General features: G+C 47.8%; 3 protein-coding genes across 5 annotated transcripts; 1 reads left to right on the forward strand and 2 right to left on the reverse strand.

Annotated features, from left to right (window-relative positions):
* Positions 1-4944: 4944 nt before the first annotated feature.
* On the reverse strand, positions 4945-7954 carry C8G (complement C8 gamma chain). The gene is made up of 7 exons (XM_069986082.1): positions 7641-7954; positions 7166-7317; positions 6969-7042; positions 6001-6108; positions 5619-5720; positions 5421-5459; positions 4945-5171 (listed from the first exon to the last, which is right to left on the reverse strand). Exons 1-7 carry the CDS (start codon positions 7776-7778, stop codon positions 5158-5160), a joined length of 627 nt encoding a protein of 208 aa, XP_069842183.1. The 5' UTR covers positions 7779-7954; the 3' UTR covers positions 4945-5157.
* Positions 7955-11300: 3346 nt separating this feature from the next.
* FBXW5 (F-box and WD repeat domain containing 5) lies at positions 11301-24060 on the forward strand. Of its 3 annotated transcripts, none has more exons than XM_069942791.1 (9): positions 11301-11383; positions 13072-13292; positions 13459-13616; positions 13691-13865; positions 14241-14389; positions 18032-18491; positions 18613-18760; positions 19020-19232; positions 20683-24060. In XM_069942791.1, exons 2-9 carry the CDS (start codon positions 13100-13102, stop codon positions 20912-20914), a joined length of 1728 nt encoding a protein of 575 aa, XP_069798892.1. In that variant the 5' UTR covers positions 11301-11383; positions 13072-13099; the 3' UTR covers positions 20915-24060. The 3 variants fall into 3 exon arrangements, with proteins under 3 accessions (XP_069798892.1, XP_069798893.1, XP_069798894.1); XM_069942792.1 differs by lacking the exon at positions 11301-11383 and adding an exon at positions 11385-11471; XM_069942793.1 differs by lacking the exon at positions 11301-11383 and adding an exon at positions 11411-11476.
* A 1508-nt stretch (positions 24061-25568) lies between these two features.
* TRAF2 (TNF receptor associated factor 2) lies at positions 25569-50349 on the reverse strand. Its single transcript, XM_069943084.1, has 11 exons — positions 50266-50349; positions 44273-44481; positions 43914-43992; positions 41671-41769; positions 36297-36458; positions 36139-36213; positions 35775-35849; positions 34556-34921; positions 34047-34224; positions 33304-33452; positions 25569-33036 (listed from the first exon to the last, which is right to left on the reverse strand). The coding sequence occupies exons 2-11, from the start codon at positions 44467-44469 to the stop codon at positions 32818-32820; spliced, it is 1599 nt and encodes a 532-aa protein (XP_069799185.1). The 5' UTR covers positions 44470-44481; positions 50266-50349; the 3' UTR covers positions 25569-32817.
* Between the last annotated feature and the right edge of the window lie 12310 nt (positions 50350-62659).

The raw sequence follows: 62659 nt of genomic DNA on the forward strand, positions 1-62659 counted from the left end.
TCGATGCCGTTGTGGTGCAGTTTGGCACGGTAAGACCATTAGGAGCACTGGAGCTACTCTCTGTGTATTATCAGTGTGAGATCAGTGGCCCAAACTCATTTAACCCTTTGAAAACACCTGTTACTTATTGAAATCATGAAAAATGCCGTCTGCCCACTTTGATGCCAGTTTTTATACCCAGAACCCCTTTGGGCCAGGCTGGACTCTCTCTTTTGTGTTTGTACTTTGTTGCCCATTTTTATGCCAACTGTGGGCTCCTTTTGGCCATTTTTATCACCAATCCCCTCAGGGCTCCTCATTTACGGTAGATTATGAATATTATAAATTTTCTGTAAGAATGTGGACCCTCAGTATATCACCAGTATAATACAGTGAGGTCTGACTGGTATATAATTCCCCTCATGTGGGCCCCTCGGTATACACCAGTATAATACAGTGAGGTCTGACTGGTATATAATCCCCTCATGTGGGCCCCTCAGTATACACCAGTATAATACAGTCTGCTGTGACTGGTATATACTGGTATATAATCCCCCTCATGTGGGCCCCTCAGTATACCACCAGTATTATACAGTGTGGTGTGACTGGTATATACTGGTATATAATCCCCTCATGTGGGCCCCTCAGTATACACCAGTATAATACAGTCTGCTGTGACTGGTATATACTGGTATATAATCCCCCTCATGTGAGCCCCTCAGTATACCACCAGTATAATACAGTGTGGTGTGACTGGTATATAATCCCCTCATGTGGGCACCTCAGTATACCACTAGTGTAATACAGTGAGGTGTGACTGGTATATACTGGTATATAATCCCCCATGTGGCTCCTCAGTATACACCAGTATAATACAGTGTGGTGTGACTGGTATATACTGGTATATAATCCCCCTCATGTGGGCCCCTCAGTATACCACCAGTATAATACAGTGTGGTGTGACTGGTATATACTGGTATATAATCCCCTCATGTGGCCCCTCAGTATACCACCAGTATAATACAGTGAGGTGTGACTGGTATATAATCCCCCATGTGGCCCCTCAGTATACACCAGTATAATACAGTGAGGTGTGACTGGTATATACTGGTATATAATCCCCCATGTGGCTCCTCAGTATACACCAGTATAATACAGTGAGGTGTGACTGGTATATACTGGTATATAATCTCCCTTATGTGGCCCTCAGTATACACCAGTATAATACAGTGAGGTGTGAGGCTGCTGGTATACTGAGGAGCCCACATGAGGGGATGATGCTGCAGGAGGTATATAGCTATATACATTGGTGTGAGAGGTTGGTAATCAGAGCTGTGTATACAGTATATACCAGTCACAGCTCTGATTCTCCTGGCCTCTCACACCAATGTATATAGCTTTTCCCCTCATGTGGGCTCCTTTACTGTGCTTGCTTTACTTTACTTCTTACTTAGGCTGCATTCACACGTTCTGTGTTTCGCACAGAACACGGATGTGGAATGCCTGTAACGGACTCCCCCCGCCCGGGCACCATCTGTGATAAGATGCTGGGAGTGGGGGAACTGTACAGATATGCACCGCATAGTAATGACCGGCCATGTCTCTCCACAGAGATCTGGATCCATCTGACCGGCCATGTCTCACCACAGAGGTCTGGATCCATCTGACCAGCCATGTTTCTTGACAGAGATCTTGATCCATCTCACCAGCCATGTTTCTTCACAGAGATCTGGATCCATCTGACCAGCCATGTTTCTCCACTAGAGAAGAGTGCATGCTTGAGTCTGCTGGAGAAGTTGGATGCAACCCTAGGGAGTCCTGAAAAACATGGATACAACCACAGGCTTTATGCATGTTTTCCTGGCAGCCCTAGGGCGGCATCCAGTTTCTCTGGATGCCGGGAGTCTTTCTGAAGTTTACTGAACACTACTCAGGAACAGTAAGTTGCAGGTCGGACATGTTAGTCGGACACCAGTGTTGTATTTGACTGCAGTTTCCTCTGGATAATCAGAACGATTCCTGACATCTTCTCTGATCGCTTTCAGTTATGAGTTGTCTCTGTCTACAGGATCCCCCCTCACTGGATGTTTTTCCTTGATTGCTCTTCTACCCCGTATCCTCTCCACATCAAACTCTGTATAGTCTCCTTACCCTTCTCTGTATACTCTCCTCCCCATTCTCTGTATACTCTCCTCACCATTCTCTGTATACTCTCCTCACCATTCTCTGTATACTCTCCTCACCATTCTCTGTATCCTCTCCTCACCATTCTCTGTATACTCTCCTCACCATTCCCTGTATCCTCTCCTCACCATTATCTGTATACTCTCCTCACCATTCCCTGTATCCTCTCCTCACCATTCCCTGTATCCTCTCCTCACCATTCTCTGCATCCTCTCCTCACCATTCCCTGTATCCTCTCCTCACCATTCCCTGTATCCTCTCCTCACCATTCTCTGTATACTCTCCTCCCCATTCTCTGTATACTCTCCTCACCATTCCCTGTATCCTCTCCTCACCATTCTCTGTATACTCTCCTCACCATTCCCTGTATCCTCTCCTCACCATTCCCTGTATCCTCTCCTCACCATTCTCTGCATCCTCTCCTCACCATTCCCTGTATACTCTCCTCACCATTCTCTGTATACTCTCCTCACCATTCCCTGTATCCTCTCCTCACCATTCCCTGTATCCTCTCCTCACCATTGCCTGTATCCTCTCCTCACCATTCTCTGTATCCTCTCCTCACCATTCCCTGTATCCTCTCCTCACCATTGCCTGTATCCTCTCCTCACCATTCTCTGTATCCTCTCCTCACCATTGCCTGTATCCTCTCCTCACCATTCCCTGTATCCTCTCCTCACCATTCTCTGTATCCTCTCCTCACCATTCTCTGTATCCTCTCCTCACCATTCTCTATATACTCTCCTCACCATTCCCTGTATCCTCTCCTCACCATTCTCTGTATACTCTCCTCACCATTCTCTGTATACTCTCTCTGTTATCTTCGCTCAGACAGAGAAGAGAACCGTTGCCTACTAGTGTATTTAGACGTCACAGAGGGGGGTCCCTTGCTGCAGACCCCCTTTATCACACAGAACTGGGGGCCACTTTGTAGGAGTCCATTACATGGCAGGTGATGAGTGTTTTAATATCGTAGTCCGGGAAGGGACCTATAGATGAGGACATAGTTGGGGTTCCTGATGATTTTGCAGAGGAGTCAGGGGCTTATATAGCTAGGGCTATGGGGACTGCTGCTTGTCCTCCATTGAGGTCTTTGTACCGCCATGTAGTGCGCTGTCCCCCACCTGAACTCCTGGGACTCCATCTGCTCACGTACAGTTATAAAAGACGCCGGATCCTAAATTCCATCCCTGATTATGAAAGCTCGCTGCCTGCGGGGGGGATACAGGGGGCCGAGAGGGTTTAGGGCTCGATTTAAAGAGAGATTTGAGGACAGGGGTGCGGGCCTCTCCCCTCGCTGACCCTGAGTTCCTGAGAAACACATGCCGGTCTTGTTTTGCAGGGAAGGATCCAGGCTGCGGCGGGCAGGTGTCAGTGCCGGGGGCTGTGCGTGCTGTGGTCAGCGGGGGGACAGAGACTGGACGGGGCCCTTCCTGCTGGGTATAGTCCGGGCCCCATGTGCAATATCACAGAACACTCTGCAAGGCCCTTAAAGGGGGAAAAACACGGACACAGCAAATCTAGTCATACAAAGCACTGCAAGTGATAGATGTGATACAGGGGGATACATACTGACCAGCCGTAACAATAAAACCCCTCAGCAATATTGTGTCCTCTCCCTCATAGCCCTGTCATATGTCCCGTGAGGACTGGACCCCATAGCCCTGTGATGTGTCCCCCCTGACCCCATAGTCCTGTGACGTGTCCCCCCGGACCCCATAGCCCTGTGATGTGTCCCCCCTGACCCCATAGCCCTGTGATGTGTCCCCCCTGACCCCATAGCCCTGTGATGTGTCCCCCCTGACCCCATAGCCCTGTGATGTGTCCCCCCTGACCCCATAGCCCTGTGATGTGTCCCCCCTGAACCCCATAGCCCTGTGATGTGCCCCCCTGGACCCCATAGCCCTGTGATGTGTCCCCCCTGAACCCCATAGCCCTGTGATGTGTCCCCCCTGAACCCCATAGCACTGTGATGTGTCCCCCTGAACCCCATAGCCATGTGATGTGTCCCCCCTGAACCCTATAGCCCTGTGATGTGTTCTTCAAGGCCATCCATTATGGCAAATTTGTGAAAATGGGAAAACCCATAGATGGTATATATGTATAACACTGTTCATCCTGAGATTCCTGGTTCACGAACAGTATGCCGACACTATAAGGCGCTGTGATACATCTATAGGGCGCTGTAATACACGTATAAGGCGCTGTAATACACATATAGGGCGCTGTGATACATATAAACTGGGTTCACACTACGTATATTTCAGTCAGTATTGTCGTCCTCAGATTGCAACCAAAACCAGGAGTGGATTGAAAACACAGAAAGGATCTGTTTACACACTGTCGAAATTGAGTGGATGGCGCCATATAACAGTAAATAACGGCCATTATTTCAATATAACAGCCGTTGTTTTAAAATAACAGCAAATATTTGCCATTATATGGCGGCCATCCACTCAATTTCAACAGTGTGTAAACAGATCCTTTCTGTGTTTTCAATCCACTCCTGGTTTTGGCTGCAATATGAGGATCACAATACTGACTGAAATATACATAGTGTGAACCCAGCCTTAGGGTGCTGTGATACATCTATAGGGCACTGTGATACACGTATAAGGCGCTGTAATACATCTATAGCGGCTCTGATACTTCTATAGGGGTCTGTGATACATCTATAGGGGGCTGTTATACATCTATAGGGCACTGTGATACACGTATAGGGCGCTGTAATACGTCTATAGGGTACTGTAATACATATATAGCAGAAATAATGCAGGAAGATGGGTAAAAAACATTATTTATATTTGCAGGTAACATTGTGTTTATAGGAGGAACCCTGACCATTGCATTGTGTCCCCGGGATATGAGATGTCCTGTATCGGCACAGAAACATGGAGCTGTATGCAGACCTGTTCCTATTCCACAGGGCAGTGTATATACAGCGGGCTGGTGCGGGTATACGGACTGGCATCATGCAGCAGCGGTCCCTCCTCATCATCTCGGGACTTCTACAATAGAAAAGTAGAAGTGTTAAAGGAGAACTCCACCAATCCACAACCTTACAATCTGCATAGATCAAGAACAGGATGGGGGCGGGACTTATAAAAAAATTTCATAAAGGGTGTGTGTCTTACATGTGGGGGTGTTCTGAAGCAGAAGGATCTCTCCCCGCCCTGAACTGACTCATAACTGAACAATAGCACATGGAGAGGAGATTGGAGTTAGGTTCTCTGTCCCTTTAAGGAGTTTTCACTCACCATTGAGAATGTGGAACTGATCCGCCGAATCACAGAATCCTGCAAATGGAAGCACACAATGCAGTTTATTAGAAAAAAAATGGTGAAGACCCTTGGTACACTAAGCCCCACCCCATATTGTAGCCACACCCCCTTGTACACTAAACTTCATAAAGCTCCACCCAGGTGTCCAGTTATAAGCGTAACCCCGGAGCTCACCGTATGACGGGAAGGGGTATATATATTCCAGGTCTATTCCCTGCTTGCTGACAAGATCATCGAACTTGCGGTAAACGTCGTCGCTCACAGAGGTTTTACGTCCTGTAGATAAATAAATCCGCTAAAGAATAATCCACATAACATCAAACACTTTGCAGAATCCACATCCAAAGCTGAAGCAGTGCATTGTGGGAGCTCTGATGGGTGCACATACAGAGCAGATTAGGTCATATGACTGACAGAGGGGAGGAGCTAAACTGACAAAGGGGAGGAGCTAAATTCTGTTTTCAGGGAGAACTAGCCAATCTCTGCAGCCAGCCAGCTTTGGTTGTGAATGGAGCAGATGAAGACATCAGGTTGGATGGGTGATGCTCACACATACCGTAGAGTTTGAGGGTTATCTTGTTCCTCCTCTGGTAATACAATATGGCGTAATTCTGATAGTCCGTCTCCCCCACCACCATGTCCAGTGATCCGGCATATCCCTTAGCTAAACAGAAGGAAACATGTCCCAATCCGTCTCTGGTTACTTTTATAGTAACATATATATTTTCAGTTTTAATTTGTGTAGAAATATCAATCACTGTAAACCAACAACAAGCTGGAAACCAACAACAAGCTGGAAACCAACAACAAGCTGGAAACCAACAACAAGCTGGAAACCATCAACAAGCTGGAAACCATCAACAAGCTGGAAACCAACAACAAGCTGGAAACCATCAATAAGCTGGAAACCAACAACAAGCTGCTGTTTACTGATCCAATGTCATTCATTGGCTTCCTTTGGCCGACCACATTGACTTGACTCCAGGTAAAGTCATAGTAAAGGGGTTGTGCACTAAAAATCTTTTTTCTTCAAATCAACTTGTGCCAGACATTTGTAATTTATTTCTATTAAAAAATCTTCACTCTTTCAGTACTTATCAGCTGCTGTATGTCCTGTGGGAAGTGGTGTATTCTCTCCAGCTGACACAGTGCTCTCTGCTGCCACCTCTGTCCATGTCAGGAACTGTCCAGAGCAGGAGAGGTTTTGTATGGGGATTTGCTGCTGCTCTGGACAGTTCCTGGCATGGACAGAGGTGGCAGCAGAGAGCACTGTGTCAGCTGGAGAGAATACACCACTTCCTGCAGGACATACATCAGCTGATATATACTGGAAGAATGGTGATTTTTTTTTTTTTTTTATAGAAAAAAAATTACAAATCTCTGTCTGACACTTTCTGTGACCAGTTGATTTGAAAGAATTTTTTTTTTTTTGGTGAACAACCACTTTAAGCCCCATCAGCTAGCCTACTTGTTGATGGTTTCTCTATGTGGGGTGTTGTATTGGCTGATCACTCTATAACCCACCTCTCAGGATGAACCTGCCCTTGTCCACCCGGTCGGGCACATAGGCATGTTTTATCTCCCAACAGATTCCATCCCTGTAAGAGAAGATGACATGTTATGGCGCCATAGCAGCGGGATACTGCCACATCTGTATCCACCATTAGCTGTGTATATAGTATATGTATCTGGGCTTGTCTCCATGCTGATGGTTTCCTTACAGCTTCCGGAATGTGCTGGTCGCCATGGTCTCCTGTCTCCTGGCATTCGTAGATGGGGAGATCTGAATTTTCGTGGCCTCCACACGGTGGTTGTCTGTCTTCAGGTTGTCACACTCCGATGCGACTGACAGGAGGTACCACGTCCCTGAGAACTGAGAGTACAACCCCCATCAGAGCTGCAGATACCCCCATACAGGAAAACATACAGCCTATCCTCTGTGATTCTCTGCTAAGCTGGTGTATCTAAGCCTGTTGTGTGTGACATTCTGATGAGCTGGTGTATCTAAGCCTGTTGTGTGTGATATTCTGATGAGATGGTGTATCTAAGCCTGTTGTGTGTGATATTCTGATGAGCTGGTGTATCTAAGCCTGTTGTGTGGGATATTCTGCTGAGCTGGTGTATCTAAGCCTATCCTGTTTGACCGACCTCTCCAGCTCATCCGCACTCAGGACTACTCCCCCCATCCTCTCTTACCTGCCTGAGGTTGAAGTTGGCCACGCTCTGCACCTTATCGATCGGGTTCTCCGGTGGAGGCTTCTTCTTCTTTTGCCCCCAGGTGTAGTGGGGGGCGGTCAGGATCGCCATGATGAGGAGCACCCTGAGAGGCACCATGACTGCTATGTCTGCGGTGTAGTGAATGGCTCAGCCTGGGAGCTGTGTACACTGGGTTGGGTAATCCTTATCTGTTTGTGTGTCCCCAGGGGTCAGGGTCTCAGTCCCCCCGGGGCGGGCAGGAAGCAGAAGCAGGAGAGTATATGGGGCGCAGAGGAGGCCACTGCACTAAGGGGTTTGTTGCCTATGGGGGTCCCCGGCCACAGCAGTGTTATATATAGGTCACTGCATATTACAGTTCACTGTCTTTCATATACCAGCCCTGCCCCCTCCTGTTATCAGCCGCCCCTAGTATTTGTGTAGGGGGTGGACTGTGCACAGTGTCCTCTGTAAATAGGGGCCTGTCACTTTAATTGGACCCTGGGCACTCCGCAATACTCGTTTGTATGTAACGGTGTATGGTGTGTGCACTGTATGTGTTATGCCGTGTTGGTGCCGCCATGATGGATTGCTGTGGCTGGCAGAAGGGGTGATGGTCTTCTGGGCTGACGGCCATGGGGAAAGGCAGGTACTGGCAGGAATGAGTGCTGGGAAGATGACGGACATGGTGACACATGAACAGCACCACCACACTGTAGGAGGAGCCTTAGGAGGAGTTAAAGGGTTTGTCCAGGATTAGAAAACTTTCCATGAATTATGCCACACCTGTCCTCTGGTTGTGTGTGGTATTACAGCGTGTTAATGATGCAGAGCTGCAATGCCAGGTATCGTCTGTAGATAGGTGTGGCGCTATTTCTAAAGCAAAGCATCCATATGTTTGTCCTGGACAAATCTCTAAAGCTTAATGCCCTATTAGGGTGGGTTCACACTGAGGAATTCTCGCAGATAAATTGTGCAGAATTCGGTTGCCTGTACACGCGCGCGGCCGTGTGCCTTTCCGCCAGCTCCATAGACACCATTCTATGGGCCGGCTGATTCCGCTATCCGCCAATTCTTGAGGGAGAGTCTGCAGGAGAGGTGGGGGACTGAGGGAGAGTGTGCAGGAGAGGCAGGGGACTGGAGGGAGAGTCTGCAGGAGAGGCGGGGGACTGGAGGGAGAGTCTGCGGGGGACTGGAGGGAGAGTCTGCGGGAGAGGCAGGGGACTGGAGGAAGAGTCTGCGGGAGAGGCGGGGGACTGGAGACAGAGTCTGCAGCAGAGGCGGGGGACTGGAGGGAGAGTCTGCAGGAGAGGCGGGGGACTGGAGGGAGAGTCTGCGGGAGAGGCGGGGGACTGGAGGGAGAGTCTGCGGGAGAGGCGGGGGACTGGAGGGAGAGTCTGCGGGAGAGGCGGGGGACTGGAGGGAGAGTCTGCGGGAGAGGCGGGGGACTGGAGGGAGAGTCTGCGGGAGAGGCGGGGGACTGAGGGGAGAGTCTGCAGGGGACTGGAGGGAGAGTCTGCGGGAAAGGCGGGGGACTGAGGGGAGAGTCTGCAGGGGACTGGAGGGAGAGTCTGCAGGAGAGGCGGGGGACTGAGGGGAGAGTCTGCAGGGGACTGGAGGGAGAGTCTGCGGGAAAGGCGGGGGACTGAGGGGAGAGTCTGCGGGAGAGGCGGGGGACTGAGGGGAGAGTCTGCGGGAGAGGCGGGGGACTGGAGGGAGAGTCTGCGGGAGAGGCGGGGGACTGGAGGAAGAGTCTGCGGGAGAGGCGGGGGACTGGAGACAGAGTCTGCGGCAGAGGCGGGGGACTGGAGGGAGAGTCTGCAGGAGAGATGGGGGACTGGAGGGAGAGTCTGCGGGAGAGGCAGGGGACTGGAGGGAGAGTCTGCGGGAGAGGCAGGGGACTGGAGGGAGAGTCTGCGGGAGAGGCAGGGGACTGGAGGGAGAGTCTGCGGGAGAGGCAGGGGACTGGAGGGAGAGTCTGCGGCAGAGGCGGGGGACTGGAGGGAGAGTCTGCGGGAGAGGCAGGGGACTGGAGGGAGAGTCTGCGGGAGAGGCAGGGGACTGGAGGGAGAGTCTGCGGGAGAGGCGGGGGACTGGAGGGAGAGTCTGCAGGAGAGGCGGGGGACTGGAGGGAGAGTCTGCGGGAAAGGTGGGACTGGAGGGAGAGTCTGCGGGAGAGGCGGGGGACTGGAGGGAGAGTCTGCGGGAGAGGCAGGGGACTGGAGGGAGAGTCTGCGGGAGAGGCAGGGGACTGGAGGGAGAGTCTGCGGGAGAGGCAGGGGACTGGAGGGAGAGTCTGCGGGAGAGGTGGGACTGGACCCCGGCTGAATGGTGTAAGTACAGCAGGGTCCCTCCAATCGGTGGCTTTCCAGCTGTTGCAAAGCTACAACTCCCATCATGTCCTGTCAGCCTGCAGATATCAGTGCACGATGAGAGTTGTAGTTTTGTGAATGCTGGAGAGTCATAGATTGGGGAACATTGTAGTAAAGGTGATAGGGAGCACAGTGTGATTGACAGTGATAATGTTTTGCTCCTGTTGATCTTGTATAACTGAAATCTCCAAGAAATAGTAATGGCACCATCTTGTTTTAGCATCTGGGAACTGTAACCATCAGGACTGCAATGCCTCTGTATGTTAGGAGAAAAAATATGTGTGGAAACGCGTTGCCCAATAAATGAACTGTCTGGTGTAACAACATTGTGGTCCCCCATGGTGACTGTACCTTGGAACTCCACCACACCTGCGCTGATCCACTTGAGGGGCTTTACCTGGTGCAGTGACCTAGTGTCAGATCGCTGCTTACTCCCCATATCTGGTGGCGTTATCCCCTGGAACAGCTGCGGAGTCAGTATGTATATACCTGCGATAGAGTTGAGCCTATTCATTGCACAGCTCGCCCTATAATACCTTGACAGCATACACTCGCCCTCTCTTTTCTGTGAGGAGGGGAGAAGTCTTTTGATCAGTTGGGATCACTGTGATTGTATCCCGGACCGTGTTATTTCAGACACCTTCTCACCATGTGATCTGTGACATTGTAAATCACTTCATTTAGCAAAAATGACTCTTGGCCACTAGATGTCTCCTGTCCATTGTCCACTGCCTGTTGTCAGGGGAAATCTGTCTCTGGTAACAGACAGAGTGGAATACAACACAGGAAATAGGGGTGGGGCTTAGCATGTGCCATGTGCGGGAGGAGCCTGAGCTGTGCACTTTCAAGTTGAGCCAGTCTGCCCCCTGAAGGTGATCCACACTGTTCCTTAAATGTAATGAAAGGTCCCATCTCACCTGTGACCACTCATAAAGCCAAGGTCAGCTGTTATTGTATCTACTGCCCTATGTCTACAATGCTGCAGTGTACTCTCCCTCCCTTTAGCATCTCAGCAGCAGAAGCCAGGGGTAATGTCACACAGCCAGGCGGGATCATAAAAAATCATTTGAAATAAAACAAGCGCGGTTTAGTGGTGAAACCAGCAGGGTATGCGCCGCGTCATTCATGCGTTTGTAGCTGCAGGTGTAGGTCTCTGCATTACCGATCCTTCGCCGCTAGATGGCAGCACCAGTAGCTGTGGTAGGGCAGTAACCTGAGAACCGCTGGGTTACTGTACATACATGGAGCTGGAGCCTCGGCTATATCTGTCCCTGCTGGCTCCGCCCCCTATCATAGAGCAGCGAGGGGCGGGACAGAGCGGCGCCAATCATAGAGAGCTCAGGAGGAGAGAGAGTGGAAGATGCGGAAGTGCAGGTGAGAACCGGAGCCGGTGGGGCTGAGGGGAGAACAGGGGCTGGGACCGGAGGTGTCCTCCCAACGGGGGCTGCTGACCGTGTACACTGTGCGGTACCGCATATATACTGTATACACTGACCATACAATCCATATACACTGCTGTACACTATATATACTGTATACACTGACCCCCCCATATACACTGTGCTGTACACTATATACTGTATACACTGACCCCTCACCCCATATACACTGTGCTGTACACTATATATACTGTATACACTGACCCCTCACACCATATACACTGTGCTGTACACTATATATACTGTATACACTGACCCCCCCCATATACACTGTGCTGTACACTATATATACTGTATACACTGACCCCTCACACCATATACACTGTGCTGTACACTATATATACTGTATACACGACTGACCCCTCACCCCATATACACTGTGCTGTACACTATATATACTGTATACACTGACCCCTCACACCATATACACTGTGCTGTACACTATATACTGTATACACTGACCCCTCACACCATATACACTGTGCTGTACACTATATACTGTATACACTGACCCCTCACACCATATACACTGTGCTGTACACTATATATACTGTATACACTGACCCCTCACCCCATATACACTGTGCTGTACACTATATATGCTGTATACACTGACCCCCCCATATACACTGTGCTGTACACTATATATACTGTATACGCTGACCCCTCACCCCATATACACTGTGCTGTACACTATATATGCTGTATACACTGACCCCCCCATATACACCGTGCTGTACACTATATACTGTATACGCTGACACCCCCCATATACACTGTGCTGTACACTATATATGCTGTATACACTGACCCCCCCATATACACTGTGCTGTACACTATATACTGTATACGCTGACCCCTCACCCCATATACACTGTGCTGTACACTATATATACTGTATACACTGACCCCTCACCCCATATACACTGTGCTGTACACTATATACTGTATACACTGACCCCTCCCCCCATATACACTGTGCTGTACACTATATACTGTATACACTGACCCCTCCCCCCATATACACTGTGCCGTACACTATATATACTGTATACACTGACACCCCCCATATACACTGTGCTGTACACTATATATACTGTATACACTGACCCCTCCCCCCATATACACTGTGCCGTACACTATATACTGTATACACTGACACCCCCCATATACACTGGGCTGTACACTATATATACTGTATACACTGACCCCTCACACCATATACACTGTGCTGTACACTATATACTGTATACACTGACCCCTCCCCCCATATACACTGTGCTGTACACTATATATACTGTATACACTGACCCCTCACCCCATTTATACTGTGCTGTACACTATATATACTGTATACACTGACCCCTCCCCCCATATACACTGTGCTGTACACTATATACTGTATTCACCGACCCAATATACACTGTGCCGTACACTATATACTGTATACACTGACCCCTCACCCCATATACACTGTGCTGTACACTATATATACTGTATACACTGACCCCTCACACCATATACACTGTGCTGTACACTATATACTGTATACACTGACCCCCTCACACCATATACACTGTGCTGTACACCATATATACTGTATAAACTATACTCGTATTTCAGGGAAGGTTGAAGACGTAAGAATGACACAATGGACGACGCGGCGCCCTGCCTGCTCCCGGACAGCCTCCTCTACCAGATATTCCTGAACCTGGGCCCTGGTGACTTGCTGTCTGCGGGGCTGGTGTGCCGGCGCTGGTATCAGGTGTCCAGGGACGACTTCTTGTGGAAGGAGCTGTTCTACCGACATTACCAGGTGCAGCGCCAAATCCATCGCTACCCAGGTAGAGTGCACAGCGCCACCTTGTGCTCAGAGATTGATTCCAGTTAGTTATCATGTAGCAGGTGCCTTATACTCCATTCCCCTAGGGCGGCAGATACATGTGGGGTATATATGGTGGGTATTTCCCTCCCCCCTGTATAGTGTGACCGGTGCTGTTTGTGTGGCAGGTTCTGACTCGTGGTACGAGGAGTTCCAGCGTCTCTGTGATACCGTCCCCTGTGTGCAGGTGGAGCGGCTGCGGGAGCACACCGACCAGGTCCTGCACATCAGCTTCTCACACTCCGGAGAACTCTGCGCCTCCTGCTCCAAGGACTGCACGGTGAAGGTGAGGAGGAGCGCTCCGCGTACAGACCTCGCACCGCGGTACACTCTTACCTACATCTTATCATTCTCCTACAGGTATGGAACACCAGACACCCCATATCCCTCCTGCACAGCGCAAACATGAGGCCGCACCACTGGAACTACACCCAGTTCTCCCAGTTTAATTCTGATGACACGCTGCTGCTGGTGTCCGGGGTCTTTGTAGGACCCCACAACTCCTGTGCGGGAGAAATAGCCGTTTTCAGTCTCGGTAAATTTTATAGATTATATTGTAGATTTCAAATTCTGATGTGTGAAAGTATAATGTGTTTTTTATATTATCTTGGTGAAGCTGAGTGATAAGCAGTATGGCTGTCACAACAGAAAGAAAGAATACACCTTTTCCTGCAGGACTTACAGCAGCTGATAAGTACTAGAAGACTGAAGATTTTTTTAATAGAAGTAAATTACAAAACTCTGACACTTTCTGGCACCAATTGATGTGAAAGAGAAACATATTTGGTGAACAACCCCTTAAAGGTCACAATACCAGTGTCACGCTATGACCCTCAGACCCGGCACTTGATATAACACAATGTATCAAGTCTGTGTGGACTGTTCTTTTAAACTTACCCTTCACCCACAGATGGATTTAACCTTCTGTCCCGAGTGAGGAATAAACCCTACGATGTGTTTGGCTGTTGGCTCAATAACACGCACCTCATCTCCGGGAACCTGCACCGTATGGGCCGTGTCACCTCCTGCTCTGTGCTGTGGTTAAATAAGGCCTTTCAGGTAAGTACATGTAGTAACAGGGGGACATGGGCACAGCAGGCAGTGTATGTATGTGTAGTACTGGGAGGAGCGGGCAGTGTATGTATGTGTAGTACTGGGAGGAGCAGGCAGTGTATGTATGTGTAGTACTGGGAGGAGCGGGCAGTGTATGTATGTGTAGTACTGGGAGGAGCGGGCAGTGTATGTATGTGTAGTACTGGGAGGAGCGGACAGTATGTATGTGTAGTACTGGGAGGAGCGGGCACTGTATGTGTAGTACTGGGAGGAGCGGGCAGTGTATGTATGTGTAGTACTGGGAGGAGCGGACAGTATGTATGTGTAGTACTGGGAGGAGCAGACAGTGTATGTATGTGTAGTACTGGGAGGAGCGGACAGTATGTATGTGTAGTACTGGGAGGAGCGGGCAGTGTATGTGTAGTACTGGGAGGAGCGGGCAGTGTATGTATGTGTAGTACTGGGAGGAGCAGGCACTGTATGTATGTGTAGTACTGGGAGGAGCGGGCAGTGTATGTATGTGTAGTACTGGGAGGAGCGGACAGTATGTATGTGTAGTACTGGGAGGAGCGGGCAGTGTATGTATGTGTAGTACTGGGAGGAGCGGGCACTGTATGTGTAGTACTGGGAGGAGCGGGCAGTGTATGTATGTGTAGTACTGGGAGGAGCGGACAGTATGTATGTGTAGTACTGGGAGGAGCAGACAGTGTATGTATGTGTAGTACTGGGAGGAGCGGACAGTATGTATGTGTAGTACTGGGAGGAGCGGGCAGTGTATGTATGTGTAGTACTGGGAGGAGCGGGCAGTGTATGTATGTGTAGTACTGGGAGGAGCGGGCAGTGTATGTATGTGTAGTACTGGGAGGAGCGGACAGTATGTATGTGTAGTACTGGGAGGAGCGGGCACTGTATGTATGTGTAGTACTGGGAGGAGCGGGCAGTGTATGTATGTGTAGTACTGGGAGGAGCGGGCACTGTATGTATGTGTAGTACTGGGAGGAGCGGGCAGTGTATGTATGTGTAGTACTGGGAGGAGCGGGCAGTGTATGTATGTGTAGTACTGGGAGGAGCGGGCAGTGTATGTATGTGTAGTACTGGGAGGAGCGGGCAGTGTATGTATGTGTAGTACTGGGAGGAGCGGGCAGTGTATGTATGTGTAGTACTGGGAGGAGCGGGCAGTGTATGTATGTGTAGTACTGGGAGGAGCGGGCAGTGTATGTATGTGTAGTACTGGGAGGAGCGGGCAGTGTATGTATGTGTAGTACTGGGAGGAGCGGGCAGTGTATGTATGTGTAGTACTGGGAGGAGCGGGCAGTGTATGTATGTGTAGTACTGGGAGGAGCGGACAGTATGTATGTGTAGTACTGGGAGGAGCGGGCAGTGTATGTATGTGTAGTACTGGGAGGAGCGGGCACTGTATGTGTAGTACTGGGAGGAGCGGGCACTGTATGTATGTGTAGTACTGGGAGGAGCGGGCAGTGTATGTATGTGTAGTACTGGGAGGAGCGGGCAGTGTATGTATGTGTAGTACTGGGAGGAGCGGGCAGTGTATGTGTAGTACTGGGAGGAGCGGGCAGTGTATGTGTAGTACTGGGAGGAGCGGGCAGTGTATGTATGTGTAGTACTGGGAGGAGCGGACAGTATGTATGTGTAGTACTGGGAGGAGCAGACAGTGTATGTATGTGTAGTACTGGGAGGAGCGGGCAGTGTATGTGTAGTACTGGGAGGAGCGGGCAGTGTATGTGTAGTACTGGGAGGAGCGGGCAGTGTATGTATGTGTAGTACTGGGAGGAGCGGGCAGTGTATGTATGTGTAGTACTGGGAGGAGCGGACAGTATGTATGTGTAGTACTGGGAGGAGCGGACAGTATGTATGTGTAGTACTGGGAGGAGCGGGCAGTATGTATGTGTAGTACTGGGAGGAGCGGGCACTGTATGTGTAGTACTGGGAGAAGCGGGCAGTGTATGTATGTGTAGTACTGGGAGGAGCGGACAGTATGTATGTGTAGTACTGGGAGGAGCGGGCAGTGTATGTATGTGTAGTACTGGGAGGAGCGGGCAGTGTATGTATGTGTAGTACTGGGAGGAGCAGGCACTGTATGTATGTGTAGTACTGGGAGGAGCGGGCAGTGTATGTATGTGTAGTACTGGGAGGAGCGTGCAGTGTATGTATGTGTAGTACTGGGAGGAGCAGGCAGTGTATGTATGTGTAGTACTGGGAGGAGCGGGCAGTGTATGTATGTGTAGTACTGGGAGGAGCGGGCAGTGTATGTGTAGTACTGGGAGGAGCGGGCAGTGTATGTATGTGTAGTACTGGGAGGAGCGGGCAGTGTATGTATGTGTAGTACTGGGAGGAGCGGGCAGTGTATGTGTAGTACTGGGAGGAGCGGGCACTGTATGTATGTGTAGTACTGGGAGGAGCGGGCACTGTATGTGTAGTACTGGGAGGAGCGGGCACTGTATGTATGTGTAGTACTGGGAGGAGCGGGCACTGTATGTGTAGTACTGGGAGGAGCGGGCACTGTATGTGTAGTACTGGGAGGAGCGGGCAGTGTATGTATGTGTAGTACTGGGAGGAGCGGGCACTGTATGTATGTGTAGTACTGGGAGGAGCGGGCACTGTATGTATGTGTAGTACTGGGAGGAGCGGGCACTGTATGTATGTGTAGTACTGGGAGGAGCGGGCACTGTATGTATGTGTAGTACTGGGAGGAGCGGGCACTGTATGTATGTGTAGTACTGGGAGGAGCGGGCACTGTATGTGTAGTACTGGGAGGAGCGGGCAGTGTATGTGTAGTACTGGGAGGAGCGGGCAGTGTATGTATGTGTAGTACTGGGAGGAGCGGGCACTGTATGTGTAGTACTGGGAGGAGCGGGCAGTGTATGTATGTGTAGTACTGGGAGGAGCGGGCACTGTATGTGTAGTACTGGGAGGAGCGGGCAGTGTATGTATGTGTAGTACTGGGAGGAGCAGACAGTGTATGTATGTGTAGTACTGGGAGGAGCGGGCAGTGTATGTATGTGTAGTACTGGGAGGAGCGGGCAGTGTATGTATGTGTAGTACTGGGAGGAGCGGGCAGTATGTATGTGTAGTACTGGGAGGAGCGGGCAGTGTATGTATGTGTAGTACTGGGAGGAGCAGGCAGTGTATGTATGTGTAGTACTGGGAGGAGCGGGCAGTGTATGTATGTGTAGTACTGGGAGGAGCGGGCAGTATGTATGTGTAGTACTGGGAGGAGCGGGCACTGTATGTGTAGTACTGGGAGGAGCAGGCAGTGTATGTATGTGTAGTACTGGGAGGAGCGGGCAGTGTATGTATGTGTAGTACTGGGAGGAGCGGGCAGTGTATGTATGTGTAGTACTGGGAGGAGCGGGCAGTGTATGTATGTGTAGTACTGGGAGGAGCGTGCAGTGTATGTATGTGTAGTACTGGGAGGAGCGGGCAGTGTATGTATGTGTAGTACTGGGAGGAGCGGGCAGTGTATGTATGTGTAGTACTGGGAGGAGCGGGCAGTGTATGTATGTGTAGTACTGGGAGGAGCGGGCAGTGTATGTATGTGTAGTACTGGGAGGAGCGGGCAGTGTATGTGTAGTACTGGGAGGAGCGGGCAGTGTGAATTATGACTGATCACATGGCCTCTATTTCCAGGACGTGGAGTCAGAGAACCTCAATGTGGTGAAGCGACTCTTTAAAATTCAGAACCTGAACGCCAGCACTATCCGTATGGTGATGGTGGCCGACTCCCCAGATCTACTGACGGAGGCTGGAGATAAAGTGGAGGACATTGATCAAAGCCCCCCGCATCCAAGGGAGGAAGAGGACAGCGCTGAGGAAGAGGAAGGTGGTGCGGAGGACGAGAGAGAAAGGGACATTGTAGAGGAGGATGCTCAGATAGCAGCCGCCCTTCAATTCTTTATGAATGACCATATCCAGGAACAGCAGGAGGCGCCACCACCTCCACTATCTGAGGAGCAGTTTGAGACTAAGGTGGCCCAGTGGTATGCAAAATACAGGACAAAGCAACCGGATGGACCTCACACCGAGGAGGGGAGCAAGAAGTATCTCATCTTCACCACCGGCTCTCTGACCTACTCCCCCCATCAGATAGGTATGTTGTCTATACCTTACTGTTATGTGCTTGTAGTAATGATCTTCTACCACTAGGTGTCACTGCTGTACAGATATTGATTCCATGATATAATCACATTGTGTTTTTCCCCTTATTACAGGGATTAAGCAGCTTCTTCCCCACCAGATGACGACAGAGGGGCCGGTGCTGGGCGAGGAGCGCGGTCCCAACGAGTTCTTTGATTCCCTCGACCATGTAATTAACATTCACGGTCACATTATAGGCATGGGTCTGTCTCCGGATCACAGGTGAGAGCAGGATCCGTGGTTATTAAGTGGATCCAGAGTGTAATTCTTCTGGGGGGGGGAGCTAAAGCTTTGGTTGTTCAGATATGATGGGAATTGTAGTTTTGCAACAGCTGGAGAGCCAAAGCTTCCCCATCTCTGTACTATGTTATCTCCAGCTGTTGCAGAATTACAAATCCCAGCATGCCCAGTGATTTGTAGTTTAGCTGGAGACCTCTGGTCTTTCATAGATTATAGCAGATCATGTGGTTGCTCTTTGTAGGTATCTGTATGTGAATAGCCGCTCCTGGCCTAAGGACTGTGTGGTGTCTGATCCCATGTATCCACCGCCCATTGCTGAGGAAATAGAGCTTCGCGTCTTTGACCTAAAGACCCTGCGGGAGGTGAAGGACCCTCTGAGAGCCCACCGAGCATACACCCCAAACAATGAGTGCTTCTTCATCTTCCTAGATGTCAGCCAGGACTTTGTGGCCAGGTGGGTGCACAACTGTTATGACATCACATAGATGTTCGCATAGTTTATAATGTTAACCGGCTGTTGCACAACTACACATCCCAGCAACTCCAGGAGTTGTGGTGTTGCTGCAGCTGGAGAGCCAGAGGTTTGGGGACTCTGATCTATAGAGGTTTGTGCTCAGGCTTTAGTCTGGAAAATTTCCACCTTGAAATGAGTTCCTGCTAGAGCGCTGCGGACGGTGAGAGAACGCAGAGATCAGGGTTAGTGGAGCAGAATCCTTTATTGTATGTAACAGGCTGAATAGCTCACAGCGCACTACTAAGAAGTCTGAAGTCTCGTCCAGACTGATCTCATATACAGTGGTGCCTTGGATTAGGAGCATAATTCGTTCCGGGACGGCGCTTGTAATCCAAATCCACTCTTAAACCAAAGCAAATTTTCCCATAAGAAATCATAGAAATGCAGACAATTGGTTCCACACCCCAAATATAATGATTTATTATTCTGAATAAGATGTAAAACAGATGAAACATTCAGAAACAGCAGAATCTGTGATATTATAAGTTACTGTACAGGAATGGAGAGGATGGGAAACACAAGGGCGGACAGAGACTGCAGGGAGCAGGAAGGAATAAGCAGGACAGATGTGGGCACATACATGCAGCACTCTCTGTCCAGGGAGAGAGGGGTTACAGCTATGGAGAGATTACCTCCACTGTCCTGTCCCCTGATGTAAGCCCCAGTCTGAAGTGGATCTGCTATGATTTGGAAGGTGAAGGAGACTTCCTGGGTCAGAGTACAGGGCTGTAGACCCCGCTATGCAGACCATGCCCCTCCCCCACCAAAGCAATGCTCTTAAATCACAATTTTGAAAAACTGTGAGCTCTTATACCAAAACGCTCTTAAACCAAGTTACTCTTAAACCAAGTTACCACTGTATGTCTATAGATAGTTGTGGTTATATGAGGAAATCTTGCACTGACACTAGGGGAGCTCCCACCATATACATGTTACTGAGCACACTAGGAGCTGTATAGATACAGGCTGAGAGCGCCCTCTACCTGCAGGTGCCTGTATCTACCAGTACAATAGGTTTATCCATCCTTTTTACCCATCACTGCAAATAACTTTTGCCATGTCAAAAATTATTGATCACAGTGGGTCTCACTGCTGGGACCGGGAGATATAGCTGGGGAGAGGACGTGGCAGCACAGTTCACGTCCCTGGCCGTTAGTGTAACTCTATGAGACTACATTGACAGAATTAGGAGCTGGCTGGTGAGGGAACTGTGCGGTCCTCTGCCCAGCTGTATCTCCTGATCAGAATGAGACCCACTGTGATCAATAACTTTTGACATGTAGTGACAGTGCCCATGTAGCCCTTCTTTATATAGAGACTTGTTTGCTCACTTCCACCATGTTACGGATTACACTCTGATCCGCGGCTGATTCTCTCTTTCTTGTTTTAGTGGGGCGGAGGATCGCTGTGGCTACATCTGGGACCGCCATTATAACGCCTGCCTGGCCACCCTGCCGCACGATGATGTGGTCAACTCTGTGGCTTTCTGCCCTGTAGATCAGGAGCTTCTGCTGACCGCCAGCGATGACTGCACCATCAAAGTGTGGCGCTCCAGGCGCTCGCTCCGCAGCCCCCGGGACTTGCTGAAGTCTTTGCAGTGGTCTGCCTTCTATGACACTTGACACTTCTGCTCTGTCCTCCGTTAACGGACTATAGAGGTATGGCCATGGCCGCAGCTGCTGGGACTCAAGACTGTCAGTAAAGACGCTGGTTGTGGCGATGCGGAGGACACCGTGCCGAGACATCACATTTCAGGAATGACACAGTCCTATTTCCTCCATTTGGGGTGAACTAGAACAGTAGGGTAAGATCCGTGTAATATTAAGCAACAAGACCATAAAGTGGTAATTTCTGACCTGTGGCCCTACATCTGATGCAAAACTTCCAACATGGGCCAGAGACCACTGCCAGGAAAGGGTTATAGAAAAACATAGCAGATTTCTTCCAGAAATTAGGGTGTGGTACGGCAGCCGGTTCAGAAAAGTGACTTTAAAGGGGTTATCCAGCGCTACAAAAACACATGGCCACTTTTTCCCCACTCTTGTCCTCCAGGTCAGGTCTGGTTTGCAATTAAGCTCCATTTACTTCAATGGAACTGAGTTTCAAACACCACCCAATGTGGAAACCAGAGTGGTGCAAAAGTGGCCATGTTTTTGTAGCACTGGATAACCCCTTTAAGTTAGTTGTAATACCACACACACCCTGAGGACAGGAGTGGTGCTGTTTTTGTAAGTAATCAGCTATGTTTGTTTAATCCTGGATAATCCCTTTAAACATTACCCTCTGGACAGATAAGCATTGGATTGGCGGTCTGACATGATTCTTTAAATGACAAGAGTGACAACCAGCCAGTCGTCCCTTCATGTGTTATGGGGCTGACAGCAGAGTACAGTGCTTGACACCGTCAGCCCAGCATGTGCACTACCACTCCATGTGCCGAGGGGAAAAGCAACCCCCATTCAATCAATGGGATCCCAGACCCCTTATGAATCCAGACACGTGTCCTTTGGATAACCACAGGTCAGATACAGTGAAACACTGTAAAAATCCAGACCAGATTTTTTGCCCTCTATATATAATGCATACAAGCCATTTTCTTTGAGAAGACCATGCCTATTGTAGAGTGATTTTTAATGCAGTTTTGGGTGGTCTCCTGAAGGAGGGGTCACTGTACATTGTCTTTTAATTCCTCATCATTTGCAAGGTACTGGCTTGCTGTCAGTGCATGAGGACTGGTTACATTTTACAGTACACTGCTAGTCCAGTCAACGCTCTGTGAGCGAAATACAGCAACAAAGCTCACTTGTTGTTACAATGTGTCAGTCCAGGCTGTTTAGTTCACAGAGCGTTGTTTAGATTGGGTGTTTTCATTCACTGACTGCAAGTAAGATATCTTTACTATGGAGAAGAAGGGAAATGTAAAGTCTATTAGAAAGTTGTAGAGTTTAAATATTACATTTCATATAAAACAGGAACCCCCCTTTAAGGAGCCATAGTATACAGCTGTAAGTTTTTTCTCAGTTATTATCCATGGTGCAGAGGAGTAGAGTTGATGGAACCTCGGGAAATCCTAGGTTTGATCGAACTCGAGCATTCATGAACCTGCCGCATTTGAACGCTGAAGCCTTCCTGGTCCGTGGGGAAGGAGGAGAGACTGCCCGGGTACCGCCTGGAATTCCTATTACCTAGGCTGAATCCCGGAATTCTAGGCGGTACCTGAGGTTCGATCAACCCTACATAGGAGCAGAGAAACATTGGTTGCCCCCCCCCATATGATACATTGTGACGGATATTCAGTACCAGACTCATCTCTTTGTGCACATGGGGGTAGTAATGTATGTTCTGAGCCCTGGCCATGTAGTGTGTAATCTAGAAGTGTGCTGTGAGGTTCTGCAGCAGCTGGGACAGGTATTAGAGAGCCTCTTGTTATATAGCAACACATCAGCTAATCATTGGCTGTAATGGAAAAAGCAGCTTCCTGTATGAGTGATAAGAGGGCTGACAGAGGAAGAGATAAGCTGTACACGTACCGCCTATCTCTGTACAATCAGCAGGCCATGACGTCTGGAAACCATATCGTACTCGTGTTATTTGAGCACCGAGCAGTGGAACATTTCCATTGACGTGTGTTATAAACGTGTCTCCACGGATCACAGGAAGCAGCTGTCGTGTCATTGTAATTTCCACTACGAGTTGTGGGGGCGCCACATCAGTCACAGCCACGCTTCACTGGACACCCACTCAACCCCATGACCAGAACCATCGCTTGGATACTTCAGCTTTAGAACCTATAGAGCAGCTGGTAGAGAAAAACTATAACTCCCAGCATGCCTGGACAACCTTGAGTCACATGCTAGGGAACTACAACCCACAGCATGTCTAAAAACCATATTGTGCATGGAAGCTAATCTGCTCTGTGTGAATACAGTGGTAAAGGGATCACATTGTATACAGCTTTCTAATACACTAGACTTACACTTCTTTGACACATTGTTCTATAGAACCTAAGATTTTCCGCTGTTTGATCATCTCTAATCACAACATGTCTGTCATCAGTGAATGAGAACTCTGTACATAGTCTAGTAGCATCAGCACTGATCTCAGTTTGTTACAATGTGTTGGTCTGTTCAGCTCACAGAGCATTGCCTCCATTACATATAACTGTATCCACATCCCAGCTGTATGAACAAATAGGAGCGTTCTCATTCACTGACAGCAAACAGATATGTTAGAGAGGCCAAATATTCACTCTACAGACATGTTAATGGAAGATTCTGGTACCATAACATGAATCCTTAAAGGGGGTTTATAGATTAGGATGTGGTGCCTATTATTGGGATAAGTGGGAGTCGCAGACGTCAAAAATGAATGTCTCATCCATCACCGGGCTGCAGCAGCCATGATACCAATGTGGTGGGGATATTGGCGCCTAGGAAGGAAGAGTCACTAACCAGAAATCATCAGGATGCTACTGTGTTTCATAGGAAAAGTCCCTGACAGAGCCGAATGTGTATTGGTTTCTGATGTGGAAAGCACCAAAACTTTACGAAGACTTTTTTGCATTTACATGACTTCACGTTTGGTGGGAGATACCGATATAAATGTTTTATCAACAGTCACACAAGTGATGCTGCCGCCAGATCCATACAGCCACTGACTGCAACTAACCCTTCACCGGCCCTCACATTCAGTATTATGTTCTGGTTGTGTATTTAATTTATTCCATAACTCACTGATCAATAAACCAGGATTTTTATTTAATTATTGTATCTGATCCCTAAGTATCCTGCAGATCCTAGAAATACAGCATGGAAGAAAGAAAAGCAACTGGATCATAGCTGTAACCAGAGTATATACATACAGTACCTGTATATAACTGCTATACTACTACCACCTATATACAAGAATATAACTACTACAATACAGTGGGTGAGAACGATCCAACCAGCACCAACAGACTAGTGGCACTTCACTGGATGCTGGAGGACGGGGCAGAAACAGCGAAAGGCGGTGTAGGGACTTCACACACCGCAATGCTATGACAAGGGAAGACAATAAATGGAAGTAATAAGAAATCTTGAGTCGAGCACTCACCGATAAGAAAATGCTGTGGGTTTATTTCCAAAACACCGGAGACTTCTGCTGGAAGAGGGAAGATGTTACGCAGGTGCGTTCACAGGAGCTCCTGCGTAACGTCTTCCCCCTCTCAGCTGAAGTCTCCGGTGTTTTGGAAATAAACCCACAGCATTTTCTTACCGGTGAGTGCTCGACTCTTTATCTTGTTACTTCCATAACTACTATAATACTGCCCCCTATCTACAAGAATATAACTACTATAATACTGCCCCCTATCTACAAGAATATAACTACTATAATACTGCTCCTATATACAAGAATATAACTACTATAATACTGCTCCTATATACAGGAATATAACTACTATAATACTGCCTCCTATATACAGGATTATAACTACTATAATACTGCTCCTATGTACAGGGATATAACTACTATAATACTGCCCCCTATATACAGGAATATAACTACTATAATACTGCCTCCTATATACAAGAATATAACTACTATAATACTGCTCCTATATACAGGAATATACCTACTATAATACTGCTCCTATATACAAGAATATAACTACTATAATACTGCTCCTATATACAGAAATATAACTACTATAATACTGCTCCTATATACAGGAATATAACTACTATAATACTGCCTCCTATATACAGGAATATAACTACTATAATACTGCTCCTATATACAGGAATATAACTGCTATAATACTGCCCCCTTCACCAGTCCCATAGACTCCATTCTATGGTCAGGTGGATTTCACCTGACCATACAATGGAGTCTATGGGATGGCGGATTATCCGCCCCTTTTCCGTATTGTGAACCAACCCTAAAGAAGTAGACTGCACCAGTGGAGGAAATAGCAACAAACCATACAGCTATGGGGTGCACGATGAAGACAGTAATTGGCTACAATACATGAAGAATAAGCAGTCTGCACTCACCAATGAAAAATTTTGGTCTTTATTTAAAAACGTCATTGCAGGGATGGGAGACACATTTAATGCAGCGAGCACTGGGACGGCCATTTCATACTCAGTGTCACCAGGCCAGAAGAGGTACACTCAGTACAAAACATCTGTCTATCGGATATAAAGTCTTACCGTGACCGCTGTGGCTCCAGCCAGGTGTCTTCCTCAGGTGTAGAGAAAGCAGCAACAGGTTATATCCAGTGATACAGGACTCTCCACTATATATAATCCTTTATTGATGTATCAGTGATACAATAATGGTGGGTGACATGCCATACAATATCTAGGATTACATCATAAAGAGCAAGAACTCAATGTACAGACAACCAATACAGCCCAGTAATACGTATAGTCAGGCTCTGTAATAGTGAGGTCCCCTGGTGGGATATGAGGGGCCCCTCTGAGGTGTTGCTGTGCTCTTTCCTCTCCCCACCATAGAACCTGCTGAGCCTCTATGATTCTCACGGAATACAATTACCATTGCCTGCACTGAAGAGGAATGGAGGAGCAGACCTACCCTGAAGACCCCCAAACCTCCACTGCAGACCCCAAGTACGTAACATTCAATCATTGTATTGCAAAAGATTTTCAACCATCTCAAGCTGTGAAAGGATTTAAGGGTTCCATCTTCTGAATGTAGAAAAAGAATTATCCTATTCACTCACATCCCATTACTGCTGTCCTGCCCCTGCTGGCAGCCATAGGATCACCACTGTCCTGCCCCTGCTGGCAGTCATAGGATCACCGCTGTCCTGCCTCTGCTGGCGGCCATAGGATCGCCACTATCGTGCCTCTGCTGGCGGCCATAGGATCACCACTGTCCTGCCTCTACTGGCGGCCATAGGATTACCACTGTCCTGCCTCTACTGGCGGCCATAGGATCACCACTGTCCTGCCTCTGCTGGCGGCCATAGGATCACCACTGTCCTGCCTCTGCTGGCGGCCATAGGATCACCACTGTCCTGCCTCTGCTGGCGGCCATAGGATCACCACTGTCCTGCCTCTGCTAACGGCCATAGGATCACCGCTGTCCTGCCTCTGCTAACGGCCATAGGATCACCGCTGTCCTGCCTCTACTGGCGGCCATAGGATCACCACTGTCCTGCCTCTGCTGGCGGCCATAGGATCACCACTGTCCTGCCTCTGCTGGCGGCCATAGGATCACCACTGTCCTGCCTCTACTGGCGGCCATAGGATCACCACTGTCCTGCCTCTACTGGCGGCCATAGGATCACCGCTGTCCTGCCTCTACTGGCGGCCATAGGATCACCGCTGTCCTGCCTCTGCTGGCGGCCATAGGATCACCGCTGTCCTGCCTCTACTGGCGGCCATAGGATCACCGCTGTCCTGCCTCTACTGGCGGCCATAGGATCACCACTGTCCTGCCTCTGCTGGCGGCCATAGGATCACCGCTGTCCTGCCTCTGCTAACGGCCATAGGATCACTGCTGTCCTGCCTCTGCTGGAAGCCATAGGATCACCGCTGTCCTGCCTCTGCTGGCGGCCATAGGATCACCGCTGTCCTGCCTCTGCTGGAAGCCATAGGATCACCGCTGTCCTGCCTCTGCTGGCAGCCATAGGATCACCGCTGTCCTGCCTCTGCTGGCAGCCATAGGATCACCGCTGTCCTGCCTCTGCTGGCAGCCAAAGGATCACCACTGTCGCCTCAGCTATCAAGGTTGGATGGCTTATATACAAATAAGGATATCATACATATAAGCGTGTATACAGAGAGGGGCAGGCATTCAGGTGGTGGTGGCTGGAAGCTTATTGGCCTATAGTGCTGTCAGTCAGCAGATAAAGGACACACCCCCTGGTTGACATGGAAATGCAAAGGAAAAAGGCAAAGTACTGGGCATAGAAATAATACATGGGTCCAACCAACTCCTACTGCATACACAAAAAAATTTTCTTTAGAAAAAAAAAAATCTTGTGTCCTAAAGGAAGTATGGTGTTAGAAATTCTTAAAATTCTTTAATAGGCTATTTTTTTTTTCCTTTTTTAAAAAGGTTTCAATTTTGCAATTTCCGCTAGGCCTCAAATTAATCTGAGACTTCCTGTCCTGTCCAGGTAGTTTCCCAGCAGGCTCACACTCACCAGAGCTGCTTCTCACAACTCGGCATCTCCCTCTCTGTAGAATGACCCCTATAAAGGTCACTGAGCGCGCTCAGAAGTCACTCTCATTCTTGTGTCCTGTGCGCCATGAGCCCTGCTGTGAAGCATTTCTCTAAATGCTGTAAAGTAACCCAATAATAATAATTAATAAGCACAAAATTACAACCAGAAATTAAACTCAGATTAGTAAACAGTAACATAACTCAGTAAAATAATATTGTATGTGCTACAAGCCTTGGAGGCGTGTAATCCAACTTCAGGTAATAATGCTATAGTATAACTATAGAGCCACATAACCATATATAATGGCATATATCTGACAACTGTAAGATCCTTAATGTACCTTTAAATGTATGTAATTGCTAAAGCGCCAGTCTTGCTGATTTCAGGGCTATTACACGAGGAGACGTGCAGCCAATGGTTCTTAAGCATCGTACAATTGAGTGATCAGCTGACCAGTGTGTGACCGATTGCCGGCCCTATAACGCAGGATTATCGGTCTGTTGTGACAGATAATCGCCTCCGGCAGGCCTCACCGCAGGACAGTCCTGGGGGCCTGGGTTACTATAAGACATGTTCACACACAGCAGATTTACCAGCAGTAAGTGGAAGGATTTCTGCAAACCCCATTGAGATAGATGAGAGGATCAGATGATTCTGCAGCAGATCTGCTGTGTGTGACGCATCGGCTGTGGTGATCACATCATGTCGGGGTAACGGGAGCCCCCCCGTGTAGACGCTATGGTCATCACTGATGGCGGTATATATAGTCCGCCACGTCCTGTACATTAGCTCCTAGTACATAGTAGTTACTTCACATCTAAACTAATGAATCACTGTATCCTGTAATAACAGAAAACAATATAATTGTCACCTCCTCACACCATCCGCTCCTACCCCCCCATCTAACCTGGTATAAAGCCATTGCTGGTGTATAATGAGAGGTTCCGCAGCTTTGTTGTGTAGATGCTAAACACAGGGTTGGCAGAACCTTTCTTTATACTTTACTTGTACATTGCACTACACCTTACACATTGTGGAAAGTAAAAAAAAAAGTGCAATCAAAACATTTTCAATTAAAACACCCCCCCCCCAACCAATAAACCTGTCTGATCATGTGATTCACAGATCTGCGGGGTTATATATACCATGAGGCGACATACTTCATATGACAGAGTATCCTGATGAGTTTGTTAGGTTCCTTGTAGTATTAAGCGCATATCCATACATCCTTATCCAATAATGCGGCAGTGCTCATGCCTAGAGGTCCGTTCAGGATGCCGCGGGGGTCCCAGGAGGCCTCACACCAGTTTTTATACCAGTTTTTATATGAATATGCTGTATCTTCTTCATATTGAGATAGATATATTTTTGGATTATAGACTTCAATCAATAATCAATAAGCTTGTAGCAGTCAAGTGATAACATATTGGCTTCACAACAATATGGCTGCCTTCACCATATCAAGATAGATGAATCCCTCCAAGGGTGCCATGACTCTGCAACGGCATCATAGTGAGAGGCGGCCCACCCGCAGTCTTGGTGCTTGTCTGGAGCCCACCATATACCACCACATAGAGAGGGCTGAGACTGCGGCTGACATCAGAGAAGACCCCCACACTACATTCAGCCAGAATCTACCATGTTATAGTTACAGTGTGATCATTATGAGAATATGTTACAATAGTTATAGGATGTAGTTTAGCACATTTGTTGGGACCATGAGGACCCCCACAGGTGATGACGGGACTGCGCCTGCCTCACTGGGGGCCTCCAGGGGACACGGACCAGCTCCACTATGTCCTGACACTCCATCACTTCTCTATCATATCACCAGTTTATCACTTTATAATGAAAAGGGAAAAAACTAAACAAAACCTCCCTGTTCCGTCCTCCACGACATTCAAGGAATGAGGGAAAAATCTGAGTGGATGTGAGCAGACCGCCGCCGACGGCAATCTGAGCAGATGAGCCGACCACCACCGACAATCAGAGCAGATGAGCCGACCACCACCGACAATCGGAGCAGATGAGCCGACCACCACCGACAATCGGAGCAGATGAGCCGACCACCACCGACAATCGGAGCAGATGAGCCGACCACCACCGACAATCTGAGCAGATGAGCCGACCACCACCGACAATCGGAGCAGATGAGCCGACCACCACCGACAATCGGAGCAGATGAGCCGACCACCACCGACAATCGGAGCAGATGAGCCGACCACCACCGACAATCGGAGCAGATGAGCCGACCACCACGAACAATCGAAGCAGATGAGCCCAACGCCATCTGGAGACTTCCGCCCACAATCTGAGCGGATGAGCCGACCACCACCAGCAACCTGAGCAGATGAGCCGACCACCACCCACAATCTGAGCGGATGAGCCGACCACTGCCGACAATCTGTTCACTTGGTTTCAGGTGGGTAGAAGGTGTGTGGCTGGGGAGGGGGTCTTACTAATGGTGCAACCAGACATAGTGGAGCCGGCCAGAAGATTTTGGCTGTATTCCAAACTTATACCGAGGTATTGTCATAGTGTTCACTAGGACAATCCTATGTGTGACTACTGCCACCAGTATGTGCTTTATTGATGGGATAGAACAAATATGCTTTCCTGACCCACCATGAAGCCCACCAGACATAGTCACTTACAGACAATGAACCCTGTGACTACACCACGGTATATGTCTGAATACAGCGGAGGAGTAGAAGAGCAATTTTTTATGAAAACAAGAATTTTGAAAGAGCCAATTATACTTCTATATGTATAGAAGCCGAATATACTTCAGATGTCTTTGCTATATTCACATCTGAGGCCCGGGTCACCTTCTGTATCCTGCAATATTCTAACTACATTCTGCATCATTATTGTTAGACCTATTATTGGGGAGGGGGGGTTCCATTCGTCCCATTACAGCAGGGATGGGGAACCTTTGGCTGTCCAGGCATGATGGGAATTGTAGTTTTGCAACAGCTGGAGGGCCGGAGGTTCCCCATCCCTGCATTACAGGCTTCACTGGTGTCGGTGACAAGATAGGAATCGGGCTGTGTTCACACACAGCATATTTGGTGCAGATTTTCGTCTCATTCATGCAAATGGGGGTTCACAGAAATCCATGTATCTGCTGGGTATGAGTGTATCCTCAGAGGGGGTCCCAGCCAATGCAGACCCCCCCCATCTTCTGGACTGGTGAGATTCCACCCCCCTGACTAAGGTTTATTTAAAGGGTCAGAGATCAGTAAAGCTAAGTAAATATTATGTGACCAACATGGAGATGTGAGAGCAAAGAAAAGAAACAAGGGATCACTGCTGCTGTCTCTCTATTCCTGCTTCCATGTGATCTGTGCCGGGCAGCAGGTTCTGCAGTGCTGACAGAGCTACACGCCATCTGCACAGCACAGGCTGGAGACTTAAAGGGCATTTCCACCCAAAATGTATTTGTACCAGACCATGCTGCAGATCTGTAATAGACTTCAGGTGGAATGGCTCTTTAGGTTCTATACACATCACAGTCTGCCCCATGCACATGTATACAGACCAGGGGGTGTGGTGCTGTTATCCACTAGCAGACCACATGGAACAGTACGACTACCTGTGACTGATCTATCGGGATGTATCTGGGGGACTGACTGATCCATGGAGGTGCTGGGCCCGGGCCTCAGGTGGGAGATATAACTCAAGGCGCGTGTCCTCTGCATCTATGGGACGGCAGTATGATTTAGATGTGGAACTGCTGATGCTTTAGGGCTAATGGAACACACAATGGACTTCGTGAAGCCGGATCTGACTACAGGACATCCCAAGAAGCAGCTTCTCAAGATAAGGCTCTGTTCACATCATATTAGAGCTAATCCAGGGCCGGGCAATAACATGCTAAGCATGTATGTGTATTGGGGGGGTAGAGAGCTGATGTTTAGGAACAGTGGGGTCCTAGCAGTGGTACCCGCACTGTAAGCCTATCATGGGCCCTAATATTCCTTAATGTGGCCCTCATGGGCTCCGCTGCTTCATGCACGGTTCAGTGACCTGGCGCCATAGGGGTCTGATATACTGCTGTCTTCCTCCAGTCCTCGCCTGCTATGACACCAGTGCCTCCTCTCGTTATCATAGTGAGTGGCGGGATGAGAAAGAGGGGGATTTCATTATAAGCCATATCATGTTGCCCTATGCTACACATAAGCACAAGGCCCCATTCAGCCGATGGAAGCCAGAACAGCCTTCCGTTAGGATATCGGAATACTTGTTTGCTGTATAGATAAGCACAGTCCACCACGCTTTTCTATGCATAGACACCTTGCAAAATAATAATAATAATAATAATAATAATAAAACCTTGTGACTAGTGTTGAGCAGAGATGCCATAGGTGTATCCATGTTTTCTAGGGCTGCACTGCTACAACGCCAAGACTTTGGTTGCAGAGAACAATGCCAAACAGATTGTCATCACCGCTCAACACTATATGTGAGGTATACTATACAGTGGCACCTGGAAAACCTTCGGTCAGAGGCATACAGTGAGCAGTAAACCATATCTACGTCTGACTGAAGGCTCGAATGTGATGTGATCAGAGCCTAAGATGTAGCATTCAGAACCAGCGATCCTCAATGATGTGGCTGCTCCAAGGAACAGCGAGGACATGGAGAGGATGGATCAGTAATATGTGCGATTCTTCACGAATAGCCTAATAGGAGTGACCGGCGGCCGCCAGGTAAGGTCGCTTTCATCCTGCACTTGCAGCATCTGTTTGCCCCCCAAAAAATTCCTGTTGTATACATCAAACGTGTCCATAGGCCCCAACTCGCCTGATGGAGGCCAAAAGAGTGACCAGACACATACTGTACAGTATACATATGACCTAGAGATGCCGCTGTATTCCTGTACACAGCGTCATCCCTCTAGAGGTATACGGCAGGAAATCCTCCTAACAAAAACTGCAAACACATTGTGAAAGCGCCCCAAGGCCTGGACGACTGCTGGAGGGGGAGGAGAATCTATAGATAGTGGTATATAAGATTGCCTGTACTCCAGGGTATATGGTTACACAGGAATCACTAAAGATGGACAATGCCAAAGAGGAAAGATTGTGTTGGATTGGTCCGCCATGCCAAATCCCCCTAAAATAACTAAAAACCATTGATGTGAGGTCTGTAATATTGATCCCATGGATGCAGAGGACGCGAGGACGACACTTGTTACATTCACTGTAGATTGGAAACTTCTTGAGTACGGATTGTACTATACACATATCGCAGCTGTACACACATGGCTGCGTGACAGAACTCACAATCTCATCTACGTAGAACACAAGAGGAGGGATCCTACACTCTGGATTTCTTCTTGCTCTAAAGACCAGTGAGATCCACAATGACTTTAATGAAAATGGTATCTTCCCGGATATAAGAATTTTTGCCCTCCAGCTTGGAGATGGGGCAGAAGAGCGGGCATCCGCTGGCGATGTTCATCTCGCTGACTGGCCTCTGGAAAGACGAGGATGAGATGTCTGGCCTGAAGGCGTCTATGATGTGTTCTCGGTTGTTTTGGTCCAATAACATCAGAGTGACCTGTAAAGAAGAATGCAAAACTTCAGCGGCCTCCCCTATATAACAGCAGACATGAAATCAGTACAACCATGTATAAACCCCAGCCGCAGCACATCACAGGCCGTGTATACACTCCAGCCCGCAGCATGTTACAGGCCGTATACCGTATATACACTTCAGCCTGCAACATGTTACAGGCTGTGTATACACTCCAGCCCACAACATGTTACAGGCAGCGTATACACCCCATCCCACAGTAGGACACCTAGTTGGAGGTTCTGCACTGACCTTCTGATTAAATGGCCACCGCAGTAAGGCATCACTTGGCCCCTTCATCACCACGAAGAAAAGGGAAAGGTGTGTTCCTCGCCCTGTGCCGTCCCCATTCAGATAAATCCGCAGGCACATCTTGTAGCCATACTTGTTGGTGTAAAAAGCTGGATACAAAAAAAATTATATACAATGTTACACATGTTTAGAAGTGTAGGTCTCAGTACAAGAGTTGTCAGTAGGGTCCTACCAATACGAACCCCTTTAAATGCTGCGGGGTGCAGCCTCCTACATGCCTGACAATTATTAGAGGCTCGAGCACTGTCATACTATGTGAGGATACACCCCATCAGGAAGAGGGATGGTAACTTTCAGCTGTCCGTGTACTGTCAGACTCATTTCCAAGAAGAGTAACAAAGCAACAGTAAGACACAGGGTTAAAAAAATGATGTTACTAATCTTATTCCCACGTTTGGGAGGTACTCGGGTCTATTGATCAATTGGTACAAGTTGGCGCTCATGCCCCTAGACTCCTTGGGGTGGGGGGCAAAAAGTGAGCACTTTTTATATTTGTTAAAAAAAAAATTTATTGAAAAAAAAAGAAACTATTATTATTTTTCAAGAAAGGTAACGCCACCCAAAACCGAATAGTCTTCCCCTTGTGATCTCCTTTCCGCCCTCCATTGCTCCTTTTGTCAATGGACAGGGACTGCAGACGGTTCAGGATTACTCGTTACTTATCACACTAAACTTTGACTCACGTGGAGAAAACATGGCTGGGCATCGGCCAACGATGGCATCCTGACGTTTCTTTGCAAAGTCTGTAATTTTCCAAACAAATATTCCATCGAACGTTGAGAGTTCTGCCTCCTGCACCCGGGTCTCCAGCTCTGCCAGCTGCACTTCCTTCTGACCCAGCGTGCGCTCCAGCTGCCGCACCTAAAACACCAAGAATCACAGGGTGACCACCGGAAGGAGGAGCGGAGGCCTACAGGTCTAGCAATGCCAATGTATGCATGAGTTATACTATGTGTACACATCTGATCTATAGGGCAGGCACTGTTGGGCTGCTGCATACTTCTATTAAAGGGCACCTCCACCCGAACACAAACACATAATAGTAAATGTTATGTAACTAAAGTTTTCTAACAGACTTTCAATTCCTCACCGTATATAAAATCTGTGCTTTCTGTCAGTGAATGGGAACCCTCCCTGACCCTGTATGTCTAGGCCTATACGAGCACCTGACATCCATAGCATGCATACTGACCTTTGCGTTAAGAGTGTCGATCTTCTCCTGATCTGCCCTGCGCTGCCTCATGGCCTCCTCCATGGTCATGCTGGCTCTCTCCACCTCCTTGTTCAGGACACATACAATGTTCTCCAGGACCGTGCTCTTCTTATCCACCACCTCGAATTGGCGCAGTAGATCAGGCGTCTTTGAGACATCGCTGCTCATTGACGTGCTGGAGGACATGCTGCTGAGCGGGCTGGGGACGCCCTGCACGGACATCATTGCCATGCGCTGAGTCACTTCGCTCAGCTCCTTTCTCCGTGGTTGTATATACTCCCACACTTTCGCCAAATGTTCGGCCAAGTACTTGTTCTCATGTTCTAAGAATTTGTCGTTCTCCACCTATGACCGAGAATAATTAACAGCTATTACATCGCTACCTACAGCCAATGACAACGCGGCCCTGTGACTCCGCAGATGGTGACCATCTCCTCCTGCTTTCAGATGCTCGGCCATCAGGACCTCCATGGCTGAACAGAGCAGGAGTTACCTGGCTGCCATGTGCATCTACAGGTAAAGACAGGAGGGCACGGTTGCCCAGTATACCCGCTCCATGCCATTTACCTGTAAAGGTTTATTGGCGAATGTTTATATATAAAACCAGCTTTGACATAGTTTCCCACCATTCACTTTGGAATGGTTTTAAACCCAAGGTTCCCCCGGCTGTTGCCAAACTACAACTCCTAACATGCCTAGATGTGTAGCTTTCTTTAAAGCTAGTAACAATAAAAAGTCCCATAAATAATATTACCCCACCCACTAGTTAAGCTTCATAGATTTCTACACCCCCTCCCCCTTCTTTCAAAATATTGGTTCGGTCCATCCTCTCTCCACTGTTGGTCATACCTTTTTCTGACCTGGCATCGCATGGGGGGTGACGGCTTAGCTGAAACGTGAACTCAGCTATTTTACAGCAGTCAAACCCCCCCTCCACGTGGCAAACGGGGCTCTGTATGGGCAGGGATCCCCCATCTAAAGTGTAAAATGGAGCAATGATTATTCAGAGCCCTTACACAGCTCGTGGTGGTCACATGACCCTAGGAGAGCTGCTACAACAGAGAATCTGCTGCAAAAGCCCCATAGGTGACCGCTTGTTACGCCCCAAACAAAGATGGAGGTAGCAAGAAGTCATAGCCGCTGGGGCTGCATCCAGCATAGCCTGCCCTGTAGACTCAGATAGAAAGCCAACACTTACCATCTCTGTGCAGCCAGCAACAAGATAGCGGCATGGTACTCTGCACCGACCGCAAGATTTTACATGGTCCTGGAACTAAAACAGAAGCCGTAAGAGTCACTTTATAAAGTTCAGCAAATTCGGGAGCACGTGTGCTGAGCGTTCTCTGCTGTCATGTATTGTGGGATATGTATATAGAATGCCAGGCATGGTAGAGATGAAATGCATTGTGGGAGAGGAAAAGGAACGGCTATTAGACCTAAGCTTCTATCAGCAGTGTAAGGTGCTGTGAGTATAAGACACGATGAGCAGAGCTTATCTATTATACACGTGTACAGTAGGCGAGGGGGCTGCATCTCTGCGTCGTCCATCACAGAATAAATACCTTTTCTCTGGGGATCTTCTTTTTTCCGCAGCCTTCACAAGTCATTGGGAATTTGGGGCAGATCTCATCATGAGCCTGAAAGAGACAGAGGACGTCAGGTCTCCTGCACGCTCCACCATCACCCCCCCCCCCCCCCCCAGCACCACAACCTTCTCTACCTTAATGTCTGGAAAGTAGAAGGAGAGTTTGCAGTATCTGCAGTTCAGTTTGCGCTCGGGACACTCTCGCTCATTGTGCCAGTCTCGATCGGTCGCCCTGATCAAGGTCTTGCACGCAGGACACGGTACCAGCATGAACGGGCACTTTCCTTCATGTTGGGCCTGGAAGACAGCAGTTTAGAAGCGACTTATACTGAGAAATAGGAAGGGTGGGGCACAATTCTGAGAATCTACATATCAGACATACTGAGAAAACTTAAAAGGGGTAGTTCACAAATAAATTTTTTCTTTCAAATCAACTGGTGTCAGAAAGTTATATAGATTTGTAATTTACTTCAATTAAAAAAATAACCAATTTTCCAGTACGTATCAGCTTCTGTATGTCCTGCAGGAAATGGTGTATTCTCTCCAGTCTGACACAGTGCTCTCTGCTGCCACCTCTGTCCATGTCGGGAACTGTCCAGAGCAGCAGCAAATCCCCATAGAAAACTTCTCCTGCTCTGGACAGTTCCTGACATGGACAGAGGTGACAGCAGAGAGCACTGTGTCAGACTGGAGAGAATACACCACTTTCTGCAGGACATACAGCAGCTGATAAGCACTGGAATGCTGGATATTTATAAATAGAAGTAAATTACAAATTTATATAACTTTCTGAAACCAGCTGATTTGAAAGAAAATGATTTTCACCAGAGTAGCCCCTTATATACTGACATCTGGTCCTATGTCTTGCTGCCTCAGGTCTGGGCCGATAGCATCACAGTTTCTCCTGGCGTGCCTGATCTCTGTTGGATAAGCTGCGGTCAGATAAGCTGCGGATCACTATACACATCAGTATCCACACCTATACCTGCTGCACCTGTACCTGCTGCTATGTGGGTCAGGCAGGATGTGGATGTTGAGGTTTATCTACGTTACAATATAGCCACAGTCTGTGCCCCAGAAATCTGACAGCTATATGTATTCCTACACCAGTGTTCTCTAACCTGGGGCTCTACCGCTGGCTCAAAACTACAACTCCCATCATGCCCTGGGAGTTGTAGTTTTGTAACAGCTAGTGAGCTACAGATTGTATGATCCTGCCATGTGGATGGGCCCTGACAGCCTTTGGCTCGTGATCGATTCCTTACAGTACCCTTGTCTCTTCCTCTGTAGCAGACCAGTGCTCAGCATGCTGGGAGCTATAGTTCTGCAACAGCTGGAGAGACACAGCTTGGGGAACACTGCTCTTAAACACACAGGTACAAGCTATGGGCACCCTTGAATACATTTATTTTTCTGACATGGACAGAGGTGGCAGCAGAGAGCACTGTGTCTGACTGGAGAGACTACACCACTTCCTGCAGGACATACAGCAGCTGATAGTACTGGAATACTGGACATTTTTTAATAGAAGTAAATTACAAATCTCTGGCACCAGTTGATTTGAAAGAAAAATATTTTTGGTAAACAATCCCTTTTAACCTTAGAAGAAGGTTCAGGTAAAGAGATGAGGGCTGGAGACTAGATGGAACAAGGAAGCAGGAACAAGGAAGCCTTTGTGTTCTGTAGAGGTTATAAGGGGCTGTACCCATCATATCCAGGAAGAGTCCAATGTCACCTTTATAACGCTACAGATGTGACGTTACACATACATATATTATATACATATATATATATATATATGTATGTATTATATATGCATTGCTTTGTGTGTAGCAGATGGAACAGGTAATGTGAATACGGTTAGATAAGACACCGGAAACCAGTGAAGCGTCACGTCACCGCCAGATAAGGAAGCGCATCAAGTACTGATACCAGTAACGGCAGGATGACATGCCAGGGCCTCGCCTTACTGGGTGTAGTCACCACAGAGCCACCATTGTATATCACAGAATACAGGGAGAGGCTGGGAACGTCTAGGGGGCCAGGGCGGAGACACCCTTATTCGCAAGACAATCCTTTATAGAACCCATAGAGAATTTACCCACATATACAAGAATGGCAGCTGATGATGGGAGTAGTAGTTCTGCACCACTCACTATCTTACACAATGGCGGCCGATCCTTTATAGCTGGAGGGGTCAGCTCTTTGTCCTGAGTCCATTATCATATACTCCCCCCCCCCCCATCCTCCCTAAAATATCCTTATGGAGATCCCCTGGCCCTATGTGATACAAGTCTCAGAGGATTTCCTGTCAGTCACTTCCTACATAGCGGCATGTAAGTATGGAAGGTCACAGCCGCCTCATGTGTCCAGTCAGTAAAGGGCGGAGGGATATAGAAAACCATATAACAGGATTGTCCCTCAAGAAGTCCAGCACCCTCGGCTCCTGTAATACTCTGTGCTGCTGGGAACTCTACTCCTAACAGTCTGTGCCCCCCCCCCCCACTCCTGCATGATTAGTATACTCCTCTCCTGAAATACTCTGTGCTCCCCGGGGAACCTTCTCTTCTTCCTTTTATCTAGTCTATGTCTTCCCTTCCACCGCCTGAGCCCTAACAGAATCCATCCACTCCTTCTTATAGGCTTAATACTCATCTCCTGAAATACTCTGTGCTGCTGGCATGTCTTGCTTCACTAAAGCTTTCTTCCCCTCACCATACCGCCTGGTCACATGTCTACAGAATGGAGCGAGGGCTGTAAAAACTGGACTGAGACTGGTATAAGACAACTTTCACTTCCTCTAGCCCTTTGCACACTCCCCTTTCTCTGTATCTGAGGCCTCCGCCGCCAAGCTGTAACATTTAGGTGCTTTCCAGATCTCCAGACCATAACAGCTGACAGAACCGGCTCAGCGAGTCAGACGGGTACATGACGCCTCTATAAAAAAACATTTATGGCTGCCTAGCACCACAAAGCCGATGGCCATCGCAACACTACGACTCCCATCAAATGCCCTGCAGCATAAACACACGATGGGAGTTGTAGTGTAGTGATGAGCCCTAGGTTAGCGAAACACTAATCCACAGAAAACCTACTGCAAAGTCAAGCGCTGCGTGTCTTGGGACTTTGCCAAGAATCTTGGTGGTTGTGCAACTTTTTAACTAGTTGTGAACATTACCTTGGAGGTCACAGGTCGGCAGATAAGGAAGGGAATAAGGATATAAATCTGGTGCACCTTGGTCTGTGACAGATTCGTGCCACATTTTGCACAATTTTCTGGTGTTACATATCAATGAATCGATAGAATGTTATGACCACGCCCCCTTCTAAGAAACTCCACCCACTTTTTGCCTATTGTTATAGGTCATAGAACTGGTACCAAGCAGCTAATCAATCCTCCTCAATGTATAGACCCAGACTATGACAGCTGGCGGGGGTCAGTGCAGACAAACCATCAGCAATGCCAGTGCTGGATTGCTGGATGTCACCCCTGATGATCCGGCTATCCGTCAGTAGCTATCTATCGACTGATGTCACATACGTATGGACATATGCCGTTACCTCAGTCAAACCAATGTCTCAACCAGACATCTCCAACATATTGTTTTCATTCTGGAACTCCCAGCATATCCAGAGGGACGACCATGCTGGGAGTTGTAGTTTCATAAATGTTGGAGAGTGTGGATCTCATGATGCCCAGGCTCAGAGGCAGCTCCTTCACATGTCACTGTCCTCCTAGCAGCCAATATCAGCATTGTGTTGGTGGAACGCCCTAGGGATAGGGTATAGCATTGGGGCCGGGATAACTGTGGAAAACCCCCAAATGTTTAAAGGGGTAGTTAACAAAAAAAAAAAATCTTTTAAAACAACAGGTGGCAGAAAGTGCCAGAGATTTGTGATTTACTTCTTTTAAAAAATCTCCAGTCTTCCAGTACTTATCAGCTGCTGTATGTCCTGCAGGAAGTGGTGTATTCTTTCCAGTCCGACACAGCGCTCTCTGCTGCCACCTCTGTCCATGTCAGGAACTGTCCAGAGCAGCAGCAAATCCCAGCAGAAAACTTTTCCTGCTCTCCAGACTGAAAAGAATACACCAATTCCTGCAGGACAAACAGCAACTGATAAGTACTGGAAGACAAGATTTTTTTTTTTTATAGAATTAAATTACAAATTTCTGGCACCAGTTGATTTGAAAGAAAAATTAGGTATAATATAGAAATATATCATTATAGCTTCACCACCTCTGTCATCAGGTTGTGTGTGGTATTACAACTTGGCTCCATTCACTTTACTGGAACGGAGCTGCAATATCGCACCCAAACTGAGAACAGGGGTGGCGCTGTTTTTCAAAGAAAGAGGCCATGTTTTTCTAATCCTGGACAACTGCACTAAAACTAACACACTAGAGGACAGGGATATAGCACCACCAGCTGCAGGTGAAGAGTACATGATAGGGTCTGTGTGCAGATTTACATGTTAAAAATATAGTAGAATTTTATAAACATCATATTCTGCATACTGTGTATCTCCGCCATCAGTGTAACATCCTCAGGGACCAGCTACTTCTACAGTTGTACCCAATGCTCTGTGAGTGATAGATCAGCAGCACAAGTCTCTGTGCGGTGCTGGGTGTTTGTTACAATGTATCAGTGCAGGTAGACTAGAGAGAGTTGTGCTTTATACTCATCATACACACAGTATTCACCATACACCCCCCCCCCCCCCATTGTAGGTTATTTTGGGTGTGTGCAGGCGTCAGTACTTCCTGTTCTTCTTTCATCTGCTGCTTTATTCAGCTCACAGGATATTAACTAGCTTAGAAACAAGTGTACCAAACCCTCAGCTGTGAAAGGTACTCACAGACAGAAGTCATCTCTTGGCAATGGCGGAGAAATTAAATGTTGTAGATATATAACACCCTATATATACACACTACCTATTGACTAGATCCATAAACAAGGAGCCTCAGCATCCATTGCATTTAGCTGATGTAATCAGAAGCTCAAGCATTTAAAGGGTTAACAAACCACAACACTTAAGGTGCGTTTACACGTAACGATTATCGTGCGAATTTGCGGGAATTCGAACGATAATCGTACGTGTAAACGCAGCGAACGATCAAACGACGAACGAGAAATCGTTCATTTTAATCTTTCAACATGTCATCAAATCGTCTTTCGCAAAAAATTCGCAGATCGTTCCATGTGAACAGTCGTTCGCCGATTTAACCAATGTGTGAGATAGGCTTAGGCGATCGCAAAATGATCGCAAAACGATTTTCCATGCGATATATCGTACCGTCTAAACGCTGATCGTTATGAAAAAAAATCGTTACTCCGACATCGTATGATCGGGCCAATTATCGTTTCGTGTAAATGCACCTTAAGTAGGCATCCAAGACATAACAAGATGTCGTAGAAGCAGTGTTCACACAGCGCATAAAACATAGCAAAAAATAGCAACGACCGCTGCAAAACTGAACAAAGTCGAGCGCAGGGGCCAGGGGTCTCACCTCATACTCCTTGATGGTTCCTCTCCAGGTGCAGCCATTGTTGGAGCAGACAGCGGGCAGACTCTCCACCTCCCGCCTCGCTGCGTTATCTGAAAATGCCTGGAGATGTGAAAAAAAAAAAAAAAAAAAAAAAAAAAGAGAGAGTGACTATGAAAATCTATACAGGGGAATCACTTTCTACATAAATGAAGCACATCACCCCTCTAATATCTGCAATTTTCCCCTTGTGTGCTTTTGTGTTTACCTCCACAAAAAACTTTCACTTTCCCTTTTGCATCCCAACCAATGCTTTCACTTTCATTTTCATTACTTCCCACCAATGCTTTCACTTTCTCTTTTACCCACAAATAGTTCTCACTTTACCTTTTGCTTCCCCCACCTAAAAGGAGCTAACAAATTCACAATGCCTTAAAAAAATTCTTTACAAAAAAAGGTGTCATCACTTTCATGCTCCCTGAAACCACAAGTCATCAGAGTAGTCGAAAAACAGCAATGTCAGCTGAACAGGCAGATTCATAGATCACTATATTATTTTTACCACTACCTACATACAGGAATATAACTACTATAATACTGCCCCCTATATACAGGTATATAACTACTATAATACTGCCCCTATATACAGGAATATAACTACTATAATACAGCTCCTATATACAAGAATATAACTACTATAATACTGCTCCTATATACAAGAATATAACTACTATAATACTGCCCCCTATATACAGGTATATAACTACTATAATACTGCCCCTATATACAGGAATATAACTACTATAATACAGCTCCTATATACAAGAATATAACTACTATAAAACTGCTCCCTATATACAAGAATAAAACTACTATAATACTGCTCCTATATACAAGAATATAACTACTATAATACTGCTCCTATATACAGGAATATAACTACTATAATACTGCTCCTATATACAGGAATATAACTACTATAATACTCCTATATACAGGAATATAACTACAATAATACTGTTCCTATATACAGGAATATAACTACTATAATACTGCTCCTATAAACAAGAATATAACTACTATAATACTGCCCCCTGTATACAAGAATATAACTACTATAATACTGCTCCTATATACAAGAATATAACTACTATAATACTGCTCCTATATACAACTACTATAATACTGCTCCTATATACAAGAATATAACTACTATAATACTAAGTATTAACTATAAATCTATATACACTGATCAGATATTAAACACCTGCCTCATATCTCGCTGGTTCTTTGTGCTCGGACCAGTCAGTCGATGTCCTGTGTTATCTGGCAGTAGTAGGTTCCACCTCTGGCTTGATGCTGGTGTGGTATATTGTTATTGTTTCCTATGACTGTCTGCACTGCGGTATATTCCTCAGTGATCTCTGGCGGTTTAGCTGCAATGTTAGATGTAATGCAGCTGCAGATGTGTACACAGGCGGGGAGGTCCCTTCCTTGTGGTGTCTGTGCCTCAGGCTCCGTTCTACCACTTTATTACTTCCCATCTTGCTCAGCTGATCACTCTATCACCACTGGGAAGCTGCAGCACCTTCTCTCACTGGCCGACACCTCTCCCAGCACCGCCCAGGAGTAATATTTGGGCAGATCACAATTTACTAGAGATACCTGGGATTCTTTTATTACAGCTCTGGGATCTGATCTCAGCACAACGTGTGGCTATGTCCTTAGGATCTCACTGCATATACATCCACATGATGCCAGGACACAAGGTCTCCAGCAGAACATTGCCCATCACACTTCCGCCACCATCTTGTCTTCTCCACATCCTGGTGCCATCTCCTCCCCAGGTAAGTGAAGCACACTTCCTCGGCCGTCCACATGATGGAAAACGTGACTTATCAGACCACAAACCTTCCTTCCATTGCTCCGGCTCCAGCTCTGATCCCCATTGCAGACACTATCAGGGTGGACAGGGGTCACATGGGCTCTGACCGGTCTGAGGAGCCCCATACACAGCAAGCTGCCATGTCCAGTGTCATGTGATTCGTTTCTACCATAGCTAGCAAGTTCTTCACATTTGCTTAGATCCTTACACTTACCCCTTTTTCCTCCCTCCAACATTACCACCAAGAGCTGATCCCAATATAATCCCCCACCCCCCGACAGGCGACATTATATATACACACAGCCGTATATATTTATATAGACATACACATACAATATATACATGGGATTAAGTCACACTACAATTTGTGATTTGCACTCACTGTGGTGTTTTCCAAAATGGAGATGCCTTCTTCAAATATACCCTCCTGGATACAGGCTGCACACTTCTGGGGTCCAGAGCTGAGAGAAGAATGAGCCATACAATAAGACCAGAGAGTTCTCTCATCTATACTTTATGACTATGCATAGAATCTGTGGCACAGACATACAGACATTGCTGCTATCTATGGGGGCGGCACAGACATTACCGCTATCTGTGGGGGCGGCACAGACATTACCGCTATCTGTGGGGGCGGCACAGACATTACCGCTATCTGTGGGGGCGGCACAGACATTACCGCTATCTGTGGGGCGGCACAGACATTACCACTATCTATGGGGCAGTAGTATTCCCTCTTACCTTATGATCTTCCTCAGGCAGAAGGAGCAGTATCGATGGCCGCACTGGGCCTGGAAGGGCCTCCTCAGGATATTCTTGCAGTCGGAGCAGAGATACTTCCCTTCTAGCTTTGCTCCTAGAATTTCTTTCTTGAAGCCGGGCTGGTTTCCCTCCAGAGATCCAGGCGGAGAGGATATGGACAACGCTGCGGAGGCCATGTGCAAGTGGCACTTGAAGGAAAAAGAGAAATGAAGAACATTAGGTCACAGCGATGACACTGTTTATACAAAAACAAGATCTGAAGAAGCCACGGTGGTGTCACATGCCGGTCTGAGAGGGGAAGAGCAGGCTCCGTCTGGAACAGTCCGCACAGTCCACAGCCCATACAGAGCGGATACTTCTACTTTCCATTTTGGCCGCTCCGGTCCTGTATTCTGTAAATACTTCATCATTGTATAAAATGAAACCAACCAAGCTTTTCCTTTTAATATAATTTCATTTTAGGTTTCTCATCATTGTCAAGATTTTTGCTTGCTGGCAGTGAATGTGAACAGAGGCTGAGAACCTCCTGATCCCTGTATCCTGGAGTCCAAACGGGGATTACATCTATGTGATGGGATGCTATATACACAAAACTACAACTCCCATCATGCCCTGACAACCCTCAGCTGTTGGTGCATGATTGAAGTCAAAGCTTTGCACAAGCTGACAGGATGGGGATCAGTGTCATACAGCAGCATTGCGCCCAGGCACAGCCCGAACAAAGCATTACCAGATGTCCATAATTCATCAATTGTAGCAAACACTCAGCTGTGAGGAGTCCTGGGTCTGTACAGCTTAATGACGACAACCCCAAATGGATCATGTGTGGTAGAGTCACACGCACGGGGTAGCAGTATGTGCCAACATGCATCATGTGATGAGATGCGACATAGTCACAAGGCAATGATGTGCCCGGGCACCACCACAACACACATATCCCCAGGCTCCTGTAAGTATGGGGGTAAGTATGTGCAACCGATAACTGAGTGCACATTACAGCTCTGCTGCATGACCAGATAACCACAGGGCTCCTGTACCAGAGGCTTCCACTATATTATAGGGTAACTCTCCAGTAACCTGACGCTATGGTGATACAGGGGAGATTATCTATCTATCTAATGCCATCTTCTGCATTCAGGTATGAAGCCCAGGGTCTAGGAAACGTCTGCGGGAGGTGAAGGCAATAGAGTTAGACATGAAGTCATTTATTAATTATGATGGGGGTGGAAAATATTTCCCTTTTTCATGATAGGGAGTATTGAAGGTAACTATAGGACATCAGTGTATGGAGGGGCAATGACCCATACTGCACAGTGGCACAAAACTACAATTCAAATAATGGCCAAAGCTTTGGCTGTCCAGGCATTATGGGAGCTGGAGGGCCGCCAATTTGACACCACTGCCAAAGGGCATCTATAATCCATGATAACAGACCAAACCAGTGATGAGTATATGGAGTTCTGTAGGATGAAACAGAATATAAGCCATCTAGGACATCAATGATCCTGCATTGAAACTGTTTATGTTTAGGAATAGACCCCATATTGTCACTATTAGGCTGCACTCTATGGAGCTGAATGAATCAGGGCTGGTATACATGGTATATACTATCATACTGTTCTGCAGATATATAGTGTACCATGAACATCTATATGTCACCATAGCTTATTACACTCCCAAGCCACAGCAGGACAGAGCCGGATACCTAGACCTCTGTATAAGAAGCGTAGGATGGCTGAGATGCATAACCTCAGTCAGGAGCCTGTAATGGCCCATGGGGATTCAGCAGCAATATAATCCCCTCTCTTTAGCAGGGGGTCCATACCAATCAGGGAGAAGGCAAGTAGCCACATCGCTGTATTACTGTGTATTCATCATCATGCCAAAGATGTCTGACCAATGAGAGTACAGGATGGGAGTGCCTCTCCCGCTCATACATGCTCAGCCCATCTGCACCCCCAGAGGACTGAAGCCTCCATGAATTGTCGCCAGACGCCTGATGAAAGCATTCTCCAGATCCTACAATTATTGGGGGGGGGGGGGGGGGGGGGGTGTCTCTGCAACACAACTCCCAACAACACGTAAAGGTGACAAGGCATGATGGGAATTCTAGTTTTGCAACAACTGGAGAGACAATGCACAAGACACCCTGCTGCGATATATATGGAGAAATCAGTATATAGAGTATATATACACAATACAATAACAGGGAGGCAGCATGCTGCTTATGGAGTAATGTCTATTGCAGATATCCAACACTAACCACACAAGAATAAAGGAAATAATCCACACTTACATACAGGTGGGAGAGTCCTGGAATCCCGTCCACACCATACAGAAAGAGAAAGTGCTGTCCTGCTCTGTGATGTTACAGGACCAGAGGGGCTGGGCACACGCATATATATAGTATTATATATGTGTATGTTCCTCAATATATGATATTAATTGGTTCTAGGGTGATCACTGTATGTTGAAACTATTGTATCCTAAAACCAAAATTCTATGGAAATTATAAAAAAAATAAGTAAAAAAAAAAAAGCACTGGTTCGCCGCTCCGGGATCTCCTGCAGATGCCACGTTACCACCCAGTTAATGGACAGCCCTCTTGGTCAGTCAGTGACTATATGGGGAAATGCACAGGATAATTTGTGACTTATTAATAGAAAACTCTGCTCATTCTGGGCTGAGGAGTCAAGTAGGCGGTCCTACTCTGTGACTAATAGAGCGATCAGCGAGTATAAATGCCACAGACTTGATCAATGCTCGTACCACTTGCCTCCCTGTGTCCCCAGGCCTTTTGGGGGCCGCATTACACCAGTCATCAGATGATTAAAAGGGGCAGCCACATGATGCTTGCCAGGTTACTCTACAGATCGTTGGGATCCTCGATTATTGTAATGGACCCTTCAAACAAGTAGGACATTGGACAACATTTACCTTACAAGACCTGCCCTGGAGCTCAGCCATAATATGACGAATCTATATATCCTAAATCATGAGACAAACCAGGCTTGTAAATATGTGCCGCCTGTAGATAAGGACAGTGTGATTGGCGGAGTCAGAGATCAGTATGTGTAGTAGGTGGACAGTAAATATAGGACGATGTCTCCGACCCCAGAATCATGCAATTTCCGGAGATAAAAGAGGAAACTCATCCCTTATGCAAACAGTGCAATGATGGAAGTCCAGTATGAGGACATGAGGCATGCAAAAGATATGGAAGAGGATGTGCGGATGCAAATCATGTAAAATGCCAGGAAGGAGTAATCTGATGTGTCACAATGTAAATAGTGTGAATAGGGGGTGACTGATCCATTGTTCCAGTCATGCTGGGGGAGCGGCATCGGTGGGTGAACCTCGTCCATCGCTCTCTTATCACAGAAGATAAGACATTACTGCTGTTATCATCCATTACTGGCTGTGAGGGGATGCTGTATGCAATGTTCCCAGACCTGTCACTCCTGCTGCAACACTACAACTCCCAGCATGCCCCGACCACCCACTGTAGGTAAAGATGATACTATCTATCTATCTCACAGTCACATATCTCCACTGCTGTGTGCTATATATCTGATATAACCACATCAAGGGACAATAAACAGGAAGTATTAAAGTTTTACTAACAGCGCTGAAAGCATTCTTTACTGTAAGGGTGGGTTCATAATTAGGAATCCTCACGGATAATGTCCGCAAAACATGTCACTTCTTTCGGCGGATAGCAGAATATGCCGGCCCATAGAATGGTGTCTATGGAGCCGGCGGAAAGGCGCGCGGCCGTGCACGCGGACAGACAGCTGAATTCCGGACATTATCCGCGAGAATTCCTCAGTATGAACTCACCCTAAGGCTGGGTTCACACTACGTATATTTCAGTCAGTATTGTGGTCCTCATATTGCAACCAAAACCAGGAGTGGATTAAAAACACAGAGAGGCTATGTTCACACAATGTTGAAATTGAGTGGATGGCAGTCAGTTTATGGCAAATATTTGCTGGTATTTTAAAACAACGGCTGTTATATTGAAATAATGGCCGTTATTTACTGTTATATGGCGGCCATCCACTCAATTTCACCATTGTGTGGACAGATCCTTTCTGCGTTTTTAATCCACTCCTGGTTTTGGTCACAATACTGACTGAAATATACGTAGTGTGAACGCAGCCTAAGAGCGCATGAGGGTGTAGTGAGGAAAAGGTGTGTGCTCAATGATACATCTAATAACTCAGCACCCATCAGGTCCCATTGCTGCAAACCTCCCAATATAATATACAAGTCGATACCTGTACAATCCCGTGTACACTCACACAGCTCAACTACTCCACTCGACCGAGCGCTGACGTGTCCCTACCTGAAGCCATTGTTTATTGTGCTGGTGGAGCCTCGCCAGGGTTTATAAAGTATTCACAACACTGCAGGAGCAATAGTCTGGATGCATGATCACTGCCCAATAACATGTAATAGGTGATCTATCTACAGCTGCTGCCTGAGATTTAATACCAGACTGAGCCTGTGGACAAGGGGGGCGCTGCAATACCTCACAGAGCCTGCAGACAAGGGGGGCACTGCAAAACCAAATTCAGTCAATGGAGAAGATGGGGTGTTGTTTCTACTTTAACACAAAGCAGATGTATTACCACACTCTCACATAACCCCAGTATGATCGGTACACCCGCTGATCTCCACCCATTTTCGGAAACTAGTCACTTAACAAAACATTGAGATATTTCTTCTGTATTTCATTGGAATTGATGCAATCCTGCGGAATACATAAAGGCTGTTTATACTTTTCCAATCCTTTTTGTTTCTCCAGCGCATTAGAACTATGAACAATTGCAAACTTGCAATAAGTTAATAAAAAAAAACTAAAACAAATCTGTTGTTTTGGGTCTGCAGCCCCAATAATGGTTTTCCCTGGTTATAGACTACAAACAAACCTAGTGCAGTCTGACCCTGTAGCCAATAGGGAGTCCTGTGAATAGGATATCAATAGATGATTGTTGGGTCCTGTGGATAGGCTACCAATAGATAAGTGGGGCCCTCTAGGTTTGGGGGGGGGGGGGGGGGGGCGGGACATAGTAAAGAATCTGTACTTACCTGTTTCTGTGCCCCGCAGCCCATTGTCTCTGGCTCCCTGTCTGCCACAAGTCTTAAGTTTCCAGTGTCATCACAACCTGGTAGGAGGGGCCCGCTTAGCCAGTCAGTGACTGCAGAGGTCCCGCCGCAGTCACTGAATGGCTGAGCAGCATGCCTGGGCTGTGGCGTTACATGACCGGGAGCTTCAGGAGGCTGGCGGGGGTCCGTAGGCAGTGACACTGCACTACGGGGCCTAGTAAGTATAAATTCATTTCATTCATTTCCCACACTATATATTATTTGTTCTGGCCGGAGTTCTCATGGGTTAGGGGTCTGCTCCAGCTGACTGGACATAGGTGACATCTCTTAGCAATAGGTCAATAATGTCTGTGGTGAGCCAAAACCTTTACCACAACAACTGCCGCAGTTTAAGTCATTCAATGATTCAGCGAACAACCATAACTATATAAAAAGAGGAAACAAAGCAGCCATGAAAAAAAAAATGGTAGCCAAGAAATCAGATTGCACAAGTTTGCCATGCATTATGTCCTTGTACCAGAGCACTAGAAAGTCCCCTATATGCCCCAACAGAACTCATACAGAGAGGGTCATTGTTGCTCAACCTGCAAAACCACCAACAGCAAACATTTCCTGACAGTATTTCCTCTCTAACTACTGCAAAGCTGCAGCTCCTATAATGCTTTGGTAGGACGGTATGCACAATAGTGTTCCCCAACCTGCACTTTCCAGCTCTTGCTTAACTACTACCCCCTGTATGCATCCATACGAAACAGGAGGTATACAGAAGACAAAGCTGGATCCCCAGCCACCATACAGCCATCAGGAACCATTTCTTACAACCATTGTATACATATATACATTCCTTGCACATATATTACCTGTGAGACGTTAGGTTTTAACTGGTCCTCAGCCAAACGTATGGCTCCCAAATAACGGTTCTGTCTTGTAATAACCCGGACCTTCTGAGTCTATAGGCGGAAGATGTGGCGGGCTGCGTATATTTTCCATATGGTTAGTAAGCTCCATGTGATACCCCGGTGTGTCAGCGTGTCCGGGAGGAATGCTGCATCCTCTTGTATAAATCCAGAACCTGCAACAGGACAAACAACTTATAGTATATAGTATAAAGTATAACACATCATGTATAATACGATAGAAGCAGATCTGCAGCTCACAATGGGAATCCTCGGCTGGTGAAGTCCCTCAGGATAGGCTTCCTAGGCCAGAGGCTATACAGCTGCTGGATTACTACAACTCCCATCATCAGGGCCTTCAGGGAGCTCTAGCGTGCAACTGGACAGCAGCAGCTCAGAAAGCAATGCATTTGCAGCTGCAGGCTCAAGGGTATGCTGGGAGTTGTAGTTCTGCAACAGCAGAAGTGACAGGCTGTCAGGGCATGCTGGGAGTTGTAGGTCTGCAGTACAGCCGGAGGGCAACAGGGGCAGGCTCTCAGGGAGTTGTCACATGCAATGGAAAAATTGTACAGATTCTTGTCCATGTCATGGAAAATATATAAGAGTAGGTCACGCAAGTCACATGCGCCCATTGTGTAACCCTAATCCACTAACAACAGGCGGGGATCATCCCACCATTGGTCCCTTTTCCAGCCTTACAAAATGTATAGCCTGTCCCCAGCTCAGGTCATCAATATTAGATCTGCTGGAGAGCGCCTGCAGCCCACCGATTGAATTATAGCAGCCGTGGTGCCGCAGTTCATCCCTGATCATTACTAGTAGCAGCGGTGTAATGCTCTGCAGTGTGGTTCACTACTAGTAGCAGCGATGTAATGCTCTGCAGTGGGGTGTATTCACATCAAGAAAGCAGAGCTGCAGGTCATCGCACTATTTTAGCAGCAGTGCAATGTTCTGCAGGGTGGTTTATTCACATGAAGGAGGCAGAGCTGCAGGTCATTGCACCATTGCTGCTAATAGTCAATGAAGCTCGGCAGGGGTTCGGAGAGTCAGACCCTCATAGAGCCAGCACTAAAGGATAAGCCATCAGTCTGGTAACACCAGGTAACCCCTTTATAATGGCTCTGGAGACCCCCAGCACACAGCCGAGATCACTATAACCCTATGGCCGCCCATGGATCTTTTAGCTGCCGCTACAGGGCAATAATCCAGGCTGGCAGAGGGGAAGGGGGTAAGTGGGCAAATAGATTGGGTATGTGGAGAGAAGACCAAGCCTATATAGTGTACTGTAGATCCCAGACCTCCCTCTCCCAGGGATAGGCACTGTGTCAGAGAGGACAGAGTCTTTATTATTACAACATTATTACATACAGAGTCATAAGTCATAAGTCATGCTGTATAAGACATCACATGCTGTTCTGATCTTTTGCAACATGGGGTCAATTTACCAAAGGTCGCCCCTCTCCTTAGAGCTTAATGGGCCGATTACATCGGTCGTTTAGAGGAGCAAACGAGCGCTCTCAGCGCTCGTTTGCTCCTCGTTCCCCGCTCGCTGCCGCCGCTATTCAACGCGGCTGCAGCGAGTGGGTGAGTGCGGGAGGGGGCGGCGGGGAGGCTGCCCGGGGGATCGCTGATCGTGCGGGCAGCCCATAGGATATAGCAGCGTCTGCTGCCGACGCTCCTATTCAATGGAGCGACGGCAGCAGATCGCTGCTATATCAGTCGCTTGTTTTTCAACATGTTGAAAAACAAGCGACTGCAATGATAAGCCGACATGAACGATGTCTGCTGATCGTTGCACTCTATTCCACAGGACAATTATCGTCCGTAGCGGCCGATATCGGCCGAATACGAACGATAATCTTTCCGTGGAATAGGGCCTTAAGGGCCCTATTCCACCGGACGATTATTGTTTGTATAATCGTTAACGATCTCAAACGACCGCTATTGCAAAAGACCTGAAAATGTTCACTCATTTCCATGGAACGATAATCGTTACTTATGATCGTAATTGCGATCGTTTTTTCTTCGCTATTTATTCGCTATTGCGTTCGTATCTATTGTGAACGACCGAACGATGTCTTATTCAATGCGAACGTTTTGCGAACGAGCAACGATAAAAATAGGTCCAGGTCTTATAAAGCGATCAACGATTTCTTATTCGGTCGTTAATCGTTAACTGCATTTCAACCGAACGATTATCGTTTAGATTCAAACGATTTAACAATAATCTGAACGATAATCGTCCGGTGGAATAGGGCCCTAAGTCTGGTTATATTCAGGCGAGGACACTGGGACAGATGTCTGGAACCGTTATCGCGCAAATTCGAACGATAAATCACTCCGTGTAAAACCACCATTAGTGTGGGAGGAAGTGATGTAATCATGTGACTTCCTATCCCCCCGCCGTTACGTTACTATCATGAAATAGCTGAGGGTCTCCTGATCACACAGCCCTTTGCAGTTTGACACCTCTGTTTATGAGATATGTAGGTTTTTAAATCAACATTTAAAAAAAAAATAAAAATCTGATACATTCTCAAAATTCCTGAGTCTGTAGGACTCGCTCTAGTAGCAACTCGAATATCCTAAGGGCCCTATTACACGGGACGATTATCGTGCAAAAAAAATCGTTAAATCGTTCGAATTTAAACGATAATCGTTCTGTGTAATTGCAGGCAACGATCGAAAGATCGTTCGTATGTCGTTGATATAGATCTGAACCTAAAATTATCGTTAATCGTTGGCTGTAATTCCACATTCGTTCGCTCAAGTTCCGCATTTGTTCACTAATCGTTCAGTGTAGTTGCACATTGCTCATTGTTTTTCTGGAATCAGAAGGAATAAACGATCATAGTAACGATCGCAATAACGATTAATGTAACGTTCGTAAGTAAGGATTATCGTTCTGTGTAATATGGTGAACGATTTCAGGTTAACGATAAACAATCTAGTTTGCGATCGTTTATTGTTAGTCGTTAAAAATCGCTCCATGTAATAGGACCCCAAGTCTCACTCCCTGCTACCATCCAATCTGTGTCCCGGCTCCACCAGCTACATAGAACATAGTAACAGGGATGGGTAGAACCAACAGGACACTATCCCATCTCATCGTCTGTTAGCGAATGAGCAGAAGCCAAATCGGGTTCCTACAACTTAGAGTGTTTTAGAAGGGAGAGCCGGGGTGTCCACCCATCTACCCCATACCTCTTAAAACTTATGGCTACATTTCCGTTTGCTTTACACTCCACTTTCCATTATTAGGTTATTCATTTTAGTAACAAATTCCTTCACACTAGGGGGGCTTGTCTGGATCCAGTGGGATGCAACGACCTTACTGGCTTGGTACAACAACCTCTACACGGCAAGAAGATCATTCTCCGATGCATTAGGAAACTCCATTGGGAGAGCCACAGAATAGATCTTATCTCAGATACATCCTTGTAGAAATCTTTAAACCATCCAGTGTCCCACACCTGTCGGCTGATCGTTGTCGTCTATTACACGGGACAATTATCGTCCATAACGGCCACTATGGTCCGAATACGGCCGATAATCGTTCCGTGTATTAGGGCCTTAAAGCGTAACTGTCATGTTTTTTTTTATTGCAGAAATCAGTAGTATAAGCGATTTTAAGAAACTCTGTAATAGGTTTCATCAGCCAAAAAAGCCTCCTTCTGTACTCAAGAAGCAATCTCCCAGCCTCCCCCCCTGACTTCTTATCTGTGCATTATCAGGCAAACACGTCTTCATTACAGAGAAGCCAGTGAAGACGGGTTCTGCTCTCTCCATTGTAAGCCTATGAAGGGGGGAGGGGCTGAGAGAGATGAGGGAGCAGAAAGAGGTGACATGAAGGTCAGCTGTTTGTAGACTCTCTGGGCACCTAAAATGCTAAATTCAGGTGTCAGAAAGGTCAGTGCTTATCTATGAACTTACTGAGAGAAGATTGCAGGGTGTTGTGCTGTGCAGGACTGCTCCGTGCTCAGTCACTCCTAACAGCCCCTCCCCTCTCCATAGCCACATAATGGACACAGAAATCCTGCTTCATCTGATGTGAGGGGGGAGGCTGGGAGATTGCTTTTTCAGTAGAGAAGGAAACTTTTTTAGTACATAAAACCTATTACAGAGTTTCTTAAAATCGCTTGTACTGTTGATATTTAATGTTTTCAGAAAAAATGACCCTGAAATGACAGTTACACTTTAAGGGCCACTGACTAATCTGGCATAAAGCCTGACTGATCCTTATGTATCCAAGTATTAATTACTCGTGTTAGTCGATTTGCCAACACTAGTGCAAGGAGCTTGACATTGTTGGTCAATAATGAGATAGGTCAGTAGGTTTGGGTATAACCACAATTGTGGATTCCCGCATGGATGGGGGCAAAAGCTCTTCCCTTAAAGTCTACCGATAGACCTTCAGCAACTGAGGGAGAAGAACCTCTTAATGTTGTTTGTAAAGTTCTGCTGGCAGGTCATCGCCTCCTGGAGCTTCTCCAGCATTAAAGGCCGGTCCTGTAGCTCCCTCTGAGATTCAGTCACCTTAGGTAAGGAAATAGTCTGCAGATACAGCTCTATATTCTCCACTGAAACAGTCAACATTAATGTATAGATATCCGAGAAATACTTATTCCATACCCCAAGAATTTCCTCATCCATCATAACCAAATGGCCCTACCAGTTATTCAACTCAACTATATGATTGGGATCAGACTGGGACCTGACTATGGTAGCCAGGTAGTGTCCGGCACTCTCACCCTCCTAAAGTGTCTCTGTTTTTGGAAAGATCTCTTGTCCTCTGACACTTTAAGCAAATGCTCAATATAATGCTAGTTTTGTGTGGACTAATTTTCTGGGTGTAAATAAATCAAAAATTTGGTTAGGTGTCAGATAGGTGTGGCCTCAGTTTTAATAATCAGACGATAGGCCTGATTACAGTCTGGGGGTGGGAATGTTTTACATTGAGGGGCGGATATGTCTAATACATTCTCCCCCGGACTGTATGTTCACCCATCCCCTGATGGTCCTGCCCATCAGACTATTAACTGAATTGTCAGAGAAACTATAGACCCCAATATCTTGGGAACGGAAGGACGTATCAAGCAGCTGTAAAGAAGTGTGTGATGGAGTCACCCCCAACTACTTCATCATAGAAACATCTCATTTTTCCACTTAGCCTCAGATAACTAATGCTAGCAGGACGGGTAGGAGTGCAGAGTGTATGCTGTTCCTATCTCAGCGTGGGAGCCAAGAGTCACTGTGTTCTCACGGTCTAATATGTGGTATAGACATTTGTGGTTCTCTGTTCTTATAAACAAGAAGTATATGTACATGTGTAGCCTGTGTATGAGTTTATCAAAAGACATTCATATAACTAGTAGTTTAGTGCAAGAAACCAGCCATGGGCCCCCGGCGCACTGTACAGGCATGGACCAGCCATGGGCCCCCGGCGCGCTGTACAGGCATGGACCAGCCATGGGCCCCCGGCGCGCTGTACAGGCATGGACCAGCCATGGGCCCCCGGCGCGCTGTACAGGCATGGACCAGCCATGGGCCCCCGGCGCGCTGTACAGGCATGGACCAGCCATGGGCCCCCGGCGCGCTGTACAGGCATGGACCAGCCATGGGCCCCCGGCGCGCTGTACAGGCATGGACCAGCCATGGGCCCCCGGCGCGCTGTACAGGCATGGACCAGCCATGGGCCCCCGGCGCGCTGTACAGGCATGGACCAGCCATGGGCCCCCGGCGCGCTGTACAGGCATGGACCAGCCATGGGCCCCCGGCGCGCTGTACAGGCATGGACCAGCCATGGGCCCCCGGCGCGCTGTACAGGCATGGACCAGCCATGGGCCCCCGGCGCGCTGTACAGGCATGGACCAGCCATGGGCCCCCGGCGCGCTGTACAGGCATGGACCAGCCATGGGCCCCCGGCGCGCTGTACAGGCATGGACCAGCCATGGGCCCCCGGCGCGCTGTACAGGCATGGACCAGCCATGGGCCCCCGGCGCGCTGTACAGGCATGGACCAGCCATGGGCCCCCGGCGCGCTGTACAGGCATGGACCAGCCATGGGCCCCCGGCGCGCTGTACAGGCATGGACCAGCCATGGGCCCCCGGCGCGCTGTACAGGCATGGACCAGCCATGGGCCCCCGGCGCGCTGTACAGGCATGGACCAGCCATGGGCCCCCGGCGCGCTGTACAGGCATGGACCAGCCATGGGCCCCCGGCGCGCTGTACAGGCATGGACCAGCCATGGGCCCCCGGCGCGCTGTACAGGCATGGACCAGCCATGGGCCCCCGGCGCGCTGTACAGGCATGGACCAGCCATGGGCCCCCGGCGCGCTGTACAGGCATGGACCAGCCATGGGCCCCCGGCGCGCTGTACAGGCATGGACCAGCCATGGGCCCCCGGCGCGCTGTACAGGCATGGACCAGCCATGGGCCCCCGGCGCGCTGTACAGGCATGGACCAGCCATGGGCCCCCGGCGCGCTGTACAGGCATGGACCAGCCATGGGCCCCCGGCGCGCTGTACAGGCATGGACCAGCCATGGGCCCCCGGCGCACTGTACAGGCATGGACCAGCCATGGGCCCCCGGCGCACTGTACAGGCATGGACCAGCCATGGGCCCCTGGCGCGCCGTACAGGCATGGACCAGCCATGGGCCCCCGGCGCACTGTACAGGCATGGACCAGCCATGGGCCCCCGGCGCGCTGTATGCACCCAGTGTTTTAGACATGCTCATGTGGAGGCACCTGCTGATGGTTTCCACTTCGATCACTCCCTGGTTTCATCTGCCATCCCAGGCATCTTAGCAGTATCTATAGGTGAATAAATATGGCCCAATAGTTAGGGCTACACAGTGACTTTGATTGTGCCACATCAAACCTAATGTAAGTCACGTACAACCGCAACTAGCCTGCGACTTGGCCAGGTCACAGCTGTAACAAAGTCGACACTGCCAATTCCACCTGGACAAATACAGAGGCATTAACAGTATATCCCATGTAAGATAATTTCGGATAAAGTCCTTATTGTGGGGCTCAACCTCAAAGATGATCGATCATAATAGGTGTGTGGAGATGAAAAGAAAAAAAAAAACAACTTAAAATTAAATTCAAAAAGTTCTTTACTTTATTCAAATATCGGCGTTACAGGTAGAGAATACAGCATGCTGTGTGGTGTTACAGGTAGAGAATACAGCGTGCTGTGTGGTGTTACAGGTAGAGAATACAGCGTGCTGTGTGGTGTTACAGGTAGAGAATACAGCGTACTGTTTGGTGTTACAGGTAGAGAATACAGCGTGCTGTGTGGTGTTACAGGTAGAGAATACAGCGTGCTGTGTGGTGTTACAGGTAGAGAATACAGCGTGCTGTGTGGTGTTACAGGTAGAGAATACAGCATGCTGTGTGGTGTTACAGGTAGAGAATACAGCGTGCTGTGTGGTGTTACAGGTAGAGAATACAGCGTGCTGTGTGGTGTTACAGGTAGAGAATACAGGGTGCTGTGTGATGTTACAGGTAGAGAATACAGTGTGCTGTGTGATGTTACAGGTAGAGAATACAGTGTGCTGTGTGATGTTACAGGTAGAGAATACAGCGCGCTGTGTGGTGTTACAGGTAGAGAATACAGTGCTGTGTGATGTTACAGATAGAGAATACAGCAGGCTGTGTGGTGTTACAGGTAGAGAATACAGTGCTGTGTGGTGTTACAGGTAGAGAATACAGCGTGCTGTGTGGTGTTACAGGTAGAGAATACAGTGCTGTGCGGTGTTGCAGGTAGAGAATACAGCGTGCTGTGTGGTGTTACAGGTAGAGAATACAGCACTGTGTGTTGTTACAGGTAGAGAATACAGCACTGTGTGGTGTTACAGGTAGAGAATACAGTGTGCTGTGTGGTGTTACAGGTAGAGAATACAGCGCTGTGTGGTGTTACAGGTAGAGAATACAGCGTGCTGTGTGGTGTTACAGGTAGAGAATACAGCGTGCTATGTGGTGTTACAGGTAGAGAATACAGCGTGCTGTGTGGTGTTATAGGTAGAGAATACAGTGTGCTGTGTGGTGTTACAGGTAGAGAATACAGCGTGCTGTGTGGTGTTACAGGTAGAGAATACAGTGCTGTGTGGTGTTACAGGTAGAGAATACAGTGTGCTATGTGGTGTTACAGATAGAGAATACAGCGTGCTGTGTGGTGTTACAGGTAGAGAATACAGTGCTGTGTGGTGTTACAGGTAGAGAATACAGTGTGCTATGTGGTGTTACAGATAGAGAATACAGCGTGCTGTGTGGTGTTACAGGTAGAGAATACAGCGTGCTGTGTGGTGTTACAGGTAGAGAATACAGCGCTGTGTGGTGTTACAGGTAGAGAATACAGCGTGCTGTGTGGTGTTACAGGTAGAGAATACAGCGTGCTGTGTGGTGTTACAGGTAGAGAATACAGCGCTGTGTGGTGTTACATGTAGAGAATACAGCGTGCTGTGTGGTGTTACAGGTAGAGAATACAGCGTGCTGTGTGGTGTTACAGGTAGAGAATACAGCGTGCTGTGTGATGTTACAGGTAGAGAATACAGCGTACTGTGTGGTGTTACAGGTAGAGAATACAGTGTGCTGGGGTGGGTGGAAACACAATGAAATGATAAATTATTGCAAATAATTTAGTAACACAATGAAACTGCAATAGGTGAACACAGCCTAGATGTTCTGCAACAGCTTTGGGCGGGGAATAGGCAGGGTGGGGGACTGTGATGAACAGCTGAGGGAAAGCATTGCATTCTGGAACCTGTAGTACTATGTACAACTGCTCAACCAGGAAGTACAATCATAATGAAGGTGGGCGCCACAAAAAATGTAAAGAGCAAATAATGAGATTGTTCAGAATAAGGGTGCAGCCCACTGCCCTATGATAATGACCAAGAGAAAGAAAGAACCAACCATAGAGTATATAAGTGAGGCGCACACCTATAGTGATTTATAAAATAGCTACAGAAATTTAAAACATCTAAAATCACAAAACGTCAGCCTCCTAAAATACAGGAGGTTGCTCACTACTACAACCACAACTGAATGAGCTGAAGTGGGACTAGATATAAGGGTTACAACCAGAAAATACAGAACAAAGACCCCCAAAACAAATAGACTTTTGGTAGTATCAAAACTGGGTTAGACAGGTAAGTAATGCTCCATGCCTCTGCAGCAGGTTCATTTCTCTTTTTAACCTCTACCTGGAGTTGCCCTTTAATACAGGATATAGGGCGGGGTGTCAGGTAATGTGGCGGGGCATCATGTGACTTCTACAGGGGCGGGGTATCATGTGACAGTGGCATTGTTTGAAAATTATATATAAAAGCTGTTCTGCCAGTAATAGTATCAGGCTGTAATACAGAGGATCAGTCTATATAGAACACCACAGCGCCCACAGGTATAGGGGAGGAAGCAGTAACAGGAGACGTTATAGCCGGGGGAGGCAGGTGGCCGCCATCTGTCATATAAAACCTGGAGGAAACGGCCGGCGTGGGGTCCCTGTAGGCGGCATCTGTGGCGGGAACGGCCATGGGGGTGCTGGGTATGGCTGCCAGTAGATGGGCCCCCAGCACCTACAGACCAGGACATGTCATCCGGAACTGCTGGATTATCAGACTGATTTCTCTTCAGCTCCTGTGCGCCCCTATATACCTGTCCGCCAGCGCTATATACACCACAGGATACAATATCAGCCCCCCTGGCAGCAACAATCAAGCTGCAAGTATCATTGTATCCCGCTACCCACCCATTACTATCCCTATATAACATCACATTACTGTCCCATATACTGCTGGAGAACTACAACTACCAGCATAGCCTACTGTCTGCACTGTGGAACAACTCCCAGCAAGTTCGCAAACATACAAAAACCACAACTCCCAGCAAGCACAGACCTGCCTGTGGAATTACAACTCCCAGCAAGCACAGACCAGCCTGTGGAACCACAACTCCCAGCAAGTCCTCAAACATACAAGAACCACAACTCCCAGCAAGCACAGACCTGCCTGTGGAACCACAACTCCCAGCAAGTCCTCAAACATACAAGAACCACAACTCCCAGCAAGCACAGACCTGCCTGTGGAATTACAACTCCCAGCAAGCACAGACCTGCCTGTGGAACCACAACTCCCAGCAAGTCCTCAAACATACAAGAACCACAACTCCCAGCAAGCACAGACCTGCCTGTGGAATTACAACTCCCAGCAAGCACAGACCTGCCTGTGGAACCACAACTCCCAGCAAGTCCTGACAACAAAATGCTGTGCCACAACACAAAGACGTATCCACACTACTGATGTATGTTGGTACAGGGGTATACATAGCCGGGCCCTGAGGGCTTGCTGGGAGTTGTAGTCACTGGCAGAGGAATAAACCCTATAGACGTTAGGGCATGCTGAGGGTTGTAGTCCACAGCACTGGGATTAGGAGTTACAATGTAGACATGACGAGCTGTGCAGGGCAGAAGCATAATACAGCTCTATACATGACATGCTGGGGGTTGTAGTCCCACAGCCGCCTCAGAGCCCAGCTCTATACATGACATGCTGGGGGTTGTAGTCCCACAGCCGCCTCAGAGCCCAGCTCTATACATGACATGCTGGGGGTTGTAGTATCACATCCGCCTCAGAGCCCAGCTCTATACATGACATGCTGGGGGTTGTAGTCCCACAGCCGCCTCAGAGCCCTCCAGCAGCGGCCCTCATGGCTCCTCAGCTTCCCGGGGAGCCCCGCACTCCAGCCCCCGGCTCCGCGGCCTCTCCACACACACAACACCACACAAATCACCGAAAACTCACCGAATATCAGCGGCAGAACACCAGTCGTGAACGTAAAACTAACAGAAAGCAGGGTGAGGTCCGATATAGCAAAAAGCAGGGTGAAGTCCGATATAGCCCCGCCTTCAGGGGGAGGAGTCTGTGGAGCTATATACTGGAGCTAAACAGCGCCCCCTAGCGGATACATACAGCACATGAAGCGTCAGCCGGCTGTGTATCTAATCCTGTCAGCAGATACTACTATCCGCTGTGTATCCTGGCATGTCACCTGTTCTGCTAAGTCATTGTGACTCTGCCTCCTGAGTCACTGTATCTAAGCCCATCAGTGCGATACAATGCTGAGCCGGAACACTGGTGGAATGGAGCTGAAATTCTCTGTGCTGTATGCTGATATGAAGCAGAGTTGTGTGTGCGCTATGTGATGAGGATTGTACCTGAAACCGGCCTGGAATCAAAGCCTCAGTGATCTCAATGGAAAGTCCTGTTATCTTCTGCTTTAAGAGCTGACATGACCCCAGATCAAGCCCGTTAACTAAAACAGACCCCAGACCAGACCCCTAAACTAATACAGACCCCACCAGACCCCTAAGCTAATACAGACCCCACCAGACCCCTAAACTAATACAGACCCCACACCAGACCCCTAAACTAATACAGACCCCAGACCAGACCCCTAAACTAATACAGACCCCAGACCAGACCCCTAAACTAATACAGACCCCAGACCAGACCCCTAAACTAATACAGACCCCAGACCAGACCCCTAAACTAATACAGACCCCAGACCAGACCCCTAAACTAATACAGACCCCAGACCAGACCCCTAAACTAATACAGACCCCAGACCAGACCCCTAAACTAATACAGACCCCAGACCAGACCCCTAAACTAATACAGACCCCAGACCAGACCCCTAAACTAATACAGACCCCAGACCAGACCCCTAAACTAATACAGACCCCAGACCAGACCCCTAAACTAATACAGACCCCCAGACCAGACCCCTAAACTAATACAGACCCCCAGACCAGACCCCTACACTAATACAGACCCCAGACCAGACCCCTAAACTAATACAGACCCCAGACCAGACCCCTAAACTAATACAGACCCCCAGACCAGACCCCTACACTAATACAGACCCCAGACCAGACCCCTAAACTAATACAGACCCCACCAGACCCCTAAGCTAATACAGACCCCAGACCAGACCCCTAAACTAATACAGACCCCCAGACCAGACCCCTAAACTAATACAGACCCCACCAGACCCCGAAACTAATACAGACCCCAGACCTGACCCCTAAACTAATACAGACCCCAGACCAGACCCCTAAACTAATACAGACCCCCAGACCAGACCCCTAAACTAATACAGACCCCACCAGACCCCGAAACTAATACAGACCCCAGACCTGACCCCTAAACTAATACAGACCCCAGACCAGACCCCTAAACTAATACAGACCCCCAGACCAGACCCCTAAACTAATACAGACCCCACCAGACCCCGAAACTAATACAGACCCCAGACCTGACCCCTAAACTAATACAGACCCCAGACCAGACC

The sequence above is a fragment of the Dendropsophus ebraccatus genome, chromosome 10 (assembly GCF_027789765.1).
Source record: "Dendropsophus ebraccatus isolate aDenEbr1 chromosome 10, aDenEbr1.pat, whole genome shotgun sequence".
NCBI lineage: Eukaryota > Metazoa > Chordata > Amphibia > Anura > Hylidae > Dendropsophus > Dendropsophus ebraccatus.

What these genes read in the sequence shown, in the direction of transcription:
- C8G (XM_069986082.1), bottom strand. Translation starts at nt 7,778, where the DNA reads ATGGTGCCTCTCAGGGTGCTCCTCATCATGGCGATCCTGACCGCCCCC. An exon ending in CCAACTTCAACCTCAGGCAG is followed by an intron (nt 7,318 to 7,640) that starts GTAAGAGAGGAT and finishes TTGTACTCTCAG; the next exon opens with TTCTCAGGGACGTGGTACCT. An exon ending in GATAACCCTCAAACTCTACG is followed by an intron (nt 5,721 to 6,000) that starts GTATGTGTGAGC and finishes ATTTATCTACAG; the next exon opens with GACGTAAAACCTCTGTGAGC.
- FBXW5 (XM_069942791.1), top strand. Translation starts at nt 13,100, where the DNA reads ATGGACGACGCGGCGCCCTGCCTGCTCCCGGACAGCCTCCTCTACCAG. An exon ending in CTACTCCCCCCATCAGATAG is followed by an intron (nt 18,492 to 18,612) that starts GTATGTTGTCTA and finishes CCCTTATTACAG; the next exon opens with GGATTAAGCAGCTTCTTCCC. An exon ending in AGCCAGGACTTTGTGGCCAG is followed by an intron (nt 19,233 to 20,682) that starts GTGGGTGCACAA and finishes TTCTTGTTTTAG; the next exon opens with TGGGGCGGAGGATCGCTGTG.
- TRAF2 (XM_069943084.1), bottom strand. Translation starts at nt 44,469, where the DNA reads ATGGCCTCCGCAGCGTTGTCCATATCCTCTCCGCCTGGATCTCTGGAG. An exon ending in CCATTTTGGAAAACACCACA is followed by an intron (nt 41,770 to 43,913) that starts GTGAGTGCAAAT and finishes TCACATCTCCAG; the next exon opens with GCATTTTCAGATAACGCAGC. An exon ending in GAACCATCAAGGAGTATGAG is followed by an intron (nt 36,459 to 41,670) that starts GTGAGACCCCTG and finishes GCTGTCTTCCAG; the next exon opens with GCCCAACATGAAGGAAAGTG.